The 72089-nt window shown below is 43.3% G+C and overlaps 2 protein-coding genes across 5 annotated transcripts in view; one reads left to right on the forward strand and one right to left on the reverse strand.

Annotated features, from left to right (window-relative positions):
• Positions 1-2195: 2195 nt before the first annotated feature.
• PCTP (phosphatidylcholine transfer protein) lies at positions 2196-54193 on the reverse strand. Of its 3 annotated transcripts, none has more exons than XM_073310820.1 (6): positions 53819-54193; positions 38589-38706; positions 32354-32433; positions 31425-31596; positions 30695-30762; positions 28559-30168 (listed from the first exon to the last, which is right to left on the reverse strand). In XM_073310820.1, the coding sequence occupies exons 1-6, from the start codon at positions 53963-53965 to the stop codon at positions 30103-30105; spliced, it is 651 nt and encodes a 216-aa protein (XP_073166921.1). In that variant the 5' UTR covers positions 53966-54193; the 3' UTR covers positions 28559-30102. The 3 variants fall into 3 exon arrangements, with proteins under 3 accessions (XP_073166922.1, XP_073166921.1, XP_073166923.1); XM_073310822.2 differs by lacking the exon at positions 53819-54193 and adding an exon at positions 39579-40550; XM_073310821.1 differs by lacking the exons at positions 28559-30168; positions 30695-30762 and adding an exon at positions 2196-2583.
• Positions 54194-63921: 9728 nt separating this feature from the next.
• TMEM100 (transmembrane protein 100) overlaps positions 63922-72089 on the forward strand; it is a 9206-nt gene continuing 1038 nt past the window's right edge. The window contains exons 1-2 of one of the 2 annotated variants that reach the window (XM_073310605.2): positions 63922-64270; positions 71886-72089. The exon at positions 71886-72089 is cut by the window's right edge and continues 1038 nt beyond it. In XM_073310605.2, the coding sequence (XP_073166706.1) occupies positions 71952-72089 (138 nt within the window). In that variant the 5' untranslated portion in view covers positions 63922-64270; positions 71886-71951. The other variant, XM_073310606.1, reaches the window with a different exon arrangement.

A 72089-nucleotide genomic window follows, 5' to 3' on the forward strand; every position in this document is an offset into this window, starting at 1 on the left:
CTGTTATAGTGTAAACCATTGGAGTCCAGATATTTTAAAGGAAAAAGCAAGAAATGGAAGGTCAGAAGAGTTCAGAATCCATCTATCTATCTTGGTTCTTAGATTGTGCTACATGCCACTGAAAAGAGATCAAATGGCCAATGCCAAGGCTAAGGCAATGGTAAATGGGCTTTGTACCGATAATTAATTGATTGGGGTAAAATGATGGAAGAAATTCTACCCTCAACCTAAGGGCAGGTCATGGAACTGCTGTATAGTTGCTCTGTGGTAACTGCACCTGCCCTCCAGCATGCCCCCTTCATAGAGTTAGAGGATGACCAGTATAGGTGCATGCTGTGAAGAAGTGGGAGTTTTCTGTAATATTTTTATGAATCCGATGTGTGCCTCAGTTTTCCTCTGTACTTGGCATTGCTACCCAGTGGGTGCAAAAGGGTTAAGTCTGCTCATGGGGAGGAGTCCAGGATATGAAGTGTGGGTGTTGCCTTGCTGTCTAGGCCACAACCACTAGGGTTGTTAAGGAACTGGTTGAAACTGACCCACTTTAACAAGGGGTCCAAAGGGAAAATGGAAGCCCACAACGACTCAACAAATCGACACTCAGCCATGAGAAGCTCGGGCAGGTGGGGTTGTGAACAGCATGGCCTTGCCTGGAGACAAAGGACTGGGAGGTGACCATCAGGAAATAAAGTATGGGCTTCTGGAAGAGGCGGGCTGCTTTCTTCTGGGACTGACTATGGAGTCAGAGAGAGACCGAGCCTGAGATGGAATCTATAGCATCTTGGCCAATGGATCATTCTGGCTTGGCCAATGGATTGTTCTGACTTGGCCAGACGGACTATGTTTTAACCTTCATTTCTCTGTCCTAAGCTAAGGACTTCCAATGCTCTGTTCCAATTGACTAATAAATCATGCTCTGTTTTGAAAACACAGCTTGGCGTCACTGCAAATACATGTGTAACGACAGACCCCAGTCGTCGGCAGGCAGGATTGAACTGGGAACCTCTGGAGCTTAGTGCATGAGCCTTTACCACATGAGCCAAAAGCCAACTGCCTGTTAGCTAAGGCTGTAGAGCAGACTCATTTAACTCTCTCTCTAAGTGGTCTCAGTGCCACTAGATGGGGCAAAACACCACACCCGGGAGGTGTGTGGGTTACACTTGCTGGTGTGCATTAGTCCTGAAGCGTGACCAAGTCCCTCACCAGGAGGGTATCTCGGCTGGACTGGCTGGGTAGAGCTCATGGCATGAGGCAGGAGGGTGGGAGCCCAGAGGCTCCATCTCAGAGGCGGTGTGGCTGTATGGCCAGCTCTAACACACAAATGGGGTTTCCCCAAGAGAGTGTTTAAAAGTGGGGGCATAGTGGGTCTGTGACACATGTCACTGGCCATTCCTCCAGAACAATCCTCGCACATCACCACTGAGTTAGGAGTGTGCCAGGGATGCAATGATCGCCAAGATCTCATTCCTTCTAGCAAATGGAAAACAGCATTCTGACCTTCCATGTGTGACCTGCATACTGAAAACACCTTGCCTCCTGCCTCTTCATTAACCCTTCTAGTAACCTCCTATACATGTTGAATAGTAGTGGGGTTGGGGGTGTGTGTGGCAAAACAGAACCCTGAGGCACCCTGCACTTGGGTAAGCAGATCAATTGCCTACAATTACCTGTTGCAATCTCTCAGAGAGAAAAGACCTCTGCAAAAGGTCCACAGGAGAGTCAACAACATCTCACCAACAATGAAAAGCAGCTCATAGATCTAATAATATTAACACTGACTCCTGAGTCTCCGAGCCAAAATTCCCATGGCACCGCTCTAATATCACTACCCACAAACATTTCATTTTGTACCCAGGTTTTGGATGCAGTACATATGGCTGTATTGCTCATGTGTCAGTCCTGAAGACGCCTAGGATTTCACATGCAGAGAGAAAGAGTCTTACATCTGTGTAGATTTAATAACTGATTTCTAACATCCTTCTCTGTGAATGAAAGCATTAACACAATGAAATAAACAATTACATTAAACCAAAAGAGTCGATATTCTCCATGGAATCACTTGACAAGAAGCATAATAGGTCATAAAATCCCACAGAATGCAAACTCCTACTTTAATCATATCTGATATTCTAAAACTATTACTATCATTCAGTGCAGCAGAACCAGTCTGTTATACAAATTGGGAGCAAATCCTAGTAGGAAAACACTAATTAATATAAATCAAATGCTGTGAGAAGCCAGTTGTATGTGCAGCATAAAAATAAATTGCAATCAATTTCCCATGCAAAACAGCCTTCCTGGCAGATACAACTGTACAGTAAATATTTCGGGTCTACAGACTACTCAGAAGTGACTTTCTAATTTGAGAGAAATACACATTAAACCATATGGCTTGATGACGGAAACATGAAGGACTTGCTTTAAAGCATGATATTTATTCTGGATAGCATACAGGAGCAGAGCATTTTCATCAGTTTACAATAATTTTCTGTTTGGTGAATTTACTTACAGCAATGGTGAGTTTATCTTCTCTGGTGCTGGATTTTTGTCAACAAAACACTGTTGGGCTTCACTCATCCAGAACATCTGAAACACATAACAAGGAAGAGATGGAATTTTTCAAGGGAAAAGGAAAATAATAAACGCCCATCAGAAAACCTAATTCTCCCTACAAAATTAGTCTGAAATCTCAACCAGGAGAATCTTGACCGCAGGGACAATCCCTGGTTGCCTTTTTAGTAGCTTTGCCCATATTTCCAGTCCCTTGTGATTAGAGCAAACTTTCCCATGCTGTTAGTAATTCCCATCTACTACTCACATATAAATGTGACGGAAGGACATCCAATCATCAGAACACAACACATTTTTGCAGGCTCAGAGAGGAACACATGTGCAGCATGTTTAATCAGTAGAGTTTAGTAGAGACAGAAGCATTAAATATGATTGTCCTGGCTGCTGTCTCACCATTATAGACCTGCTATTTGCCCATCTTAGCCCAGCAGTGTCATTTTTATAGCTAAGATCCTTACTGAGTTGTCTTGTCAAACTTATTCCATTTATGCAGGTGTGTTGCTTGAAATCTGCAGAACTTCTTAACCTGCTTAATGTACCCTTTGGAGATTGAGAATCACACCATAAGAGAGAAATGTTGGTCTTTGTACCAAAAGAAACAAAAATCACATGGTACAGTATCTGAGCATTGAAGTCATCTCTCTTCCAGGCTTGAGGACCTCATCTCCACTATGCCAGTGGAGCAGATAAAATTGCCTTCCCTTTTATCTTGCAACGTGACTTGCCCTCTCAAATCTTTTCCCTGGATGCTGAATTTTCAGCAAATCCGATTGGTGAGGAGGGCTGCTCCCTACATACTTCAGCAGCTTTTCTCATTGTATCACGCCTATCATTAAGCTTGCCAAACAAAAACAGTTCCAGATCTATCATTAACAGCTCCCGGTGTTGTTACTTCTGTTACTCTGCTTCCTTTTCTATTGCCTTGGTGGCAACAATGGGAGATTGTTCACCTTGAAAGGAATATTGGTTTGTCAATGCACATCAAGCCTGTTTTGATCATAAAGTAAGGAAAGGAAATAAAGTCTCCCTTCAGTGAGCAAGAACTATATTTACCATTATTTGGGGTTCTATTCATTGCTAATGAGCAGGTTTTCTGGAGGCTTTCTTTCTTCCTTGGTAGCTTACGGGTGAATTTATTGTTCGTGAAAGCAAAGGATTTACAATACAGATTTGAGCTAGCAATAGTGTGGGCAAGTGCTATGCAAGACTCCTCTCACAGCAGCTCTTCCAATGCAGTGCCTCATTCCTAGCCCACAGCATGCCCTGCATTTCAGTTCTGATCCATCGTGAGCAGGGTCAAATGCTAGGAGGTGTTGATCCTATGAGGCGCTGAAGACCAGCTTTGAGGTGCTGAGAATCTCAGGGTCAACAGCACTCGAGGGTGCTCACTACCTTGCAAGATTGGTCCCGGTTTTGTGATGAAGGCAAAAGAGAGCTGGACTCATACAAGCAATAATAATTAGAGAAGGAGGGCCTGCCCCCGAACCCTACATCTGAACATCCTCAGACTTTAAGAGGACCAAAAATTATAGGCCTTTGATTCAGATGAATCACAAATAGGTATATTACAGAACTTGCTATACACATTATTGCTCTGTCATATCCTGATGGGATTGAGGATTGATGAGCCCATGGAATGAGGAGGATGGGTAGAGTGCATGGTAGAACCAGAACATTAGCTGCCGGACAGGAAGAGGACTACAAAACCTCATGAACTGAGGACATAAATTCTTACCAAAAGCTTCCAGTTTGAGTTGGATTCTCCACTGGCTCACATCCTGGATAGTCATTTGCACCAGTGCAAAAGCACACGTGTAATACTATTCTGGTTTTATAGCAGTGTATACCCATTTTGCACTGACCTATACAGTTATGTAAGTGCAGGACAATGGGAACAAGGCACTTCATCTAGACTTTGCTTTTTATAGTACAAAGGTGCTAATTACACATCTCACAAGCATACCTTCTACCTTTACAGAAAAATCCAAGCAAAGCTAAAAACGTGGCTTGGACCTCGCTGTTTGCTGCGTTCCAGCCAATATAAGCTATTATTTGACCTATGTGTTTTGATAGCTGCTGTTGTAGGATTACTGTATATTGCAAGGTAGAAAGCAGCTAGACATAGGATAGGATTGTCCATATAATGCCAAGATTGCTCGATGACAGGGGACATCCCAAATTGCTCTCCCAGAAATTACTGTGAAGAATTAGTCTTACTCTATTTGTCGGCAATAGCAATGCCATTTCATTACCTAGCATAGGATGACTTTGTAATGGGCTTTCACCATACAAGCCTAGAAAAAACCATAAAGAACTTTAGAGCTGATGAGCTAAATTGTGTAAAAAAAGGATTATTCTCATAGGCAGGCCGAAATCTCTAACGAAGAACATGACTCACTGCACTAGGCAATACCCAAACAATGAAAGGCCTCCATTTTAGAGCACTTGTCAGCAGCTGGACTGGGATTTCACCCTTTGGCTCTGCAGAACAGCAATTGTAACGGCATGTTTATTTGATGCAATGTATAATTTACTAAGTCATTTAGTCTCAGTGGAACAAACCCTGAAGTTACTGTGCAGTAGTTTCAGTAAAAGGGAGCAAATAAGGACGTCAGGATTTGGTCCAATATTAGGGTTTAATACAGTATGGGATTCGTTACTTTTTACCTTAACCTGTGGTAAATTAATTCGTTGAGACAAACGAATCTTTGGGGTCTTTGAAACTCTAAATGTCATTTCAGCCTTATACTTTTGCCATTGGGGCCCAATTAAATGGCTACTGAAATCAACTGGAAGGCTTCTATTAACTTCATTGGGCATTAAGTCAAGCTCAGAGCTATCACTTATGTCCAGTTTATCACCATGCTGTGAAAATATGGAGGAGCAGTATCAGGACAGGTCTACATAACATCAGGGTTAAATATGGTTGGTCTTATACTAGTGCTCCCAACACTGCTCCCACCCATTGTAAATACACAACATCCCAGTGACCTAGGAACATCCAAAAACTGGGCAGGATGAAAAAAAATGGGGAATTTTTTTTTTTTTGTAAAATATTCTTCCCTTGTTTTGGTCAAAATTCTAAATTTTGTGCAAGAGAATTTGGCAAAGTTTTGAATTTTGACAAATTCCTTCCATCTCTCTCCAAAGGAGTCATGAGCCAACACACAGCTGAGTCAAATCAACATAAAGAGGGGATAAGCTTGATGAGAAATCGTCTGAAGACCAACTGAAAGTTGTTTCTTACTTAATGTTGCTATAGGCCTTGGACTATCCAACCCACAGGTGAATGGATCACTGGATTGCCTGGTCATCTCTGTCCTACAAGCTATAGTATTAATTTGGGACTCTGTCTTTTGTCTCAGCCTTTTGCTGACTTCCTTCTGATCTTGCCTCAGATCTCTTCTCTCATGATATCTGAGTTCAGCATACTCTGAAAACACGAACAGAGAGAGGACTGATTCGCTGGAGCAGACCAAATGTCAAAATGTTGCTCGGATGTATCTTCAGTTTTATAGATCAGCTGGGAGGACCGGTAACCCTTTTCTCCTAGTGCTGAAAAGTACCACACTTTCTTTCAGTTGCATGACAAGGGTTGAGACTGTTGTACAGCACTAGATGGCAGTCACATTACATTTTCCAATTAACTCAGTCAATTTTTGCATGTCATTAGTCATCTGTGTTGGGAACCATAAATTAAGTGCAAAATAGAAACAGATTTTTTTTAAAGTTTGTTTTGGTCTATGGTATGAAGTTGATTTAAGCTAAACCACAAAAAGCCATTTCTCATGCTACATGCAGTACACTGCACTGCAAGGGAAAGCTGAGCAGGTTCTCTGTGCCTTTGCCAAGAAAACTGAATACCGTTACCTCAGGCAATGGCAAAAATTAAACAGGGGTTTATACACTTCACATCTAGCCAAAACTGTCATCATCCAGTTGTAATTGACATGAATTGGTAAATTAAGGTGAAACCTGGACACAACTGCAGGTCACTGAGCCACATCCTCAGCTGGTGTAAACTGATGTTGCTCTATTGAGACACAGTACTCTTGCTGTCCTAAGCAGCTGTATGGTATTGCTGTGTGCTGCTAACCCCCACCATTGCATGGCTGGAGAGGTGCATCTTGGAATGTGCAAATTTTCAGTTGATATTTGTATTACTCAAGGAATAGCCAGACCCCCAAGATATATATGGCTTCCTCTCGCCTACACCAAAACGCCCCACCTTCTGTGATGCACCAAAGAACATGTTTTAACTTCCAGCCTCAGGCTAAGTGAGGAGAATTTGCTTCCTCTGATGGTTCAAGATTAGGGGAACAGCCAGCTGGAGCCATTGAAGAGAAGATGAGGTGCTCACCTCGGTTTGAGACAAAGAGCTGAGAGGGAGAGGGACTTAGGGTATATCTACATTGCCACCACTGGTGGCGGTGTGTAGGGTATATGTAGCTACACACCACAGTGAAAAGCAGACTGTGTCCACACTGCAGCGTGTAGCTACGCACCGCAGTGAAAGGCGGTGCGGGGAGGCTGCTGGAGGCTTTCCCTGGTGATGGAGCCTTTCCTTGCAGTGGGGACACTATACTGCGGGACTATACTACACTGCGGAGTGGGACACTATGCTGCTAAAAACAGTGTAGATGGGAGAGGCATTGCTTGGGCGTGTCAAGAGCCATGTAGGGTACATACACTATGGATTCAGAGGTGTTTTTACTCTACTCATCTAAAAACTGTACCTCACTCTCTTCATTGCTATTTATACTGATGCTAGGGGGGCTTGCACTGTATGTATTCTACATGCCACAGTAAGGAATGTGCAGTGTAGACATATGCTTACAGGTTGCAGGACAACTTTCAAACTAAGGTGAGGGGTCTGTGATGGGACCTGCCCCCATGCCACTGACAGCAAGTCTAATGAGCAGCCCTGCACTCGGGCAGTACCAATTAGACCCATCTATAGAGCATACTGTGCTTGGAGAAGGGCAGCTTAAAAAGATGAAGCTGGCCACAGATCTAAAGGGGATGGTTGCCCAAGAAGAGAGGATGCTGGAGACTGCTAGGGAGCCCAGCAGAAAGGGGAGTGATGAGCCTTCGCTTTCCCCCGACTTGGTTTGGGGCAGACAGACACTGCACCCCTGAGCAGGGATCTGGATGTCTGCTCTCCATCACTGCCCTGTTGCTGGACCTGAAGAGCAGTACCAGGGACTGGAAATAGTTAGACTCGGAAAGTAACCTGGGAGAGAACTCAACTGCCACAGGGAACAATGAGCTTGCCCAGGAGTGGGGGTTCTGGAGAAGACCCATGGGCAAGAGACTTAGGGTATCTCTACACAGCAGCTAGATACCTGTGGGTGGTCCGTGCCAGCCGACTCAGGCTCACGGGGCTTGGACTACAGGGTTGTTTCATTGCTGGGTAGATGTTTGGGCTCAGGCTGGATTCTGTGAAGCAGGAGGTCCCAGAGCTCAGGCTTCAGCCTGAGCCTAGAAGTTTAAACAGCAACAAAACAGCCCCATAGTCCAAGCCCAAGTTAGCTGGCACATGCCAGCCGTGGGTGTCTAGTTGCTGCGTAGACATGCCCTTAAAGAGATGGGAGTCGAGCCCAGACTAAGAGCTGGTGGGCTACAGGATCCTGAGGACAGTATGAGGTGGGGAAGGAGGGGACAGGGTGTTGGTCTCCAGGGTAAGGGGAGGAGTATGGGGACAAGGATAGGAAACTGAATTTTCTGAACTAAATATTTTCATGATTATTGTGTGCAAACAATTATTTCTGAGTGGGGCCAATATTCCCTAGAGCTACTCAATATTTTGCAAGCTATTTTTTTTCCTTTTTCCAAATTAGAATTTTTGCAGGGAAAAAAACATATTGACATTGTCAATGTTTTTCACCATAACAAAGATGACAAAAACTATTTTTGGATATAGTTTTACTTTACTCTACTTTACTTACGGATACTTTTTTTTATTAACCAGAAACCTAGGTTTCAGTAAGCATTTTTCCAGTAACAATTTCTATAATATTTTTCATAAAAACTTTGGAGAAAAAATTGAAAAAACCCACCCACCCAAAGGAATCCTTTGAAAGGAAAATTACTTTTTCCCCACAACAATAGTTTTAATGTTTGACCAGCTCTTATATTAGGAGATTGTTTTATTCAGTTCACTCATCCCCACTCCTGCCTCGGGAGGAGGAGTGTTTGGGTATTTTTATCCAAAACTGTATAGGCAACATGGGCTAGCTGTTAGGGCACTGGACTGTAATCCAGGAGATGAGATTCTATTCCTTGCTTTGCTGCTGACCTTTGGCAAATCATTTCATTTGGGGCCTCATTTTCCCCATCTTTATAAAAGATAATGATCCTGACCTCCTTTGGAGGGCACTTTTAGATATATTGATAAAGAACTCTCTCTAAGACCTAGCTTTTGTTATTTACTATTATTAAAAGACAGGTCATCTCATTCTGTGTTGACCAGACTGAGGTTTACATCCCACCCTTTGGGCTCATGCCTCACTGTATAATCTTTTAATCAGTTCCCAGTGCAAAAATCAACATGTTCTTCTAAAACAGTTTTCGTGATTGCAAGGTGTTTGCCAAACGCAACCACTCAGTCACTTTGCTTTCACACCATGTCTTCCTACCCCACTGTTGTATTTTCTTTTTCTATTTAGATTGGAAACTCTTTGGGGCAGGGTCCTTCTTCCCCCCGCTCTCTCCCACACATGAATCCAGCAGGGTTGGAGATATATAGTGTGAGAACAACAATATAGACCCTTCCATCATCATCATTCCTCCTTAGAACCGCAAAGTTTGTTGTCAGACTCTTACTCTGGAGCCATCAATCTACAGTTTCCTAGAATTCAGTGGTATCCTATTATTTCAGTCTCACTACTTAATAAACTGCAGGGAACTTCCTTAAAATCCTCCTTACGTTGCATTAACAGGGACTACATTTTTCTTTAATGCAACGGAACTCACAACGGCAGATTCTGATGCCAGTGCTCATTGCTGACTGGCCCTTTTCTCTATGAGAAGTTCCATCGACTTCAGTGCAACTCTTCATGGAGCAAGGTATCATTCATCAGCACTAAAAGGATCAGCGTCTAGCCCAAAGTGATTGAGAATACATAATAAATAAATAAATAAATAATCATAATAATGCCTAGCTCTTCTGTAGTGCGTCTCATCCATCGATCTCAATGCACTTTAAAAAGAGTATCAAGATCACCATCCTCATTTTACAGAAAGGGAAAGTGAGGCACAAAGAGGTGAACTGACTTGCTCCAGGTCATCCTGCAGGCAGAGCCAGAAACAGAACCAAGATCTCCTGAACTCTATTCACTAGATCACACTGTATCCCATTAAAGAACCCATCTCTGCTCCCCCTTAAGACTATGTCAATCTTTCCATTAACTCTAAGAGTGCAGTATCAGTTCCTAATACAGTAGTGCAGGGGAGCAAATGAATGTTCATGAAGAGATCCCCTCTGCTCCAGTGCCATATGTCAGTCTGAAGACCTAAAGATAACAGAAACCTTGATTTAAAGGAGAAAGCAGATAAATTGTGCCATCTTCTTGGTTCAAAAGGAGCTTTTGCTGAAAGGGTAGGTTAGAGGATATGAGATAAATAATACCTTTCCGCATCAGACTAAGTTGGGCTGGTTAAAAAGATGATTTATAGTTGGAGAAGCAAACCTGGTTTTACACAGAATTGACATTTTTCCACATTGCAGATTTTTAGTGATACCTCCTAGGTACAGATAATATGTAAAAGCATTTAGAATCTGATCCAAAACTGACTGAAGTCAATGGAAGGACTCCCAAAACTCACTGATGTCAAGGGCTCAGGGCCCTAAATGCTTGGATAAGTGCTTTTTATTTAGCATCTAAATAGATAAGTAACCTAAAAATCTGCCACTATCTGTGTGCTCTTTATTTTGCCTAAAACAGAATTTAAACATTTTCCCTTTATCCCCTCCCCCAAATTGTCAATTGGCTTTTACAAATCTAATGTGGCTCACTTAGGACCATAACACCCCAAATGTCAAACAGATCAAATTCAGTTTCTTGGAATTTCCAGAATAGTGTTCTCTTTGTGAATTGCCTTCAGCAGCTGGCAAAAACCCCCACTTTTCTTATGAAGGCAAAATAGCACAGAACCGTTTACTGCACTGCTTTGCTGATTGCCATCTGTGATTAGCACCCATAGCAGGCTACAGGTGTTGCTGGTATGTTAATCCTGGCTACATAGCTGCTGAGATGTGGCAGTTTTTCAGAGTAGCATCCCTGTTAGTCTGTATCGGCAAAAAGAACAGGAGTACTTGCGGCACCTTAGAGAAGAACAAATTTATTTGAGTAGAAAATTCCACTGCATGCATCCGTGAAGTGGGCTGTAGCTCATGAAAGCTTATGCTCAAATAAATTTGTTCATCTCTAAGGTGCCACAAGTCCTCCTGTTCTTTTTGAGATGTGGCAGTTAGCATCCATCAATCCCCAGGAGGTAGGAAACAACATTCTAATCTCCCTTTCCCTTGCTGTGATGAACATATTATTAAGGTATTTAGTTAGATACCTTGAGACAAAAGATAATACTTTGACTTTCGATAGTGCAGTATCACCTTTGCTGATTGAGGTTAGAACTGGATCTGGAATGTAATCATTGTGCAACGTGACAAAAAAGAAAAGACAGGAAAGAAAACCCAGCCAATGCCACTTGTGGTCATTTACTTTAAGGAGCAGAAATGGTTAAATGGTCTGAATCTGCTGCTAAATTTGTCTTTACTTGCCCTTTTATCACTTACCTTTGTAGTAGTGATAAATTTCTTTCAGTGGATCACATAATAATTTCAGCCAGGAATGAAGCAAGCATCACAAGGCTTAGAATGTCTGCTCCCCCTTTTCCATGATAATTCTTTGCGCATCTATAACATGTTCCATTCAGGGATGTCAAAATGCTTTGCAAACGTCAATCTCCGGTGTGATCATCAGCCTTTATTTGACAGATGACAAAGTGGAAGCACACAAAAAAAGTGACTTTCCTAAGGTGACATAGCTAGTCAGTGGCAGAGCTGGGAAAGTAACCCCATAATCCTCATTCCTAGCCTCACTAGCAGATTCAGGATTACATCCACAGCTGGTGTAACTCCTTAGCTAACTTCAGGGGAGCTATGCAGATTTACATCAACTGAGGATCTGACACTAAACACTCCCCTTCCCTGCTATAGGCATATTCGGCTGATTTTTAAAAATTGCTCCATATTTTTGAGATCACAATCAAATATGTACACAGATGGTAACCTGCAGCTGCAATTAACTGTGGCAACAGGCAATTGGGGGTGCAGCGTTGGAGGCTGGATTTTAAAATCAGGCTCTTGTTCAGCAGAAATGAAAGGAATTTCTTTGTCTCTTAGCTCTGTATTTATGATCTGACTCTGCATGATAGTCATTCACACGGCACAGCATGAGGTTCCCACATACAGTGTTCTTTAGGGATAGCAAAGATTTCCAACATTGCCCTTTGTACTATTATGGTAACCCAGCTGACAAATGAGCTGCCAGGTGACTGAGGCAGTTTGTTTTGAAAGAGAATAAAAGGCTATAGCCTGGAGAAAGTTAAATCATGAGTTCTTCAGAGCAGGAATCGTGGCCAACATTTTTAAAGGTGCCTAGTGATTTTGGGTGTCCAGCTTGAAATACTTGAAAAGGGAGCCTGATTTCCAGAGGGTGGATGCGCTGTTGCCAACTCCAATTAGTCAAAAATCACATGGCAGGTCCCAAAAAATTTTGAGCAGTTTTAAAAATCACAAAGATTTTTTTTTAAATCAATTTGGGATTCTTTTTTTTTTTCCCTTTTCTTTTTTTAAACCTTCTGGGTTTTGAACTTTAGGGTTACAATCAGGTCATATGTTCAAGCTTTTTTCCATAGCCTCAGGGGTAGAAACTTTCATTAACCCCTCTCCCCCTGAAATTCTCATGACTTTGCATTACTTTAGGAGCTAGAGCTTTTAGGAAGTCACCAAGTATGATCAGTCTCATGCTAAAAGTCACAGGACTTCAAACACGGGGGCTGCATGGCAGTTTCTGAAAAGCTGGCCCCTTTACACTGTGCCTGTTTGGATAATCCAAAAAAAAAAATCACTAATGGTTTTTGAAAATCTTGGTCCTGGAGTTTTGTAATTCACCAAAACACTCTCACAGTGCTCTATAAACAGCCATTAGGGTGTGAGATTATTATTCTCCCCAGCCTTGGATGATGAAGTACTAGGAAGTCTAAGGATATGTCTGCACTTCAAGCTGAGGGCGTGATTCCCAGTTCAAGGAGACATACCCGTGCTAGCTTCCCTCAAGCTAGCATGAGCATCATTGAGACAGCACAAGCGGTGGGAGGGGCTAGTTGCCCTGAGTACATTCCTGTTCAAGACCCCAGGGGGCAGGGAGGGTTTCAGAGCCTGAGTAGGAACATCTACGTACCTATTTTCAGCACCACAGCGTGAGCCCAAGTTTGTTGACACTGACACTCACTGACAGGCTGTGTAGACGTATCCTTAAAACCTCCCAGCTGCTGGAATCATGTTATTGCATAAGAATCTCAGCTGTGCTTGTTTGTTTGTTTGTAAAGAAAGTTTCTAACCCCCACGGGTGCAGAGAAAAGCTTGAAAATGTGAAGCCCAAAGTCTCTCATGCCAGAAAACAAATAAAACCAACCCTGCATTATTATTTTTTAAGTTGCATGGGTTCTGGCACCTGACTTGTGATTTTTGAATGATTAGGGTTGGTGCTACTGCAGGGGCACGTGCCCCGGAGGCATCTACAATAGAATTTACAACCTTGTTAGTTAAGAGGTGTTAAAATTCATGTGTGCACCCGCCAAGAAGAGATCCCTTTCTGGTACCTGACATGCTCCTCTCAAAAGTTGCCAGAGGCACTTAATGAACTAGAGGGCATCCCCTGGATTTCATGGCTACCTCAAGCTTCCTCTCACCCAGAGGGCTATCATTTTGCCTCCCCATGGGTTGAATTATCAAAATCTCCATCATGTACTTTTTTTTTTTTAGCCAAATCATTTCCCACCCCCATCTTTTCTGGTTTACTTCCAATCACTGGCGAAACATCAGGAAAGTGTCAGGAAAAGGAAACCAAGTGCTGATGTGACTTGGCAGATAAAAGAACCCCACTGTGTCTGTGCTACTTCTGTTTCCAACCCCCTGCTGACGTTAGAGTCCGCACAGCGCAGTCTGTGCCCAGCAGCGCCCTTGTTTGTTTTACTCTACCTGAAGCCCTTTCCTCAGGCTTTGATCCTCCTTCCTGGCCTACTGTCTTCTGGTACCCAGCTTCCTGGAGCCTTTCCTCACTCTTCAGCTCTATTTTGGTGCTCTTTTCCAGGTGCAACAGTGCCCTGGCTCACTGCACATACATGCCTGTCTGTGCACGGGCATGTCTGTTTTCCTTCACCCTCCACATTTCAGACTCAAAAAATTCCATTCTTGTGTTCTCTGCCAGTTTACTCACCAGCGTGTGCATGCCGGGTCATTCTAGATTGAGGCTTCCAAAAGAGACAATGAGACTGCTGATGTAGAATTACCGTCCAGCTGATTAGTACGATGATTTTTGTTCTGGGCTGTCTCAGGGTAATATGCTGGCAGATGAAGTCCTTGAGTCCACTAATCCATGAAGATCTCTTCTCCCGTGCGGAGGCGATTGATTCTGCACAGAACTTTACTGAAGCAAACGTCACGTTTATGACAAATGTATTCCTTATCAGGATGCAAAGCCCTTGTGTTTTCTTGGGCGATGTTTTTGATCCCCATTTCTTGAAGCAGCACATGAGACTGGTTCATTTTATTTGGAGACAGCTTTGGGAATGGGGGAGAGGAGGAGGAAGTTGGTTGGGCGTTACCACGCAGAGATGGTAATGTTGCACTAAAATGTATATTGAGCATCAAAAACTCACTTAGGACTTTTAAGTTGGGGCTATGCCACCTTGTGCTGCGATTCTCCTCAGTTCTATCAGCTAAGCAGAATCAAACTGGCTCACAAGGTGAATGGGAATCTTCAAGGAACAAGAAGACAGTGCAGTGATGTTGGTCAATAGGCAGAAGGTGCCACTTACAAAGGATCAATACTAAATCCATACCTCAGTGTGGTGTTGGAGATACTGCATTGCTGAAGAGGTGCAGCGGTTTGTTTGTGGCATCAAACTGCAGTTTTAGTTAGGTACAGGGCCTCCTCACTTTCTCCCCCAAAATACTACACAGCTTGCTATTAAGCAGACATGGCATTCCACTCCAGCTGGTCTGGATTTCAGTGCCATGTGAAGTTAACCATTAAAACAGATCCAAAGTTGTAGTTTGTTCCAAAATTTTCTGTGATTTTAATTTTTTTCCCCAGTTTTTCCACATCATCTCCCAAACGATTTTTAAGGTTTTTATTTCTCCCTCCCCTTGCTCCCTTCCCCCAACCTGCTCTCTCTTCCCTCCCCTGTTCACCAGCAAAAGAGAAAGGAGGGGAAAGAAAAACACATTTACAATTTTAGTATTTATTCATTTCTTTTAAAAAAAATCCAGGAATATTTTTAATTTTTTTTTCTTCAAAAGAAGTTTGAAATGAAGAATTTCAACCAGCTCTACTATATGCATATATGCCTTACTGACCACACAGGAACATTGTGAGGCTTAATTAGTAAGTGTCCCATCTGTGCCTTAGTTTCCCCATCTATAAAATGAGGAATGAGATACTGCCCTCTCATGTAAAGTGCTTTGAGATATGCTGATGCAAAGTACTACAAGAATTGGGTATTATTAATGTAGCATTATGATTGCACATTAACCAGTGTTTATAATTCACAAAGACAACGACACAAATGTGTTAAAGGGCTCTCTCATTCTACTTAACACTATGGTGTGATTATGAAGTAGGCTGATCAAAAATGGTCAAAAATTGCAATTGACATTTTAGTTGATATTTCAAACTTCAACAAAAAAAGTAAAACAGATCCCTTTTTTTGACCAACTATTCAGCTGGTCAAAACCATGCACATTTCAAAATGTGTTAAATTTTAATGAAAAAAAGGAAGAAAATACACGAAATATTCTTCTTGGTTTTGATCTGCTCTGCTATTAAGATTTGTGAAATGTGCTCTCATGGAAATAGTCTGGTAATGCAAGTTATTTTATTAGATCCCTTGAAACACAAATGCTATACTGGCTTACAGTGATTAACACTGGCTATATTTTGTCTATTTTTTTCCCCATACAGCATATTCTCAGTTTTTTCTCAACTTTCCCATTTTCTCCTAACACACAAGTGCCAGTCTCAAAATGTATAATCATTGCTTACTAATGTAAATCAAACTATACTCTTTCCTTGAGAAAGGAAAAACAAAGATGAGGCTTTAATTTTTTTTTATTTATTTTTTTTAAAACACACACACTACATTAGAACTCACTGAGCCAAAAATAAGTAGGTGCGTAGAGGAAGATGCTTAGAATAATTTATGCACTTTCCTCGCCACAGCAGGAAGTGTGACTAGGTTAGTAGCATGCTGGGCTAGAAGGTCAGAAGTTCAGGCACACGCTGCGATTTGGGCTCATACCAAATGCTGACACTTACAGTACAATATTGAAGGGGGAAGGGAGAGGTAGTAGCATCAGAGAGTAAGGTGCTGTGATGGCCGCTAAGCACTGATTTGAAGAAATTAATTTGTGCCATAAAGAAAGATTCCAATATGGAATCAACCCAACCATTTATTAACCTCCCAGCACTAGAGGTTACTGGCTGAACTGGGAGGGTGGTGCCAGGAAAGCCCGACTTCTAGTTTTAAGGAATAACTGTCCCCATCTGACAGAGAATCCCATCATATTAGACTATGGATTTGGACCAGTAATTTACTAACCCACCCTGTCATGGCACCTTGCTATACTGATCAGTGTGTTATCTGCTTAAAATACTTGCCAGGAAGATGAAGGTTAAACTAGTTATGTTTTGTGCAATGCTTGAATTTCTGGTTTTCATATTTATCCAAACGTGGTTTCCCCCTCAGCTTTACCCTTCTGAACATGATCTACAGCTGCTAGAGGTGACAGGAAATGAACCGTAGAAGCTGTTGTCAATAACTTGTTTGACTCTGCAACACAAACCTGGTTTGTTTGCTGCTGCTGTTCCACTATCCTTTTCCAGAAGCAGTTATCAAATTATTGTTCTAGATAGTAGGGGAGGGGTTATTATTCATATTAAGCTTGTGCAGCAGAGATCTGAAATTTTGTTTTCATTAAATCAAGCTTTTAAGACTTTTCTGCTAGATCCCAAACTAAAGAAAACAATGGAGTGCCTCCGACAGCATTTGTACATAGTCACAGAATTTTCCACTTCTTGGTAGGCTTTTAATGTGGATCATACTCCCAAGATCCCCAGCGCTGACTCTCACTGCACAAAATGGGAATTTGGCTTATTCAAGCTGCTCAAAAGAGGATTGTGGATGGTACTGGAGTCTTCCAGCTGCGCACATGTGGAAAGCTTCTCCTAGGTTTCTTATTATTAGAAAATCTGAAAGGTCAAACCAACCACTCTATACGTTGGTGGCATTCTCAGAGGTGACATAAGCAGATGGCCGTTTAGTGTGCAAAACCGCCGCAGTGACAAACAGGACACGGGTGAACATACAATCATTTTAAGATTTCTGTTGGTAAAGTTTTTTTCTTAAGGATCCTCACTGTGGCTTTCATTCCGCTCCATGGGGACAGCCTGGATAGTTAACCTACCAGTTAAACTATAAAGCCTATATCTTTTCTTGCAGGCATTTAGGGCCCAAACCAACATCCACTGAAGCCAACTGGAAGCTTTTAATTCAGTTCAGTGGGCATTGGATCCAGGTGTTAGGGAGGGTCTATGGAAGTTCTTACACTACTCTCCTCAGTAAGGTAGCTGAGCACCTGTTGAAGTCACAGAGGGAAAGGGGATGGAATACAGGATGGACACAGGTAGGAGTAAGGTGGTATTTACAGCTAAAGTAGATGACATACTAAGGAATTGTACTGCAATGGCAGAGGGAGTCAGACCCGTAACTGACTTAGCATAAACCCCATGCACCACTTAAGGCTAACTGAAATCCTCAAAATAAAATTTAAGTGAGTCATAGGTAGTGGCTAGGCCTTAAGTTAGCCCTGTGCATAGAGAATAACTGCAACTCATCTGTGTCAGTGATTTTCACTTACTCACAAATGAGACATTCTTCCCAACTATTCGATGTATCTTGTTCATCGCCACCACCTTAAAATGGTAGTATTCATACCTGAGAAGGGAAAGCGTTTTTTATACCCATAATTCTCCTTATTGCATCTTTATCATCTCTCTGGCTATCTTTCATTGCGATACAGGGGGTGTTTGTTTGGGCTATGTTGAAACATTAAAAAATAAACATTTACATAATCTTTTTAAAGTCTGAATGGATCCGTTGTCAATCCAGCTGAAATCACAATTTCCTAAAGACCTCACACTAACAGCCACAGAAAATGGAGTGGTTGCTGCCCTTGTATCCATATTAAAATCCTTCAGACAGGCAGTTTATTGTTCCCGTCACAACTTTCCAAATTAAACCAAGAATTTGATTACATAGTAGCTACTGAAAACAGATTTTTTTTCCTTCTTTCCACAAGCAACTAAACAGTGATGTGTGATGAATACATCATCAGATGTTTCTATTAAATTTAGCTCTCCATCAGCTTCCATAGTGACATAAATATGCAGTGACATTGCATTTGGTTTATTTTTAAGACCTAGAATATTAGGTCTGAAGTAAAATTACACCTATCTCATATTACTAGTGAACAAAAAGCCATTGTATCTATGTGTATGGCAACTGCTTGTTTTTAATTAGAGACTACAACTAGAAAAAATACTTCAGTATTGAATGCGAGAGCCTTATTCATAAAGCATCTTAGAGCTCTATTCATGACTGATAAATATTGATCTTGTGTAAATTACATGAGGGTCATGTGAATTTTTCCTGGACAACTTGAACAAAAATTCCCCCTTTGTGCAGGGCATAAGTCACCGTGTATTAGGGGCTGGGCAGCACAGAAGTTAGATGAAAAAAAGAAAACACTGGTAAGTCATGTAGAGCTTAAACCTGCCCTCCCTGAGCTTGGTCTGAGAAAGGAGTGCTTTTAGCAAATTCCTCTGCTAACATAGCTTCATTCCCTATGGCACATCTACTAATGAAGTGGTTCTTAACCCCTGGGGGTACACAAAGGTTGTCCAGGGAGTATATCAACTCATCTAGATCAGTGTTTCTCAACCTAGGGGTGATGGGACAGGTTGGTTTCTTTATTTTCCAGGGGGGGGGGGGGAAAGAAGAGGTGGTCTGCAAGTGCATGGCAATTGCCTGGGGCCCTACACCACAGAGGGCAACATGAAGCTAAGTTACATGCTTCAGCCCCGGGCAGCGGGGCTTGGGCTTCAGACTCCTGAAAGGGGTACAGTAGTCTGGAAAGGTTGAGAACCAATGTACTAGTGCATTATCTAGTCTGGTGTTAAGTATCCTGGGTCACGTGGTTTCCACTACTTTCCTTAGGAGACCATTCCATAATAACAGGTTTCAGAGTAACAGCCATGTTAGTCTGTATTCGCAAAAAGAAAAGGAGTACTTGTGGCACCTTAGAGACTAACCAATTTATTTGAGCATAAGCTTTCGTGAGCTACAGCTCACTTCATCGGATGCATACTGTGGAAAGTGTAGAAGATCTTTTTATATACACACAAAGCATGAAAAAATACCTCCTCCCACCCCACTCTCCTGCTGCTAATAGCTTATCTAAAGTGATCACTCTCCTTACAATGTGTATGATAATCAAGTTGGGCCATTTCCAGCACAAATCAAGGTTTTCTCACCCCCCCACCACACACACACAAACGTGCAGGATAGTGAGTTTGTGTGTGTGGTTTTTGGGAGGGGGGTGAGGGGGTGAGAGAACCTGGATTTGTGCAGGAAATGGCCCACCTGATGATCACTTTAGATAAGCTATTACCAGCAGGACAGTGGGGTGGGAGGAGGTATTTTTTCATATTCTCTGTGTATAAATAAAGTCTGCTGCAGTTTCCACGGCATGCATCCGATGAAGTGAGCTGTAGCTCACGAAAGCTCATGCTCAAATAAATTGGTTAGTCTCTAAGGTGCCACAAATACTCCTTTTCTTTTTGCTCTAATGATGTAAACTTTTGAATTCCAGTGCAAGTTTAGTTACTTTCTCCCCAAGTTGTCCTCTTTCTTTTTGGAACATACCAAAATGTCACTCTGGACTTAGACTGATATGAATAAAACCAAGAGTATTTAGTTCAGAATCAGAAATGAAAAGTCCAGTAGACAATACAGATGCTCAATACCAAAACCTTATACATTTCCATTAACGGTAGGGAAACGTGGAAAGGTTGGGTTTGGATGAACACTCAGAAGCTTATCAGAACTTTATGCAATGCTCCTAAGTTGCTAAAATTGAGCTTCAAACCAAAAAGAGCCCAGGCTACCTCGGAGCTTGCCAGTGCTATTTATACTGGTTCCAGTTGGACTGGAAAGCCCGTGCAATTCCTGAAAAAGGACACGGGTCTGCTGCAAAGCTCACTAATCAGAAACTTTCCATTAACTTTACTGGGCTTCAGATCAGACTCCAAGTGCATAAATCAAAATAGAGTTTTAAAGTTAACCAAACCTTTTCCAAACCTCTAACAAGGCTTAATGTGCGTTTTGCTTTGCAGAAGAGAATTAGTGCTGGTTTTCTTTTTTTGGGATGGATGGGGGAAATAATTCATCCTCATCCATCCATCCATCCCTGGTTTCCAAACCAAGCAATAGAGGGAGTGCAGGATAACGGAGATCAACTTTCCCAAGCCCCTAAAATGTATCTGATGAGAAAAACGCATTAAAAATGATTTAATATTTGACAGATTGACAGCAACTGGCTTGGCTTATACACACTTTGTTACAGCAAGGACTCTTCATCTGCACTGTATCTATTTGAGTTCTTTACAAGTCTGTTCTATCTATATAATCTTCCTGAAAAGATGCTGTATTTGAGTTGGAAGGTAGAGTAAGAGAAAGATTCCCACTAGACTAATGTCAACATACTGAATGATGTCAGACATGTGCTCATTGTAGAACTGCCTCTCACAAGATGATGTGCAAAGGGAAACACTAGCTGTCTTTGCTCAGGAAACATCTGGTGGATACTTCAATTCTCAAGCAGGTCATTGGCTATTTTAGAGCTTAGTGGAACAGAAAAGTGTGGGAAGACAGGGGTATAGCCCTCTGATATTATTCTGCCTAGTGGGCAGCTACAGACTGAAAGAAAAAAAATAGATGTGAGGAAATGTCCTCCCTTTTACTGCTTCTCCGGGGACTTGCTCACTGCTGCAACATACAGTCACATTTTCTAGCTTGCAATGGAAAACCTATACTGTTTACAAAGCTAAAAGGAGCTGCAATGGGAAAGTAAAGTTATCTGTGCAGTAGCGAGGAGGGAGAGGAGGGGGAAGAATCTGGAGACTTCCAAGATAGCATTCTTGCACAAGGAGTCCACCAGTTAAAAGAAAATAACTAGGAGACTAAGATAAACTATCTAAGAAACACTGTTGAAAAGTTCTAAAATATTCTCTTTTCTCCTGCAATGGGATTTCACCATCTCCTTCCCTCTGCATTGGGATTCCACAGCTTTCACACTCAAATGAAGTCAAGCAAGTTGATCCAATCTTCATTAGTATCTCCTGGCCACCCTCACCATTACTTTCCCCTGTGTTAGAATTACACACTCTCTCTCTCTCTCACTGTGCAGGGTCAGTGATGGGCTACTCTGTTTAAGCTGAGCATAATCTTCTCTTCAGCCAGCACAATCTTGCTTCCCATTGTATATGAGAAAAGTTAACAGTCGTCTGCTACTGTACTGCAGATACCAGCTTCCTGAAAGTTTCTTCCTACCACAGAGCCACTAACAGATATCAGTTCATCAAACCTTCAGACACTGTCTCTTTGCTTTCCCCCACCCCCATAACAGAAAATTGGAGGAAGAGAAGCACCAGATAAATATGAAGGCGAGGCTTTACCAGCAGGCAAATCAACACAGCCTTATATTAAAATGGATTGAAGACACAGTTTTGTGGAGACTGGCTCATGCTGGAAGTGAAACTTGGTGGCTTCACTTTGCAATCATGAGCACAGGTTTTCCATTTTTGATCCGCCCAGAGCAAGTCAGTTCAGGTTCTCACCACCGTCCCAGTTTCATCTGGTGTCTTGACCAATAAATTCAACGTCAAACTCCGTTTGGTATACACAGCAATATGAAGGCACTCACAAACCTGCACAGCTTAGTTACAAACATGCTGCTGATCCAACTGGTTTTGGGTAGCTCCTAAAAATCACAGAACACAGTGAGCACCACAAAAGGACTCTCAAGCTATTTAAAGGGATACTTCTGGAACAAAGGAGTCAGATGAATTTCAGTTTTCGTTGCAGACATTTTCACACTGCTGTTGCTAAATGGCTGTATGGAGATTTAGGAAGAGCCCTGAGCTGGGAGATAGCTAAAATGGATGTTACAGACAAGGATTTCTAGGCTGCTGTAAATTCCACGGTATGTAGTAATGAGACATACAAGTGAAAACATAAAAGAGGGAGGAACAAACAAACAAGTCTTCCCCCCCCCCACCCCTATAGTTTAGTACAGTACTTTGTCTTCTGCCAACTCAAGTGTAAGCTTATCAATCAAATATTTTGGGCTAGATATCCAAATTAGGGAAATGGATCAAGACTCCTGCTGTGGGACAGGAACATTGGAAATGAAGATTTTTAGGGGAGAGTCACTTCCATTTAAAGAGTGGCAACGACTATTTAGAATTGCATTCTGTTAATATCCATCACAGGGGAATTGGCCATAAGCAGCAGCATGATCCTGAACTGCTTTGAATACAGGTATTAAACACTTATCTTATAAGATGGCCTCCCAGTTGCCCTGTGCAACTCATTAAAACAAATGGGAATCACAACCCTCACGCCCATGTACTTTTCACATTGAAAGCTCCAATGAGTCAGTTTTCCCACCCTTTCCTTGTCCTTACTACCATTGCTTGCACTGAAGACCGTTGCAACATGTCTAGCAGCTATGGACCTGGAGTAGCAGTCAGTAGACCTGGGTTCTATTCCTTGCTCTGGGACCGTGTGGAAATCATTTCACCTCCCTCTGTGCCTGCATTTCCCCTCTGTTTAGATGACAGACGCTTTAAGAAGGAACTGTCTACTGTACTAGGCACTATACAAACCAAATCCTTAAGTACTATGCAATATAAATTGTAATTCAATTTCATGACCTTAAGGTCAATATAATACTTGCTGGGAAGACTACAGGGGTATGTTGGTATGATCCTGACTCATGTGATCAGAGAAATGGTCATTTTCACTACAGTGGCCTGGAATGCCGTCTCCTCCCACTCCTTATGTGGATAGTTTGATCTAGCACCAAAAGGAGGCTTTTTCGTCATTCTCCTGTTGCTTCCTCTTCATTGGCATCTTGTCACCTCAGGGACACAAAAAGGAATGCGGACCTAAGGGTGTGTCTACACTGCAATCAGAGGGGTGATTAATTCTAGGGTGGGTATGCCTACCTGAGCTGCAATCTTCTGCTCAAAAATCAGAGTGAAGATAAAGAAGTATGGGAACTCTGGTATGTACACACGCACATTGGTAACCTGCGCCGCTCCATCTTCACTACTAATTAGTAGTGTGCTAACGATATTAAAGCAAGGTATGGCAGGCCTACTGGAGCAGCAGTCACACCTTCAGCTGCCGTGCAGACATACCCGATGTTACACCTAAAACATTTACAGATCCACTTATCATAGAACATGAAGGTTGGAAGGGACCTCAGGAGATCATCTAGTCCAACCCCCTGCTCAAAGCAGGGCCAATTCCCAATTTTTGCCCCAGATCCCTAAATGCGCCCCCCCTCAAGGATTGAACTCACAACCCTAGGTTTAGCAGGTCAATGCTCAAACCACTGAGCTATCCCTCTCCCCCCCCCCCCCAACACAATACAGGGATCACTCACCTGGCATTGAAATGCAGACGTCTCTGGATGGAGCATAGCTGATGTGCAACAGCACTCAACAACACTACACAGGGATCACTCGCCCAGCACTGAAATGATGTCACCCTCTGGGGTAGGAATGCAGCAGCTGTTGAACAGCCACAGAGCGACACCACTCACAGTTTAGAGCAGGATGTGAAGAAGTCTCTCACTTCCATTCGAAAGCTCTGGGGGAGTTTACAGAAACAGACCATGCTGTTAACCTGAGCTGAACAGCAGCCAGGACACAATAGATTGGGTCTGCACTGCGGGTAACCAGACATCAGCTCTGCCATGAGGGATTCGTTCTGATTGATGGAGGGAGGGATGGGGCAGGGGGCCAGTCAAGCTTGGGGAACAAATTCCTTCTCCAGGACGCTTTGCTCCAGGATCTTAGAGCCCAGGCTCTACGGCCATTAATTCCTGCACCACCCAGCCGGAAGGGAAGGGCTGGGGCAGGTCTTTGCGCTCCACATGTCACAGGAGGACAAGGCAGAACGAACCATGTCACAGAACGAATCAATTGCATAGCCTGGACTAGAACCCAGGAATCCTACCTGCCAGCTCTCTGCTCTAACCATTAGACCCCACTCCGCTCGCAGTCAGGATAGACCCCAGGAGTCCTGATTCCTAGACACCCACGTTTCTCTAACCCAGTGGTTCTCAACCAGGGTTACGGGTACCCCTGGAGGTACGCAGTGGTCTTCCAGGGGGTACACCAACAGGCTACACAAAAAGCTTTAGCGAAGTCAGGACAAACTAAAATGTCATACAGACAATGACTTGTTTATACTGCTCTGTATACTGTTGGATGTGTTTTGTTATAGGATTATAGTCTGTTAAAATATGTGTATATTAAATTCAATATGGGGTTTGTAAAGACAGAGCAGCAATCCAAGATGGCGTCTGAACTGCCGTCTTGTGACCGCCATCTTGTTGTTTACGGTGATCATGGCCCAGTCATAACTGGATCCAACCGGTTTTTCCCGCCATTGGCAGCTCCCAGGACAATTTTACCTCAGACTGTTTCCACCCCGGCTGGGACTGTACCATGTTTTCCCACCACTCCGTGCAGGAAGGGCCGGGACTGGCTAAGCAGTGGTACAGTCCGTTCCAGTCACTGGGCACGCGCGTCTCCAGCCCTCCCCGCACCCGGGCAGCGCTGAAGGATGCCATTCCTGATGGGGCGAGACGGGCGTGCACTTGTGTATGCAATACCTCTTGCCACAGCTAGAGGGCTAGCTGCACCTCTGCCCGTTTGCATCTGAGTGTAAACCCCCCCACCGCAGACGTCAACCCTCTCCTGGGGTGCAATTCCATAAGTCTCCCACTCCTTGACCTGACCCTGGGCTACTGCACCCTGTGGATCAATTATGTTCACCCAGGAGGTCCAACTGAGTTCAGACATCTGCAGTTCTTCCCTTTGGGAACCTGAGACAGTGACCACCCAGCCTTCTTAAAACCAAAGTATTGGTTATTTTAGCAGTAGGAACAAAGCATGGAGAGGAGGTTTTAAAAAACAAAGACAAACATGTAGACTTATCTTACTAAAAAGCCGAGCATCCCCTGATGGTAACCTGGGCAGGCCTAACTTCTTCAGCTGCCCCAGCAGATGCCCCTCTCTCAGCCTAGTTCCCCAACCTCTTTTCTCCCTCCCAAGAGAGAGGCCTCCTTTTAAAACTGCTATAGTATTTGTTATTCTACATTCCTGGGCAAAACCAGTCCTGAATACTAAGCAAGAAGCCAAGCCAGAGGCCTCAAACCCAATGGCTCTACCATTGTCCATTAGCATCCCTCATGTATTTGCTGAGAGGTGGCTATCTTGAGCCATTCATTTCCTGTGTGTTTTTCCTTGCAGCCCAGTATTAAGCTAATTAAATAGATTTGTGCAGTAAGCATCCCAATAAGCAGCTCAACATACAGTATTCAGACACTGCAGAGCAGCTTCACAGCCATCATAGCTGCATTCCTAGGAGCAATTGGGCACAACAGGCAGCCAGTTCTCTCTTTTTCTTTTTTTATTGAAGCCAGTAGATGTGTACTCCCCTTACTAACCAGAACAGGAAGACCTGAGTGACCAATCCAGGTCAGCCTTCTCTTTGGAGTTCCTGGCTTTCCCAAGCTTGCTTTTGAACAAGTTATTAAGACCACGCCACCACTGTGCATTTAAAACCTTAGTGCGTGGACTCATTATGGGAATTATGTAACTGCAATTGCAGAGGAGGTTGGAGAACACATATGCTAGAACCCAGGCTTCTCTGGCAAACACCCACTGTTTGCTACAATAAGTACAGAAATGTCAAATGACCCTTCTCTTTTATGAAGTATTTATTTCACTTCATTCCCTTAGAACCAGAGGAAAATGTAGAAAAGCTACAAGCCTGTGGAAATATTATAAAGGATGGAGTGTGGAAATTAAAAAAACTCTATAAAACAGATGAACATAATCAGCAGCATAGTACATTGCTTCAGCAGGAAACCTTGCAGACACGAAGGGCTGTTCTATTTGCATGCACAGCTCTCGCGGGAGACAAAGGTATACTGAAGTGTATCACCGCCTTTCATAGACCTTGTTATAGAATGTGGGAACAAGGGGACACTTGATAAAAATTAAAGGGAATAAAAGGTTTAGTGCTTTATGAACTGAACAGTCAAGCTGGGAAATTTAGCAACAACGGAGGTAGAGACATACTGTGGATTTAAAAAGGACTCAGAAATTGTACGACCTTTAAATACCATTGGGAACAGGTCAAGCCTGGATAATAAGGGTAATCAAGTCTTATGCTTCAATGAAAGATGGTTGTCTGCAAGGGGAAGGACTTTATTGTGCAGAATTGCTCAGTGCTAGATGCATTATGGTTTGTTTTTTTATCTTCCTCTGAAGACAAAGCTATTGGCCCCATCCAGAAGCAAGATCGGAGGCTAACCGATTCAGAGAGCTGATTTCAAAGGGTAAATTGAATATTCCAAAAAAGTTATGCACACAACAGCATAGACCCTTTAAATGTCTTAACCATGGTGCTATGTTATGTGCACTTCACAAGTAAGGCACACAGTAACAAAACACACCCCTGACTACCACACATAAGGTTTTGAAGGCAGCAGCATTTTAAATTAACACCCTCCCCGCCACACAAAAAAAAAAAAACAAAAAACACCCACAAACCCAAAACCCACCCCATTCTGTAAAAACCTAAAGCAAAACTCGTACAATGCTAGGTTTTCTCCTTACACCAGTGCTGTGAGGAAATTGTTTATCTCAAAGCCTACTGCAGCATGCATGAAGCACACGGAGATACAGCCAGAAGAACTAGAGGGGATTTCTCATCTATTCTTAATAATTCTCCGAATTATTTCTTATACAGTTACGAAAGTTCCACCAGAGATAAATAGATAGGATCTGACCAGTTTCCTCCTCGACCCTTTGTAAGACGACCAGGGACAGTTTCAGTTCATTATAAATTAAATTCTATGAATCTGTGATTAGGGCCAGAAGAGACCATTACTGCATCATTGAGTCTGACTTACATAGAAGAACCCAAGCCACAGGATTTCACCAAGGAATTCCTGCCTCAAGCCCTTATCTTGTGATTTTTTTTTTAAATAGTCATAGCACTGTATGCAAATATTTTTTTGCAAAAATTAATTCTGGGGTATATGTCATTATATGCAGCAAATTGTATCTGTAAATGAAAATAAGGCTGATGCTCTCCTATAATCATGTGCCTGACTCAGATAGTTTGAGTAATAGAATGCAAAGCAAATGAGGTTTTAAGGAGATCAGAATGCTGCATTTTACCTACGTTATAGTTACCAAAAAGGCGGAAAACATTAACTTGTGGCCTCCAGAGCTTCCATACACTCCATCGAGGGCATAAAGGTAGTTTACAGCACCTTTGTCCATGTCCCGGTGCCTTGCCTCTGAGAGGCACAGCGCAGAATTTCAGCCATGCAACAGCATGTTTATTATGGTGGGGCCTAAGCACCAACCAAGAACGGGACCCCATTGTGCTCAGCACTTTACAGACACATAGCAGACAGTCCCTGCTGTGAAAAACTTACACTCTAAATAGACAAGACAAATGCAGGGTGGGAGAGAATTGGGCAGAACGAACAAGCTGAGTGAACAATAGGAGGGCAGAAAACATCATGCTAGTTTTATTTTTGGGTGGGTTCACTTGGGCAGGGATAAGCTGAATGGAAAAAAGGGAAGGAGGCTGAAGGGGCCAGGGTAGGAGAAATAGGGGGTGAGAGGGGCCGGTGTGAAATGAAGCTGAGGTGAAGAGACTGAGGGAGATGGAGGGAGAGGATTAGGGCAAAGCAGCCAATCAGCACAGGGCAGAGAAAGCCCAGTCAAAGTGGGATCAATATTCCTATCAGTGGGTCAAATTAATCACTAGTGTATCTGCACTGACTTAAGTCTAGAGAGCCGTAGACTTCATGATATGATGCCACGTGTGTTTGAATAGCCTTCAAGCCTTGCAAAACAAAATGTATCAAAGGCACCAGTTAGACTGATGGAGTAACTGTTTACAAAACCAGGGACAGAGTCTCAGCTGGGATAAATTTGCTGCTTTACAGCACTTGAGAATCAGTTCCAATATATTTTATATTATGGTATTTTCAGCTTCTTCTAGTGGAGAAGCTATCTGAACTCATAACTGACAATGATTACTGTTTACAACTTTAAAAAAAACAAGCAGATTAATCAGTTTACTCACCTTTCAAAAAAAAAAAAAAAAGTCACACAATCTCACAGTGTTCATGCTGAAGTGCAATTGATGATCTGCCATGTCCATTAGTCAGCATTACTATGGCTACATGTGGAAATGATTAAGGAGCAAAAACTTTATAGCAAAGATTTTTTTTAAAAAAGCTACTCGTACAAATCTGTAATTTCAAGGTTTTGTTTTTAATTCATCAACTACCATTCAGAGCACATAAGGTATAAAGGCAAATAACTTACATCATTACTTTTATATACAGAAATGCTTATAGGTCGTTAGTTACAGAGAAGATCTGCCATTCCACTGAAGGCTGTGCATCTGGCTAGATTAACAGCATGGGCTATGTCCCTGAGATCATCACCTTTGTGAAAGTGTTTTCCCTCAATATTCTCCCCACACAGACACACCCACATGGAGGTTCTACATGTGATTTTCCTCCCCTCTTTTACTGGGATTTCTTAAGTTATAGTATCAGCTGGAAAGTTTGGTTCTTGGCCTTCTCTCCTTGTATCAGACTTGGAAACATGAGCTATCCTTAAGACAGCCATTGATCCCCATGGCAGGATCAAGCCATGTCAGGATCAAGAATGAGGAAGCAGAACCTTAAAATTAGTCCCTAGCATGACAGTTAGGAGATCCCCTGATAATGTCTGATACTGGGACAGTCCTAAAAGGATTTCAAGTTATAGTTGATATCTGAGCTGTGTTTCTCACAGAACTCTTCCAGGTAAGGGCTTGATAGACTTTTAATATGCTAATTGGTTTTCATTAGAGCAGAACAAGGAACTGACTCATTCTGTCTTATTTCATCACAATTTTACTTATTACATGTAGGTCTCTTCCATCCTCTCCTCAACTAACTGGATGTGGCAAAAGCATGGTAGGTACAAACTATTAGATTTGACAGATACAAAAATGCCAGTATTGGGACTTAGACATGATCATAGCAAAACTCTTAATTATACCCTGTAATAGCATGAGTCCCAGTGCGGGCTGCAGGTTATTTATCAACACATATAGCAAATATCCTCCACCTGGATGGTCAGCAAGCAGGATGTGTATTTCTGATCAATGAATCTAAGCTCCCAATAAATACAGGATATAATTTAGGAAAAGACGGGATAAAGAAACATACTTAGGATCATGGAAAGTATCCAGTGCATTAGACCTGAGTGTGCCTTCAAGGGGCAGCCAGTTTTGGCAGAAGGACTTTATTAGCAAGGCAACACCTGCCAGAACTGGTTACCTAATGGGTACAGAGACCTGATTTATCACAAGAATCAAAATTTACTTTAAAAAGCTGCCATTTTACAGTATTTTTCTCCAACAAGCAGTAACGGGCTCTACTCTGTTGAGGATTTAACATAACTTCCCTAATGGACCTATGGTAGAAAGCATACAGAATTGGGGGTGGTGGAGGAAGGATGGGATAAAAAGGAAGGAAACTATTTGAAAAGCAGGGAGTAATTGCATCAGCAGTTGAAGCAAGGATGCGCAGCTATCTAGCTAAAGTGCACAAGAGATGGCAAATGAAAAAATAAAGGCTTGACCACTTTGAAGGCATATGCCAATGGAACCTAACTATAATGAGTAGAAGATCTCAGGAGGTAGATTTTATCCAACAATGTTTCACAATAGTTGTCCTTGGAAGCATCCAATTTTGGGAATCAAATCAAGAAACAAGTTCAGAGAGAGAATCGAAGCAGCAATTCAAGTTTTCTTGCAATAATTAAAGCAAGCCTTCTGCAGGTCTTTGAGGAAAGCAGGTACTCCACTCTGTTTAAAAAAAAAAAAAAAAAGTATGCAGTGGTTATTCTCTGATGCTGGTAAAAAAGACACCGCAGAGAAAAGCTATATATAGACACTATTTTACACTACAAATATTCCAAGAGATAACAGAAGACAGTGCTTCTAACAAAAGGATTAAATTTACTACAAAGCAGTAAATTCTGTATTTGTTCCTAGAACATCACATTGTATTTCAGGAGTTTGAAAACTACTAAATCTGTCTGCTCGTATTTTGGAACATGAGTTTTTCTGGCCACAGTGGTGCAGAAACAACTCTGATGAGTTTTAGTATCAAGAGTGAGCTTTCTTGAGGTGTGGGGGAAGGAACAGTTAAAAAGAGACAGCTATCAGAAGGGAGGCCTGAAAGACAAGACAGAGTGGCCAAGAGGGAAGAAGACTTCAGATAAAGATTGGCTTATCTTGTCTGATTTATGGAGGCCAGATTTGGATCCTGGATCCACAGGAACAAGTTAGACAACACAAAGAAAGATATTGCCCCCAGCTTCCTGCTTACCTTGGCTGCCCAGTTAATGAGCCATGACGGAATCATGCCACCAGGATTATCGAAGTAATACATGTAAACTTAAAGAGACAGACATCAAAGGGAATAGAGTTTATTATAACAAAATCATTAGCAGTTTACTTCTTGCCTGCAGCTATATTGATTACAACCATAGTTTTTGCCTTACTATGGAATGCAGGATTTAGCCCTATGTTACATACACACATTGTTACCAAATAAAACATTTTTTCTTAAAGATCAACTTTGTCCCAAAATATCCTTCAGTCTATTTAGAAGAACTTCAAGATTGGTTCCACAGAGATTAATAAGTGACTTTTCAATTAATGGAGTCTTCACTGGGTTACCCACTTTCCATTTGCTATCAGTGATCAAAATAGAATAACCAATATCCAATAAGTTCAAATGAATGACATCTGTTCTCCATTTAGTGGAGGGAAATGACTAATTGGACTGTTCTTAATTGTGCAAGTCCAGTTAGAGTTACCTAACAGATGAAGTCCAATGTAACATTCCCAGACATGCTTCTTTCAGCATGGATTTTCAGAGATTATAAAACTCTTGATATACATCTTTACCATATCCTTTGCATGTATCTTCAAGTCCTTAGCCTCTCCTGCTTTGATGGTATCTGAGATTTTACATTTCATTTCCTTAATAAATGTAGAATAAAATTTGAAAACTTGCTCTACTTTACTTAGCTGTAATAAGTGATATTTCTTACCTTTGGATCCAGTCTTGCCATCACTCTCAAGCACCAGACTTTGCACATAACTATTTACTCTGATAATCCCAGGTTTTTCTGGACACTGAGGAAGAGACATGCTTTTAGCCAGCATAACCCAGATCTTCCGCCCATCAACCTCCATATCACGACGTTCACGAATATACACATACTGTATTGCAAGTTAAGAAAGATGCCTGCAAGTTGAAGAAAGATGCATGCACACACACAAAAGTATAACTGGGTTCAAAAAAGAAGTAGATAAATCCATGGAGGATAGGTCCATCAATGGTTATTAGCCAAGATGGTCAGATATGCAACTCCATACTCTGGGTGTCCCTAAACCCCTGACTGCAAGGGGCTGGGATTGAATGACATGGGGTTGATCACTCAATAAGTTGCCCTGTTCTTTTCACTCCCTCAAACATCTGGCACTAGCCACTGTCAGGAGACAGTATACTGGGCTAATGGACCATTGGTCTGACACAGTGTGGCTGTTCTTATACAACTATGATCAGTTTCACAATATTATTATTATCATCATCAACTTGTATTACAGTAGCACCCAGCAGCCCCATCATGACAGACACTGCCTTTATGTTGTGTGCAGTCTCTGACCTGTTTCAATCTATGTTTCACCTCGGTCTATTAAATGAATCTTAGCGTTTGCATTATTGTAGGTCTGATCCTGCAGACTCTCGCATTTGAACATGCATTTAATTGAAATCAACGGGATACCCAGGTGAGTGATTCACATTGCACAAGCGCAAATAAGGATGGCAGGATCAAGCTTTTAAACTCTTCATTCTCGTCTCAGGTTTGGCTCTTCTTCAACTCCCACAGTAAGAGACAAGCGAAACTCTTAGAGCTGCCTGCATGAACTCTTGAATAAGTTGCTTTGCCACCAAGACAAAGATTTGAAAGGATACATCTCTATTTGACAAAGGGAAAGGGTACTTCACTTCCCAGTAGATTATTCTCTTCTCATCATAAATCTTCTCACACAACTCTACAATTGGCAGAGGGGAAAACAGTGTTGGCCATCGCTGAGTTAATTCCAGCTGCAACATTTATACATATGTAATACCAAAACACCACTTAGATTAGCAGTGGCAAGAATTTAAAAATCTGTTTGCATCGCAGCACAGTTGTACCAGGATATGCTAGGTCTAGTAAAGCCAGGTCAAGAGAAAAGTTTGTTTCTACTGTAGACCGTTCCATTCAAGAATTAAGTAAAACAATTGTACCAGAAATTGCAGGAAGAATCATATCTCCATTTCTACTGATTTCATCGATTAAAGAAGAGAACAATAGTCTTTGAGGTGCCCAAGTCAAACTCCCACCCAGAGAATTAACTCATTCACAGCCTGTCCCACCTCTTGTGTAAACCTGTGCATAAGAATAGGTTCCTTTTAATGCACATCCTGTAGCTAGAAGTTCAGAACAGCTCTGTTGCTGAACATGCATTTGAAACAAAACAGGTAATCACTTTATATCCTTGACAGCCAGTCCAATCTAACATGGAATTAGAACATGTGGCAAGTATGAAAAAGAGAGGCTCCCAATTAAAGCGAGCGATGAGCAGAATTTGGGGTGTGTGGTGGGGGGAAGGTTACCCTTTTTTAAAAATTCCATTTTTGTCATTCATTGGCAAGTGATAAGTTAACTCTGTTCCAGAGTTACCAGCAGGCACCAATGTTTGCTCTGCATACTAGAAGCTGAAATAGGAGGCAGTCTGAGTGGGAGCGCCTGGGAACAGAATCAGAGTTCAAGAGACAAGATGACTCACTAAGGAGATCAGATGGGAAGAAAGCAGCAGGAAGGAGAGAGTGAGGGAGCTTAAGCCAAACTAAATCATTGGAGGTTAGAAGGAAGCTTTCCGTGGAGTAAGTTATCCCCCCCTAACGGTCCACTGCAGGGTTTTCTTCTGATGCAGCCAATACTGGCCATTGTCAAAGGCAGGACACTGGACTAGGATGATCCTGGGTCTGAGCCAGGATGGCATTTCCTATCTGACCAGGAAGGCAACCATGTCCGCTGATGCCCCTGAAAAAACCAAGATGAAGGACACACAAAGAGCCATCAGTGTTAGTTGCATGTGGTCGGATTGTGCCCAAGGATGTTAACAGTACCAGTGAGTTAGCACCAACAGGGTTAAGACACTTGTGTGTGCTCATATCAAAGGAAGCATCCACTATAATTTTTCATGCTGGAACCATTCAGCTGTCTCCTAGGAACTCCCACTCCCAACCCAAGGTAGTGTTTGAACGATACATACAGATATTGCAAGACTGTAGTGTCATCCTCATTCACAGCTTCTTGGGCGTGTTTACAAAATGGCTTTGAAAGTAGCACAGGAGGAAACACCATGCATTTACCCTTCCAAATGAACAAAGAACGATGCCACAGAGGATGGGGAGAGTGGCTTTCATGTGGGAAAGAAAATGAAAGAGGGAGGGGGAAAATGGTGCATCTAAAAAGAGAGTTACCATTATACCCAGTGCATATGTATGTACCAGGTGTCCCACACACACACAAAAAAAATCCCATTTCCTTTCCCCAGCCCACTTGCAATTTCGCTAACATTTAAGATGTGCACACAGTATGCTGCAGTCCCTGCAATGCAACGACAAACCACACAGTATCGTGTTTTCCACCAGAGGTCACTGGAGTATTAATTTGTTGCCTTTTAACTATTGCTTTCATTTAATTCTTCTTAGCTAAAATGCTAAGAAGTGAGTCTTCCTCCTTTTCAAAAGAGAGGTCAATTTGAGAGTGCCATGCCAATATGCATTGGACAGAATGACCAAACAGAACTTCAATAATCCATTCTGAAGAGCCCAAGAGATACATATTATACTGAAAATTGCACACTTGCTAAAATGCAGCATTCAATTTTTTTCAAAAAACAAAACAAACCCCCAAGGCTATATTACAAAATGTACTTCACTTAGTCCACAGCACTGTTCAGTTTTGTTTATAATACAGAATGTAAACATCGGGTAGTTCAGCTTGTTAAAGCAGGGACATGCTTGTTTCACTGCAAAATTTTAATGAAGTGCTGCAGTGAAGAATGGCTGATTTTTGTATATGAGCCATGAACATGTGAATTATTATACTGCGCCATAGGAGTGTTTGGTGCTTTATAGACAAAGGCAAATCTACAGCTTATAGTCCAAAGCTTTGACATTGAGATGGAGATCACTGTAGGATGAAACCACAAATCAGACCCAATGTAGCAATGCATGCTCTGCGTATGCCCGTCTTTTGAAAGCTCAGTCCACTTTTCAGGAAAGCAAAACCACCTTCCACTCTGCCATGTGTTGTTATGGGCCTAGCCAAAAAATGAGCTATCACTCAGAATAGATTGCATAAGTCTTCATAATATGGCGCTTGCTTTCTTACATGCTTTGATGAGCAGTAAAGTTGTTCAGAGTGTCAACATTTAAAGCTTCACTGATATCAGCGTTACCACCCCTTGAAACAATGGGCATATTCAATGGCTCCAGTTTTCTGCTATCTACCCAGAGTATTTTAAAAAGAAGTACTAGAGTAAGCCTTCTGCCATCAGGGAGTTAACTCGTCCAACCTTGGAGTATGAAATACCATTAAGCCAGGTTTCAGAGTAACAGCCGTGTTAGTCTGTATTCACAAAAAGAAAAGGAGTACTTGTGGCACCTTAGAGACTAACCAATTTATTTGAGCATGAGCTTTCGTGAGCTACAGCTCACTTCATCGGATGCATGCCGTGGAAACTGTAGCAGACTTTATATATACACAGAGAATATGAAAAAATACCTCCTCCCACCCCACTATCCAGCTGGTAATAGCTTATCTAAAGTGATCATCATGTGGGCCATTTCCAGCACAAATCCAGGTTTTCTCACCCTCCACCCCCCCACACAAATTCACTCTCCTGCTGGTGATAGCCCATCCAAAGTGACAACTCTTTACACAATGTGCATGATAATAAAGTTGGGCCATTTCCTGCACAAATCCAGGTTCTCTCACCCCCTCACCCCCCTCCCAAAAACCACACACACAAACTCACTATCCTGCTGGTAATAGCTCATCCAAAGTGACCATTCTCCCTACAATGTGCATAATTAAGGTGGGCCATTTCCAGCACAAATCCAGGTTTTCTCACATCCCCCCCACCCCCATACACACACAAACTCACTCTCCTGCTGGTAAAACCCCTTCAAAACTGACCACTCTCCAAGTTTAAATCCAAGTTACTTATCCAGGAACTTATCCTTGCAACAAAGCCCGTTGCCAATTGTGCCCACATATCTATTCAGGGGACACCATCACAGGGCCTAATAACATCAGCCACACTATCAGAGGCTCGTATACCTGCACATCCACCAATGTGATATATGCCATCATATGCCAGCAATGCCCCTCTGCCATGTATATTGGTCAAACTGGACAGTCTCTACGTAAAAGAATAAATGGACACAAATCAGATGTCAAGAATTATAACATTCATAAGCCAGTCGGAGAACACTTCAATCTCTCAGGTCACGCAATCACAGACATGAAGGTCGCTATCTTAAAACAAAAAAACTTCAAATCCAGACTCCAGTGAGAAACTGCTGAATTGGAATTCATTTGCAAATTGGATACTATTAATTTAGGCTTAAATAGAGACTGGGAGTGGCTAAGTCATTATGCAAGGTAGCCTATTTCCTCTTGTTTTTTCCTACCCCCCCCCCCCCAGATGTTCTGGTTTAACTTGGATTTAAACTTGGAGAGTGGTCAGTTTTGAAGGGGTTTTACCAGCAGGAGAGTGAGTTTGTGTGTGTATGGGGGTGGGGGGGATGTGAGAAAACCTGGATTTGTGCTGGAAATGGCCCACCTTAATTATGCACATTGTAGGGAGAATGGTCACTTTGGATGAGCTATTACCAGCAGGATAGTGAGTTTGTGTGTGTGGTTTTTGGGAGGGGGGTGAGGGGGTGAGAGAACTTGGATTTGTGCAGGAAATGGCCCAACTTTATTATCATGCACATTGTGTAAAGAGTTGTCACTTTGGATGGGCTATCACCAGCAGGAGAGTGAATTTGTGTGGGGGGGTGGAGGGTGAGAAAACCTGGATTTGTGCTGGAAATGGCCCACATGATGATCACTTTAGATAAGCTATTACCAGCTGGATGGTGGGAGGAGGTATTTTTTCATATTCTCTGTGTATATATAAAGTCTGCTACAGTTTCCACGGCATGCATCCGATGAAGTGAGCTGTAGCTCACGAAGCTCATGCTCAAATAAATTGGTTAGTCTCTAAGGTGCCACAAGTACTCCTTTTCTTTTTACCATTAAGCCAGCAATTCTCAAACTTGTATCAAATCATTGTTTCAAACATACACAAGTTCTGGATACAGTTCAGGGAGCCAGACTATTTCCCTAGTCAATGAGGGTGTAGAAGCCAACCCTGCAACATTATCTACATTTTAGAATTTAAAGGGTGTAACTTCCCAACTGCTTCCTTTCTATTCTCTTAGAATAAAAAAGGCATTATAAAAAGATATCAGCATGTTGGCTTCAGACACTATAGGTTGTAGTTGCCTTAGCTAAGTGTTTTACAAACCAGAATCTGATAAAGTCATTTAAACGGAAAATTAGAAAGACAGATTGCTGTGTCTTGGTGTACGATACTGTGCATGAATTAAGGTTCCACTTGAAGCTTCTTTTGGATATGTCTTTGCTAGTAGAAAAGGTGAGTGCCTTTTATAGTGAAAAAGTTCTTGTGTGTTAGCTCACACCTATTCTACTAGTGAAGCTACAGGCGGACTTAGATCAACATCTCATTTTCCATAGGTTAAGTAGCTCTCCACAATACTGCCCAAGGTGCAATCAACAGAACTATGCAGGCTAGAGCCCCCATGGTTTAAAACCAAGGGAAGGCATCTGGCAGCATTTTCCTTGGCTTTCAAACTTGCTTCTTTGGGCCCCTATTCAGGAAAATACTTCATGCATGTGCTTAAGTTCTATTGACTTCAGTGTAAGCATATGCTTGAGTCCTTGCCCCTCTAAAGTCCAGGTCTGTTAGTCTTCTAGACACCCTGCAAATTCCTCCCCCCCCTCCCTCCCTCCCCCCCCTCCAGGTGTTTGCAGAAATAGAGGTGTTGATGGCATGGGAATTTGTTGTGTGGATAATAATGGCTGAAGTGTTATTGTTCTGGAGGTGGTCAGGTGTACTGTTATTTTCTGGGGAGGCCACCGTAGGTGTTCTAGGTTTTTCAGTTGGACAGTCACTATTTTTGTAAAGCACCCAGGAAGGTAGGATGGTTGCCAATCCCTCCTTCCCCCCGCAAAAAAAGACAAAAGTGGGGCATATGACCGCTAACCCTGACCTCACCACTGCCAAACAGGCCCCCAAAACTACCATCGAATTGACAGCTATTCTGAGCATTTGATGTCAATTAGGCCATCTAATGTTTCTAAAGATTGTAAATTAAAAATTATAGTACAAAGCTTGTGCTGACCCAGCCTCCAAGAGACAACACGGATGGATGAGAATGTGAGCACCAGCACTGTCATTCAGGCCTTCTGGGTACGGTATCACCAGGTAAAGAGCACTTCAAAGGAAGATGTTCCCCCATTGCCAGAACAGAGTAATGGTTTAGGTGCCAACCTCCTCCTTGGGAGACCTGGGTTCAACTCTGGAGACTTCTTCTGCCTCCTCAGGCAAGTCACTTAGCCTCTTCATGCCTGAGTTTTGCCCATCTGTAAAATGGAAATAATACCACTTCCACCTCCCTGGGTGATGCAAGGATAAAGACACTTGCAATGGTTAGGAACTTGGATCCTGTGGTAATGAGGGCCACGTAAGTACTTCGGAGTGGCAAGGACTGATGCTGTGGGGTGCTCTCCCTTGATATTTGAAGTTTGGCCATGACTAGGCAAGAATGTATCTGTTATACGCCACATTTTTACTTATTGGTATAACATTGGGTGCCTGTTGGGTGACGAGTGCTTTTGATAATCTGGCTTCAATTGTAAATGCTGAGCACCTGAAAATGTGACCTCAAGTCCTTTGGGGAACGTGGCCCTAAGAGAAGAGAGAAATTTTAGAAAGCCTTCCGGGGGGGGGGGGGGGGAGAGAGTTAAAGATAATACTTTTTAAAAGTTAAAAAATAAGTTATTTGATTATTTACTAACCTTTAACATATTGATCCCATTGTTTTCTGTAGTCTAAATCCATATAGACATCTGCAAGCAACTCTGGGGGACAATCGGCAAGGCCACCAAAGATTTTATACTCATAAAGTCCTGATTGCTGTGGAAATGGAACAGACGAAAAAAGGCATCACACAGGAAAGGGAAACATTCTATTGCATGAAAAGCAGCTGAAGGAAGCAAGGTGGGGCACTTATTGCAAACCTACGTAAGCTGGGAAAGCAAATCCTTTTAAAAACAATCCCCAATGCAATCTATTTGCAATATGGCCTTGTTTTTATGTTTGTATATGGAAGTGTAACAATCAGACTCCCTCACACAGAGCCACTTCACAGTTCCCTTACTCACATCAACTAGTGCCTCACATCAAATAGTTCCCAGGAACTCAGTGGGACTGCTTGGGGTAAATGGCAGTATAAAGGATAGGACTGATCCTGTTCCCATTGACTTCAGTGGCACAGTATCAAGGTATCACAATCTGACCTATAAATAGGCATTTTTTGTTGTGAAACATGACAAGGTAATGCATGACCCACAGTAATCACTACTGCTGTAAAATGTTAAGCACAGTGGGAATCTTATTCCTAATTTTGATGTATAGTTGTAACACAGGCTATACCTATAAGTAAGGGAGAGAGAGAGAGAGAGAGAGAGAGAGTCATATTTTGAGAGTCTTGGATATTAGCTGTTTTCCTTCTGCAAGCATCCTGAAATCCCAGCCCTCAATTCCCCTAGCACACAATTTCGTGTGTTAATGCTTTTAAAGTTTCACATAACATATGGAAATTCCATCTGTGCATATGGAGCAGTGTTTACACTATTGTTACTACTACGTCAGTACTAATTAAAACAATGAGAATAAGATTTTTAAGTGTCAACTATAAGAGCGAGCAATCCCAAGGGGGGTGGGGAATATTATAGCTATTCAATGGTCTGTGTGAACAGAATTGTTGGTCTTTGTTCGGGGCCTACCTGTCCACACCACAAATCCACCACTGGAACTAGAACACCCAATACATCAAGAGACAAATAATGGATGGGTATGTAGTTTCAGAACCTTCATCCTGAGAGTTGCCTATTCCCTGAAGAGCATAACTGAGATCACAATCTGGCCCATTAGTTCCAATCCTGAACTGCCTTACAGCCGGTGTAATCCCATTGACTTTAATGGAGTTGGACAAAGTGAATCAGAGCCCACTCGGGTAGTCTTACTTCGGTTATCCACAGAATAGGGTACATTCAGGGTAACACTTCATTCCTGGGTGCCAGTGTCATCAACTCAGCCTTTTACATGCACAATATTTAAAGAAAAGGAAATATTTAAAAAAAGATACAGCATGATTCATACCACATTTGTAATAAGGCATTACTAATATATTTCCATTTTTATGAGACCATCTCGGGGTAATTTTGGCAAAATGGTACACTTCACCGAGCCAATATCCAAGTAAGTCCCTTCCAGACAGCTAAGAGGAATGATGCACTGAATCTATAGTTATCCAATGGCAGCAGCTTTAGAAATAGCTTTTAAGCCTAAAAAGAAGGAAGTTTGGAAGCTGGTGACATGTAATTTTGTGATTATCATGGTGTTTCAAAGTATCCCATTCCTCTATGGAAGACCTTGCGGTAGACCTTGTCAGTTATTTCAGGTTTTTCCAACCGTGCATATTTTAGATAGATAGATCTTCCTGAAATAAATTTACTGTCCCAGCCTTGCTAGAATACCTATGCGTGTGTGTAGTTTTACAAAATGTAAGCAGTGGCATTGTACTTAGTGGGATCATTGACACCTGTAAATGTCAGTCACATGTGTAAGAGTCTGCAGGATCGGGACTGGAGTGTCCAGTTTGGTGTATTCAGCTTAACATGCAATTTGGTGCGTTCAGCTTAATGTGCAAATTTAGGGACCATCTGGTCCTCAGAGATACATCCTGTAAATGTACAGTAGCTAGCTTTACAAGAGGAGCACTGAAAGAGGTTTTAATGATTGAGTCTAATATATATATATATATATATATCCTACTTTGGATATTAAAAGGATTTTTTAATAAATAAAGGGATTAGTATCAGGTAAGAGGATATTTTTCCTTATTCCTACAAGGATTCTAAACACTCTCCCTAATTTTAAATTTTACCAGTAACTTCCTCTCCACCCCCACCCCACCCCACCCTTTGGGAGCGTTTTATGTAACTTTTGGACGTTAGAATGGCTTCTTACGTGACAGGTTCCATTGTGTTCATAAAAGGTCATGAAAAAAAACACAGGATTCAGGAGCTGTCCGTATTGTTAAATATTAAAAAACAAAACAACAGAACACATATAACAAAGACATTCCTGAGCCTTACCCTGTATTTCCATTGACAAGAGACAACAAAATAACCAGTCTACACCCTTAGAGTCTGACGTGTGTTTTTCCAATCCAGGTAAGATGGCAGCACAAGCCTCCCTTATTTGGTCACCAAAAATTTGGCAACTCCTTTTTATACACAAGAGGAAGCCAACATTTGACGCATTCCGACAGCACAGTATATTTTTCTGCTATTTCCCCCCTCTCATTAATTTGGTTCCTCTATTACTCATAAGAGCAAATAAAAATGTAGGGATACTTTAACAGGATTAGGATTCCCTGAAAACACACTACCAAAGATGATCAATGCTACTGAACTCGTAATGGAATCTTCTGTATCTGATCCTGATCACATGAAATAATATTACATTACGAAGAATGGTGGTAGGGAGAAATACCTATAAAGAGAGAGAGAGAATATATAATCGCCACCGTTATTTTAAAGCACACACCACTAAGGCTCTGTCTACACTGGGTTGTTCTGTCCCCCCCCCCCGCACCTGTTTAATTTACAATGGGGGAGTGCAAACTGCCAATGTGAGCAGCATTGGCCCCAGATGAGGCTTGTACCACTCTAACTTACCCAGTAAGCTACTGGAGCACGTTGCACCAGCAGAGTGCGTCTGTGTTAAGCATTTACACTGTAGTAGCTATATTAGTACAAATTACTTTAAACGAGACAAATCCCAAAAGTTAAGTAAATGCCCCTCCAATTAACAACTATAGTTCCACAAGTAATACAGTTAAACTCCACGATCATGCTAAGTTTATGACAAACTTACAAAAGCAAGTAGATGTCCTGTAACTGCTCTTTCCCTCATTGTGCCCAAGGTATGCAATGAAAGATCTCGACTTGCCAATGGGCCTTTAGCAACGATGAAAAGCTGAAAGCTTGCTGACAACTCCTCATCCAGGGCGTGACGCAAAGGCAACTGACAACAGTCGAAAGAATCTCATTGAAGTCAAGAGGCTGTGGATCAGAGTTATAGGCGTGTCTATCCAGTGCAGAACGGACCCTAACTTTCACCGTAACAAGCGTATGCACTGCTTTGTTGGACAGACTTTCAAATTTACAGTTTTGAGAGGTAACTATCCACTGTCAAATGCAGTGTGGGGTTCAAGATTTTCTTCCATTTCAACAGTTTATCTGCATTTACATTATAAAAATAATACAAGGCAGGATAATCACTCACATTTCCCTAATCCCACTAATGGGCTAGGAAACATTAATTGTATTCCCTTTGTCTCTCATATAATAGCTCATTGCTACGCTGTCGCAGGAAAAGAATCATCTTTATTATTCTTTTGCTGGATCCCTTCCAGTTTCTTCATGTCTCTTGAAAAGCCACAAACTGAGCCTGCTGAAAACTATAATCCTGCCGTCAACATCCATAACTTAAGCTAGGACGTAGTAGAGCAAGTTAAAAGGACAGAAGCAAAAAGTTTATCTCACTGAACCCTTTATCCCCCTACCGTTTATCTGCTTGGGAAAACAAATGCCACACGGCACTTCCTTCTCATTTAAGCTTACAATGGCAGCATCCACACATTCTAAATCCAGCGCTGTGTTTTTACACTTCTTCCCTCTCTCGGAGCTTGTCTTGATTAGTGGGTTATCTTGAGGTACAACCCAAGTGTTGCCCCAACCTGACTCCCATTGACACAGCTCTCTAGCTTGAATTTGGTGGTGCTTTAAACAGGAACCAGCTGGCCCATTCTGGAGGTGGGTCGAACCTCAAGTGCTGCTAATGCTTGAACTAATACTACAATGGGGACAGAGCTACTTTGTGATGCTAAGGAAGTCACTCAGCGCTGACTGAGTGTTATTTCACTGCGGAGCCACTCTCACTCACCTGGGCCACCCTAAACTACCAGATGTGCCCCCTGGGTGGCTGATGAGAAAACCCGATACATAGCACGGCCTGATCTGCATATAACAAATAAGGAGCTATGGGTCTATGGTTGAGAGTCAGACTAGCTACATGTCCACGTAAAAGATGTCATAGTTACGAAAACAACCCCCAGACAAGGATCTGGGTCAATTAGCAAGCGTGAAGGAGCTTGAGAGGGACTACACTGCAAAATACCATTCAAGCAGCACAGGGTAGCCAATGTGCCGTTAGTAGCAGAGTAGCTGTACCCCCCTTGCATTAATAGCTTGACTGAGAAAGAGCTTGCGTGCCAGAGAAGATTAGCCTTAAACATCAGAGAGATTTCATCAAAGCCTTCAACTGCATTCACTGTGCAAGAGGACAATCTGGGCTTCCCAAAAATATAGCATCACTGGTTAAGATGCCGTATGAAGGTTCAAAATGCTGCTATGTAAGGGCAGAAAGTGGAGAGACCAATTGATTCGATATTGTTCCTCCCACCGAAGATGCAGATCCAGGTCAACCAAAACATTTTGTGAATTAACGTGGATTTCGACTGACCGCTTCAGTCAAAATGAAAAAAAAAACTGCAGATGTGTTGAAATGAATCATTCGGATATTACCAACGTAAAACATTTTGATATTTCAGGCTAGACGCACAAGGGATTTAGGCACCATTCACAAAACACTGCCCTCCCCTTATGTCTAGTAGTCCAGCAGTTAGGGCACTCACCTGGAACATGGGAAGCCCAGGTTCAGTGGCCTACCTGAGGGCTAGAAAGCCGTGTTCGCTCTCTCCCCTGCTCTCCCCCCATGGAACAGCTTCCGCAGGGCAGACAGAGTCCCACCACAGAATATCCCATAGCCTCTGGACTAGGGCGAGGTTGTGTTGATTTCAAGGTGTTTATACGCGCTTTCACTGTCCAACATTAAAAAACAGTGATACTTAGGTTCAGGAGTTTTCTTCTACAGAGGCCTTGGTTTTATTTCGCTCCTCAGCGAACACGTTCTTTCTCAAGTTGAAAGTTTATTGATCAAACACAAGAAATTAAAAACAAGCATTTTTACTGGAATTGAGTGAAAAGAAAAGGAGTACTTGTGGCACCTCAGAGACTAACCAATTTATTTGAGCATAAGCTTTCGTGAGCTACAGCTCACTTCATCGGATGCAGCTTATGCTCAAATAAATTGGTTAGTCTCTAAGGTGCCACAAGTCCTCCTTTTCTTTTTGCGAATACAGACTAACACGGCTGTTACTCTGAAACCTGGAATTGAGTGATTATGCAAAACAAACTTAAAGCCTTGAAAGCAGGGGTGGGCAAACTTTTTGGCCTGAGGGCCACATCGGGGTGCAAAACTGCATGGAGGGCCGGGTAGGGAAAGCTGTGCCTCCCCAAACAGCCTGGCCCCTGCCCCATCAGACCCCCTCCCACTTCCCACCCCCTGACTGCCCCCCTCAGAACCCCCGACCCATCCAACCCCTCCTGCTCCTTGTCCCCTAACCGCCCCCCCAGGACCCCACCCCCTATCTATCCCCCTCTCCCCCTGAACCTCCACCCCATCCAACCGCCCCCTACTCCCTGTCCCCTGACTGCCCCCCAGGATCCCCTGCCCCTTATCCAACCCCCCGGCCCCCTTACCATGCTGCTCAGAGCAGCATGTCTGGGAGCCATGCTGCCTGGCCAGAGCTACACATGCTGCTGCTCTGCCCTGCAGGAGCACGCAGCTCCGCTGCCCAGAGCGCTGCCTGCTCGGCAGTGCAACTGCGGGAGAGGGGGGACAGCAAGGGAGGGGTCGGTGGCCAGCCTCCCCGGCCAGGAGCTCAGGGGCCAGGCAGGATGGTCCCGTGGGCCGTAGTTTGCTCACCCCTGCTTTAAAGTCTCTCCCCCTTTGGAGATCAGTCTTATTTTCAAAACAAACTTTTTGATGTGAAGGGTTAATTTTACCCTCAGTCCAGATGTGTAAAGGGTACTCATTTCACCTGTTTCTAATGGACAAGCAGGCTGAATATGGAGGAGAGATGGGATAGAAAAGGTGAGGGAAATATGGCTTTTGTTGATGTTTTTGGAATGCTGGACAGCTGGTCAGTCACAAATCGATGCTTTGGCTGTTAGGTCAACTACAGCACCTGTTGCTCGGATCCTGGTTCACATTCCAGTCAGGGATGTCACCTGCTTGAGTCTTTTCTCCTTAGACAGGGCAGGGCTGTGGTCATCTCATCTTGCTGTGCAGATGCAGGGCAGGTGATTTTATGATTTGATGAAAAGCCAAGAGAGAGAGGGGGGGGGGGTCGGAACAGCATCTTGTACGTCTCTGCTATGCTGGCTGTTACGTATCCCCCCGATGGGTAAGGACAGGATGGCATGGTGATTTTAAGAACTCAAGTGAGAAAGCTCCTTGAACAAGAACAAGGCTTAATGGCCTCCCTCTCAGAAAAAATATTTTGATCTGGTCTGCTCCTGCTGTCTCAGGCTCAGGGAAGATTAGGTGAGTGGAAGACACGCTGGGAAGATGGTTGTGATTTTTTTCCCCCAAAGTCTCTTTTTAAACCCCAAAAAGGGAAACATGTGCAGCAGAGTTAATCCCCTCATTATTTTGTCCACCTAATAGCCACCACACCAATTTTGTTTCATTCATTTCTGGCTCCACATCTTCCATTTTTACTAAGCACGATATCAACAGTTCTTGAACCTTATCAGGAGGCCCGTTTTGTCTGGACTAACCCAGTTTGTGTGTCTGGTTCTCTTGCACTTGTTCATAAAATTCATTATTGACAAACAACTTGACCTATTTTCCGAGATAAGTTTTCAAGCAGGCAAAATGTTATAGGTTAGTGTGACCTGTTATGAACTTGCACATCTTGTTTTACATATGAGCTACAATTGGGGCAAATGTTTAGGCCCAGTAGCCACAGCAGCACTTGCCTGGGAGGGAGGGACACCTGGGTTCAAACATAGATCTCCCACATCCCAGGCGAGAGTTCTAACCACTCAGCCACTGAGGGTAAGTGGGGATAACCCCACCACCACCTCCTCCATTCTATGATTCAAGCTCTTTATTTCATTTTCTAACTTTAAAACATAAAAGCAGTGTCCAAACAAAACATTTCATTCAGCACAAAACAAAATTTTGAATTTTCAGTGAATCAAAAAGTCTAAAAATTCTCTCTCTCTTTTTTTTTTTTTTTTTTTTTTTTTACTTTTTGCAACCGCCAGCAAGCAACAAACATTCACAGAGCTCTACACTACAATAATCAAGGGTACTTGCCAAATTATTGGATTTTCTCAAGTTGCTTACCAAGGTTTAAACTATTAGATCAGGCTTTGCAAGGGGAATGGAGGATCACTCTATGCATACACATCTACTGTAGCAAGAGACATGTTGAGAGACAGGAATTTAAAATGAGTTCAAGGCTAACAGAGCCTGAAGACAGAAATTCTCAAGATTTCAGAGTCACGTGCCAGCTAAACATTTAGAGATGGTACACTGTACAACCAGACTAAACTTAGCATCTTTATTACCCTTTTTCAAAACATGACCTTTGTATACAATCCAACCTCAACTATCCAAACTCTTGTCACGTCTCCCCAGAGAATCAGAGAAGCTACATTTAGATAATTGTGGCTGCACTTGTCCCTTCTCCCAGGATTCACTGCCAACTACTTGAACCGTGCTGCCCCTGAACAGGCAGGGCCAGCCAGCTTCCCATCTGGCCAGTAGGATAGCAGACAGTTAATGTACTAAAGCAGAATACCAAGATGTCTACATTCAAGGGAACCAACTCAGCAGGCTTTGAAGCCTGCTCTCTCAGGTACGCCAATTCAGTTTCAGCTTTAGTCCATTGGAATCACTGGAGGTGATCAGCTGAAATCCAGGGTAACAGCCAAATTTGGCCCAGTCTTAGCCCAGCACAGACTTAATGCCTGCTGAGCCTGTTTCCCCCAGTTATGCGATCCTCAGTAGTTTGGACAGTTTACATTGTGTTCCTAGTTCTGCTTCTTCTGATGTAACCTATGAGACATTCTATCCACACTGCAACATTATACCCGGGTACAAGTTCTATTATTTTGCCTACAGTTAGCGAGATCAGGCATCTTCACAGAACTGCAGCCATTAGCAAGAGCTAGTTAGAGAGCTAAACTGATGCCACATCTGCCAGAAAACGTTACAAACATTCATCTGCAGAGTGGAAATGGATTTTGACCAATCATCCTTTTCATAAGTTTTAGGCACTCAGCACAATCCTACAATAAAATCCAAAAGGAGAGAATTCGCAGGTGCAAGAGATCTGTGTGACGATCATCGTTTTGTTGATGTGCACCCTGAATTCCTTTAAGTACATCCTATATTTCCACCCACCCTCAGAATTTATCCATTTCTGGATGAACATGGAGAATCCTAGTCATCCATCCCCAATAACCCCCCGATTCACACCTCAATTTCAGTTTAATATTTGAGGGTCATTCTTGCAACTATAACAAATGCCAGTATGAAATGCAAGATTATGAAAGAATTCCCAAGTACTTTTTTTTTTCCCCCTTCATACATTTTAGGGTCAGATGAGACCACTAGAATAGTCTGATCTTCTGCATGACAGTCTGTAGAATTTCACTGAATGATTCTCTCTCTTTCTCTCTCATGCCCACACACGAATTTATCCTCATAATCAGCCCGACAAGGTGGGGATAATAAAAGTTCCCTATTTTGCAGATGGGGAACTGAGGTACAAGAGAAATCAAACTACTTTAGATCAGACCCTTAAAGTCAAGGTGAGGGTCCTGCTGATCAAAGATATACCCGAGACCCCATTTTCAATATTTAAGAATTTCCATCTTAAAAATATTTTTCAAAGGGAAAATATTTTTTAGTCCCATATGATTTCTCCAGAAGTAAGTCAAAGGCCCAGTGCTCTTGATGTTTCTGCAGGAGTGCATGCCTAGTGAGATAGTAGATTGAATGCAGGCCTAGTTCCATCCAGGGTTCATCAGGGGGAAGTTTAGCAAGCTTCATAGCATAGCACAGGGTACAGCCTGTTGAGTCAGGACTTAAAAATAGTCTACTGGTGAGGGTCAAGTTAGACAATAGTCAGCAGGAGTTCTATTGAATTTGTTTGAAAGCGTCCATTTTTAGTAACTTATAACACCCGGTTAAGAGAGATTATCCGCCCACAGTTATCAGACTACGCGGAAATACTGCACCATTGCACTATAATTGATTTTACTGGCAATTCGAAGTGGTATATTTTTCCTATTATAAAAGATATATAAAATCGTATAAAATGGGAAATGACATTTTTTCTAAAAACATTTAAGAATTTTCCCTTTTTTTCAACAAAAACCAAGCTTTTGGGGGTTCCCCCACCCTCTCTCCTTCCCCTTTTTCAATTGGCAATTATCAGGGAGGGGGAAGGGAAAGTGTGAGGAGAGAGAAAGAGAAAGACAGATGTTTTCAGGGGGAGAAGGATGAAACAAACAAAATTTCAAGAGCAAATTTAAAGTTTCTCCTCAAAAACAACTATTATTTTATGACCAACTTTACTGGCAGCTACTGTGCGGTACCCAGTTACTCAGACAATGCGGTTCTGCACACTTGTACCCTCCTCATAGATTCCACCAAAAAATTGCCTATTTTATACTTCTTTCAAGTACCTGACAAACCTCATTAGCTAGCTATTTACTGTGTGTATTCCACACACTAACATGCTTTCATTTCAATACTACAGGTTACCACTCCCATACTATAAATAGGGGAATACATTACCACACAGTGACAGAAGAAAAACAGATTACCCTGAAGTGACAATTCTATTTCTTGTAATGGGAATGAATCAGACTTTCCCCAGCCACCCTTCCCCTTTCACAGGGACCTGGATGACCTATTTGTTTGCTTTCTCCTTTATGTTTTCCTTTTAGGAAAGAACATCCCAAGAAACAGGGCACCTAAACCACCAGAGTCAAGAGGTGGTGTTTCCTGAACCCACGTTTAATCCCTTAATATGTATTTTTTGCTTCTTAAAAAGTAATTACAAGACTTCCACGTTTTGATCTCACTATTCCTTAGAGATACCTTTCAGAATTTAGGGGAAAACATGTATATTTATGTGTAGCTGAGCAGGATGTTCCAATGCGGAGGACACTATGTTTGAACCTATAACTGGAATATTTTGTTTGTCTAACCCTAAACGATCTTTCATCTGCCATGCCTCCAAAACAAATTAATTTGGGGACACCAGTGGTACAAATATGATCCCCATTTCGTAGACTGGTGAACTAAGGAACTGATCAATTTCTTAGGCCCTGATCACGCAAGGAGATCCAACAGGCAGATTCTGGAAGCTCTGCCATGCTGCACTGAAATCAATGAGATTCTACAATGGGATCTTGACCAACTATCCACCTCTCTCTCTGGGAGGTCAAGAGGTTGATCAATCACAACCTCCGGCGGGAGACAGAACGTGCGCAGCTCCCCCTGCTGAAAACCTGCCAGAACCAAGAGGCACATTAACTATTTCAGAAGTCCTCAGCTCTCCTTCCTAAGGATGCTCACAACATGGGAGCCCTATCACTGCCCCTTCCTCAGGCCTTACTAACAGGTAGTGCAAAGATCTCCACCATCTAGCGGAGTGCTTCAAAAGCATCCTGCCCAGCTACTGATCACATGGTCATTGGATATTCCCACACTGTCCCAGCTGATCAGGCTCGGTTTCCTCCCCCGCACCCCAACTGCCAACTTTGCTACCATAGCACACTCATCACTTCTTCCTGCAGCTCAAGTGAAGTTTTTGCAGCACTCACATGGGGGGGGGGGGGAGGAGAGAAAAAGAAAAAAGAAAAAGAACGAATCAAAAGTTCCATCGCATCATTCCTAAGAAGGGTCCGTGAATGGTGGCTTTTGGTACTCAGCACACTGCAGGGGACTCAAGGTCAACTTGCATGACAGGCTGTTAGCAGGAGGTCTCCATAAGCGGTTTCCCAGGTTCTTCCCCACTGTGCTGTGCTTGGCAGCCTCCACTCAGGTGCAGAGGCAGGAAGGATGAGTTGAATTTGCACATCAGAGAGGTCTGTTCATGGAAAAAGACAGACCAGCAGAAGATATTTAATGTTGCAGGGGACCGGCAGCCATCCCCAAGTGAGAGACTGCCCAGCGGGAGTTTGAAAGGGAGAAGGACCAAGGGACTCATGAACAAATCAGGGAGGCTTCCACTGACTCCAGCTGTTGTTGACTGTAATACTATACCCAACCCTCAAGCCTGGCTAAGGATGTTGTGTATGCCAAATACAGAGAGATTTCCTCCAATACTAGACCTCATTGCCTGGAACCCTTTATAGCTGTGGCCAGGAGTTGCTCTCTAGTACCATCTGTTGTGGAACATATTTATTCCCAAATAAATAAGTGCCTGCCACAAGTGTAGGAGAGAAAGAGAGCCTGGAGCACTGGGCCTGGTGCAAGATTTGAGGCCTGAACCAGAGGCTATGAACCAAAGTCAGGCTGTGTATTAAACAGATCTTACAAATTCACTTTGTGGTACGTTAACTTGGCAAAGTTGTTGCTAGCATACTAGGGACTAGATATTTATGTAAATTCATTCCAGAAGGCTAGTACAGATACACCCCAATCTAGTACAAGAGAAGATGGTTTGACAGAATAATGAATAGGGATGTTTTGTCTGAAATATCAGGAGCAAGGGGAGGAAAAAAAAATTATATATCGTGAAACATGTAACATGGTACATAAATTGTTTATCCCAGTTGTTTGTCTCAGTCTATAAATGTGCCGGTACTTCACCGTAACCCTTTGTGTGGCCAAGGGGACAGCAGAAACTCCCGCTGCTGACTGAGCTGCTCTTTGCCACTGGGCACTCATGTGTTAGTGTACCTGTAGCTCCTGTGGGACACTAGCACTGTACCTTGAGGGCCATAAAGCTGGCCAAGTGCCTTTGTCACTGAACTGTGCCAGTGGTCTTTTTTTATGAGCAACAGCAAGGGCTGCTGAATTAGCAGGCTACGCTCTCTGCTAGTGCTGAGAACACCAGAGCTCCAAGGACAGCAGCACAGAACAGTTGGAACAGCTTTATCAGCAACATTCGTCAGCACCCTTCTACAATAAGCAGCGAGAAACACGAGAAGACTGGAGTGGCTGTGAGCGGAGACCAAAGTGATCCTCTAAAGGGCTTTCAACCCAATCCTGAAGTGGAGATTGCAAGAGTGCAGATGATGGCTCTTTATACAGAAAATTAACGCTGGTCCTCAGCAGGTCAGCCCAGACAATTTAGGAAGAAGGCCTGCTGGAACCTCAAACTGACCCAGCCTGATATGACCACCAGGCTGCCACTCTTAGACTAGTGGGTTTTTAAAGCCCAATTTAATAACAAAAATATACCAAGTTTCATAGCCGTAGGAGCCAGGAAAGGGGAGAAATGGGGAAGAGGCCTTCACTGCCAGCAGTGTTCAGGGAATCATGCTACAAAGCAGCTCACTGAGAAAGTATAAACATTATACATGGGTAGATAGTCAGTAATCAGTCTCCGTGTTACTGTTGTGACAGTAGCCATATTTCTAGTCCTTCCATTTCAATTCAACTTACCCACTCCTAGCAAGCTATTTGGATCTAACCAAATCTTGTCTGTTTTAAATCGGATGATGAGCAAGTGTAACTGCTAATGGAAATATATTTCCTAATTCAGTTTAGCTAAGTCTACCTTTCATAGTTCAAGAAAATTTGTTTTGAGAATTAGTCCACATTTGATCTAGCTGGAAAGTGACATACAATTTGATTAATTCTGCATTTTCAATAGCTGAATGATATAAATTGCAATTAAGAGGCCACTGAAGCTAGAAAATCATATGTAAAAGCTATCTCTAATTCAGGTAAAGATACCATAGATTATTAAAATGAATTTAACTTTTAAAGTGTCATTTACTTTTGATTATTTATGCCATTTGCTTTTTTTATTTTATTGAGCTCTGAAAGAGAAAACAGGCTAGTTGGCTTCATTTTGGTCAGTTTCAAGCCAAGTTCTCTTTCCCATTCTTGTGCACTACCAAAATATTGCAATGTTCAGATTGCAGAGACAGCAGGAAACAAAACTGCTTCCACAGACTTTTTAAAAATAAGTTGATGAACAATTTTATGACAATACTAGATTCTGTAAAGCTTTGCCCTACATGGTATCATATAATTTAATTCCAATGCAACAATAGCACTGACCTGTTAAGTATGTGATAAGAAGAGTAACTAAAACTACAAAAATGAAGACATTTTGGAACCATATTTATACCTAAATGTTTGAATAAGTCAGGAAAATGGATTAGTTACCAAGTAACAATAAAGTATCAGCTGCCACTGATAGAAAATATCTATATTCAACTGCAAGCTAATTTTAAAGATAGATTCTAGCCTTGAATATTTAAAACATTTATAACCATTGAACTGTATCAAAACCAACTCAGGCAGTTTTGGACATCTCAGCCATAATCTTCCCTCAAAACCAAGAAGTGAAGATTTTAATGCTGATGGGGGATTTATTACAATATTTTCTGAAGCTCTGCTTGATTTGGGGCCAGGATCTTGATGATGTGGCCAGCAGTGAACAACATCATCAGCTAAAAAGAGAAGGAGATGGAGACAGGACATGTACCTGGAAAATTACTGAAGATTCTAAGATTAGGAACAGATGGTATTTGAAGGTGGAGTAATAAGTTCCCTAGCCTTCCTCCTTAAGGGATCCACTGTCATTCTCCCCTGAGATAGATTTTTATTGGAGGGAGGAAGAAGGGGGAGACGGGTATTTCCCACTGAAATCAGTGAACTACTTCCTTCAGACTAAAAGGCTTCCTCTCACCAAGCAGAGCCCTCCATCAGGAGTTTCCAAATTACCAAGTTTGACTAAACCTTAAACTCTCAGTAATCTGCAGGCCCTGCCACAGCTTTTAGGGAAACAGGCAGTGTTTGCAGCTGCAACAGCTTTCCCCATCAGCAGTTAATGGCATTAGCCTGAAAGCTGCTTTCTGTGACTCAGGAGACACTGAGCTAGGGGTGTTAGAGCTCAAACAGATGACAGAGAGGTGCCTGGCACAGGGGAGCAGTTCAGCCTGTCTAGCTAATCAGCAGAACATGTTCCCACTTTTTAATATCTAGTTAAATACACAAGCCTCTTCCACTCATGAACATGGATACTCTTCTACAGAGAGCAACCCCACATAAAAGTTTCTAGGTGGTAAACTGTCTCCAGCTAACAATTAGTCCTACTTCCATTCAGTTATACTGATGACAATCATTTCTGCCTCCCATCAATATATAGGGGTGCTGTTTCTCCCTAGATGTAGGGGATACCCAGTATTCACCTGCTGTAGCTATAGATATGCACCCATAGATAAGGGATGAGCACTTCCCCCCTCCTCCACTGAATATGGGGGATCCATCACCCGATATATAGATGCCTTCTCCATTTATATAGGGAATGCCCCTATCCAGCATAGATACGGGAACTGGGTATAGCCTATGTGTTGTGAATGTTCCCCATATAAAGGAAATGCCCAAGTTTATATATATATATATATATAGTGCTCCCCTCCCCCAAATAATGGAGTCCTTCCCCCTTTCCCTCATGTAATGAGAATGCCCACTACACAGGGCATCCCACCTTGCCCCACATATACAGGCAACTAACCACCTGTACAGAGCATGCCCAGTTCCCCAGGCACAGTGTGAATACTCTCTCCTTTATGGACTTTTGCCCTTTGCTCCCGTACACAGGGAGCACTTCCCCACTGATATCAAGTATGCCCCCCTTCCTCCAGGATACAGGGGGTGCCCCCACCTCCCCATGTCTCCAGGGAATGCCCCCAAAAGAGGGGCCCTGCCTCTCCCCCCGAGGATACCACACTGAATGAATGAATGCCTCTCATAGACACGGCATGCCCCGCCCCCGCGTACATCAGGGACCCCTCAATCCTATAGGGGCCGCCGGCCAGGTGAGCCCTCTCCAGGGTACCTCGTCGTAGAGCCGGTAGATACTGATGCCCATAGTCTCCACCAGGAGCTGCCAGGCTCCCCCTGGGGCCGGGGCCGGCGCTGGCTGGCTCAGCTCCCGGCAGGCGGCCTGGAACTGCTCCTCGGAGAAGCCCGGCTGCGCCTCCATCCCCCGGCTCTGCGGGGCCGGGCCCGGCGCGCCATGTGATATCCCCGGCCGGGCCACAGGCGGCCAATCGCGGGCACCCGGCGCTCGGCTCGTTCCGGGAGGGGGAAGTGCCGAGCCCCGGCCTGCGGCGGTGTGGGGCGGGATCCCCCCCGTGTACAGCGGGGCCTTTCCCCGCCGTGCGTGAGACTCTCCGCCTGCCCTGTGCCTCTAGGCCGGCAGAGAGGGGGCATTCCCTGCCCTTGTAAGGGATATAGGGGAACAACCCCTCCTTCCGGGCACTTCCTCCAGCATTCATACGGGACACCTCCCCCAAGGTACATAGGGGAACACCCCCCTCCTTCCGGGCACTTCCTCCTACATACATAGGGGACACTCCCTGCCCATGTGTAGAGGGACCACGTCCCTCAACATATATAGGGAGGCACTCACTCACATATATATAGGGGATATTATCTCTTCCCCCATCCAATGTATTGTTGGGCATGCTCTTCCTCCCTGCCATATAGGTCCTGCCCCCTCCCCAGTTTGTGTATAGGGTCACGCCCTCCCCACCCCACGTATGATACTGCCACCCCACATGGGGGGGAGGGATAGGTCAGTGGTTTGAGCATTGGCCTGCTAAACCCAGGCTTGTGAGTTCAATCCTTGAGGGGGCCATTTAGGGATCTGGGGCAAAAACTGGGGATTGGTCCTGCTTTGAGCAGGGGGTGGACTAGATGACTTCCTGAGGTCCCGTCCAACCCTGATATTCTATGATTCTATGTATAGGCGCAGTCTCCCTCATGGGCCATTTGTATGGGAACTGTCTCCCTCCACATGTATAGCAGGGACACTGTAGCATTGCTTTGTCTGTTAAACACCTATTGCATTCTGTCTTTGGTGCAATTTCTAGGAATAAGTGCAAATGGTGTCAAGGCAGAGCTAAGGTGTAGAAATCAAAGGGGTATAAGTAGAACCCTACCAAATTCACAGTCCATGTTGGTCAATTTCACGGTCACAGGATTTAAAAAATAGTAAATGTCATGATTTCCGCTATTTAAATCTGAAATTTAACAGTGTTGTAATTACAAGGATTTTGACCCAAAAAGGAGTTTTGGAGGTTGCTAAGTTATTTGGGGGGGGGTTGCGGTACTGCTCCCCTTACTTCTGCACTGTTGCTGGCAGCGGCACTGCCTTCAGAGCTGGGCAACTGGAGAGCAGGGCTGCTGGCCAGGAGCCCAGCTCTGAAGGCAGAGCCACCACAAGCAGAAGTAAGGGTGGCATGGATTGGTATTTCCACCCTTACGTCTGTGCTGCTGCTGGTAGGGTGCTGCCTTCAGAGCTGGGCACCTGGCCAACAGCCACAGCTCTCCGGCCACCCAGCTCTGAAGGCAGCGCAGAAGTAAGGGTTGCAATACTGTGGCCCCCCTAAAATAACCTTGTGACCCCCTGCAACTCCCTTTTGGGTCAGGACCCCCAATTTGAGAAATGCTGCTCTCCCCTGTGAAATCCATACAGTATACGATAAAACACACAAAAGACCAGATTTCCCAGTGGGAGACCAGATTTCATGGTCCATGACACGTTTTTCTTGGCTGTGAGTTTGGTGTGGCCCTAGGTAAAAGTTTATGTAGCTTACATACCGAGTGGGGCAGAGGGGGCTGTATGTGACACCAGCACAGAGTCTCCTCTGAATTTGACCCCCAGTTTGTAAAGTGCTTTGGGGTCTCTCGGGATGAAAACCAATATAAGTACAATTGATGTGTTGCTATGGCAGCCTCACACAGACAGCCACAGCAGCCAGTAGAGCAAAGTGGGGCAGTGCATGTAGAATAGTCTCCGTAGGCCGTACTGCTATATGAAATATTGTTCTGCTCACACAGCTCCTCCTAGATTCCCCTGCTTGCACACAGTATCCCTTGGTTAAGAAAGATTCAAGCATCCCTGAGCTACTAGCGGTGGGCAAAGAATCAGTCTCACAACACCATTATCATCACCATCCCATGGATGGGTAACTAAACGCAAGCTTAGCAAATGTTATTTCTCTCTAGTTTCCCTGCCTGATTGCTGGCTTCTTTGACAGAGTCCAGTGATGTCAGATATCCCTCCCAGTTATAGCTAATTGCTCCATAATCAGGCTGTGAGGCTTTCTGTCTGCCATTGTGTTGGACATCTCGGCTGGGTGCGATCGCTGAGCAATAAGTTTGTAAGAGCTCTAGAGAGAGCCTTGTGGCTGATGGCAGACTGGTATCTTACATCCCTCCTCCAACATGTGATTTTGACACTAGGTGTGGACCTGTACCTTCTTTCTCAAATGAGATTACTAATGTTGGTATGCCATACAGATTCAATTGCATCCGTGTATGGATCAGCTGCTTGCATATCCTTAGGGAAACAGACTAAAGTTTCTATATTTTACTGGTTTGTATTCTTTGTGAAATGCCATGTAGTCTTTATGCTCTGTGGGTCATCAGTTGCTTCACTTGGCGAGCCATAGCTTGGCAATAATGTTTGGAAGTTAATATGTCTTTGTTGCTAAACTCTAAAATCCTCAGCTGATATAAATCTGCACAGCTCATCTGACATCAGTGTAATTACACTGATTGACATCAGCTGAGGATCTGGCCCATTGAGTGGACTATGGTGTGGTGATTTTCATGTGATAAGGAATTATTGGTTCTTTCACAATATGCTTGGTTAAATTCTATAAATACTGCACTGCTTTTATGATCAATAAATATAAATACCTCCCCCCACAAAAAAAAATCAATGGGTGAAAATCACCCCTGTGCAGAGGGCCATCACAACATGACTTATACATCACTTTTAAGTTCCACTTACACTCTCAGAACAGGGCTTAGGTGAGACTGAAGTGGTGCATGGTGGCCTTGTGCTGGGCCTCTGTACAGAGGAGAATTTCACCTAATATTAAAAAGAAGAAAAAATTTGCACGTGTAAGTCAGAGGATGAAGGTTTTTAACATGTAGCAAGAACAAAAGTCTCTAAATGACCTTGATGGATTACATGATCTCCTATCTTAAAAAGCCTTGGCAGTGTAAATAATTAATATGGGGACTGCTTAATGTTGCCTGCTACTTTACAGTAAAGCTCAGATCCATGAAGATAGTTAGACTCCTAACGTCCATTGAAATCAATGGACGTTTGGAGGCTAAATACCTTTGTAGATCTGGGCCTGTGTGTTCTTCATTATATTGTCTGGATAACACTGAAGTGGCTGTTGTTCACTGCCACCTCTCCAGCACCCTCAGACAAAAAAGGATGTCTGTCTTACAAGGTTATTCCAGCATGCAAAACTTGTAAATAAACTTCCAGTTTTCATCTGTGGCCATGTGGGGTGGTGATTACGGGTGCGAGGACTTCTGAGAGGAGCTGATATACTCTACTGGGTCAAGTTTCGTTCACTTCTATAAAATTATTTATTATTTGTATTGCACCAGTGCCTAGGAGCCCCAGTCATGGATCAGGCCCTACCGTGCTAGGCGCTGTTCAGAGAGGAGTTTATTTTCTTAATGTTACAACAAGAAACAAATCCATCTGCAAAGAACTAACTAATTAAAAACAGTGGGTCACTATTATGTGAGTTGTGGATGGGGTTTCAATAGTGCCTAACTGATTTAGGAGCACAGATCCCATTGACTTGGGACTTATGCTCCTTTGATTTCAATGGTGAATCAGTACCCAACTAATGGGCCAGATCCTCAGCTGGTGTAAAATGTCACAACTCCATTGATTTCAGCTGAGCTATACTTGTTAAACAAGTTGGGAATCTGTCCCCATGTTAGGCAAAGGGTACACCTAGTTTGCAGTGGTAATTCCCACCAAATGAATTTGCTGCCCACAGTTTACCCTACTATGGTAATTGCTCTTTCAATTAATGCACTTAATTAATTGTTAAGACACTTTGATGAGCTCCTCAAAGGAAAGATATTAAAATTAGTGAAAACCTTCATCATTATTTAAGTGCATGATTCCCTTGGGTAAAATAATTATTGATGGAAGTGTGTTCCCATATGTAGCAATTTAATCATTTATAATAATAAGCAAATGTTTGTAAAGATAAAATGGGGTTTGCTGTGCAATGAAAAGCAGAGCCATTTCTAGATCCATAAGCAGAATAATTGAAGATATTGCCATCCACTGAAACACATGAGATTCCCATGTCCAAGAGTTTTGGGGGTGGTTGGGACTTTGGGGGTGTTTTTTCAGGACTTTTATAGAAAATAGCTTTGTGGACTCTTTTATGACTTCTTGCAAATTACCATAAAGACCAAAGTCCTGCAGAAAAGTCTGTAGTGCAACCTTCCCCACACTGACTACACCCTGCTCCCAAGGTTCCACTTCTAAGAGTGAATGGGTCATTCGGTCCCCACGGCCCATTCAGTCACTGGCTTCTCTGCTGGGATTGTCATCAAGAGAAGCGAGTAGTGCCAGATGTGATGCAGATGCCTATTGGATTGAGGCCATCTCCATTTCACACAGACAGAGAGGTCACCTACATTTAGGCACCTGAGTGTGAATTTCACTTCTTTGTAGAGAGCCAGCAGAAAGCGTATGTACCCTTTAAGCCCTCAAAATAGGTTTTAAGTGGAACTTAAGTGATGCATAAGACTACACAGGAGTGAATATCATCCTAAATCCATATGCAAGTATCTAGCTTCAATGGGGTTAAACATAGAGATAGAGAATCCTCCTGCACAGAGCTCAGTGCAGAATCAGGGCCTGCACTCTAGCTGTAACTGACTAGCTGCTGCCTCTAAGTACTAAGTATTTCTGTCTCTCCTGGAGGCTTTAGTTGGCTGAACTGTGTGTGTAGGGTTTCTCTCTTTCACTGTGGGTGCTAATCTGTGACGTGCTTTTTCAAAGACTCTAAAGAAAATAATGTCCACTTCCTGTGTGCTTCCCTTATTGGGTAAATAAACAGGAGCCTATGAGGCGCAAGCCGCTTGGTAGAGAGGAGGGTCACTTAAAAAGTTAGGGCAAGGAAAGAAAGGGTTAAAAGTATTCTCTCTTGTCCAAAGCCATCTAGCCAAAAGATAAACAAGTCGATTTAGATCTTGATTTGGTTTGGCAGATGCTTCTCTTTCCCGCTCCACATCCTATAACTATCAAAGACTCTGAAATGGATGGAGAAAGATTTCTAAACATTTCCTATAGCATGTGATAGGGTTCTGAACAAACATATGTGAAGTCCTGTGTTCTGCTAAAACAATTCTTTCTGCTCTAAAAGGCTTTCCTTGTGTTGAGCATTTGACTGTTTACATAGAAAACACATATTAAGTACAGGAAAAGTCTCCTTTTGAACTATAGAAAGTGTGCCTGTTCGTTCTGACAGATCCTGTCTGGGGTTGTGTTCACCAGTGGAACTACAGGAGAAAGCCATAATGGGAACCAATGGGAGGAAGTTAAAGCCAGACATATTCAAATTAGAAATAAGGCACATATTTTTTAACAGTGTGGGTTGACTAACCATTAGGATGAACTACCAGGGAAGTGCTGGATTCTACAAATCAAGACTAGATACCTTTAGCCAAACAGAAGTTACTGAGATCAACACAGGAGTAATCAGATGAAATTCTATGGCTTGTGTTATAGAAGAGGTCAGACTAAATGATAAAATCGTCCCTTCTGGCCTTAAATCTATGAATCTATGTATCAATAGCCCTTGCTGCTGCTCTCACACACCACCAAAATGCTGTTACTTAGCACACAGGGTTTCTACAGCAGAGCTTCTGCCAGCCTCTAGGAACATAGGAACAGCCAGAGTTTATCCATTTAGTCTCTGACAGTGGCCAGATGCTTCAAAGAAAAATGTAAAGCCTCTATTATGGGCAATTTTGTAATATAATGTCTGGCGGGGAAGTTTCTTCCTTAATCCAGGTAATTAGTGATTGGATTATGTCCTGAAGAAGCGTGAGTATAACATCACTTGCACATTTTTATTATTTAGTGTTAACTAGTGGGACCAATCTTATTATTCATATTGGAGGGCAGCAGCCTGGGAGCTAAGGTACATGGGTTCTAGTCCCAGACTGTCACTGACCTGCTGTGTGACCTTGGGCAACGCACTTCACCTCCTTGTGCCTCTGTTCCCTTCCTACTTTTGGCTGTCTTGTACAGGGCCGGCTCCAGGCACCAGCGTTCCAAGCAGGTGCTTGGGTCGGCAGTTCCTCCGGTCGGGGCGGCAATTTGGCGGCAGCTTCTTCCTTTCGCCATCCACGGTGGCAGTTTTTTTTCACTGCTTGAGGCGGCAAAAACTGTAGAGCTGTCCCTGGTCTTGTAAACTCTTCAGGGCGGGCACTGTCTCTTGCTATGTGGCTTTTTTGGTTTGTTTTTTTACAACAATGGCATGGTGAGGCCCTAATCTCACCTGAAACCTCTAGGCTGTGCTGTAGTGCAATAAAATAATTTACAGCAGCATCGAAAATGCACTGAAATCATGTAATCTGCTTGTCTGTCATAATACTTGTGCTCAATTAACGCCACCAACTGGAGAGCGGCAATGGAAGTGAAAGAGTCAGAACGTTCTGCAACCTACTTCTATCAGGTTTTGGATTTAGCTTCTGGTCACCCTCATGCAGCCCTTGCTAATTAAAACTGTACACACAAGGAATGCAGCTCTTCCGATGCAAATGTGTGTCATCATAAAAGTAGCTGGACATAAGAATGATCACGTGCAGTTACAGATGAAGGGTCCTGTGCTTCCCAGCGCATCAAGAGGAGCAAGTGAAAGTCAAAAAAGGCAGAAATGAATGCCCCAGTCCTGCAAAGCACTTGTGTATATTGAAGTCAATGGAATAACTCATCTAAGGGAGATGAAGAAAAGCCCTTAACATATTGCTGTCATCCCAGGGTGCATCCTTTTATAATTAGCAGCTCATCAATTTCACTGTTGGTGTGATGACATATAAAATAGGTGCAAATATTAATGAACAAGGCCAGATTCTCAGCTGGTGCAAACTGATGTAGCGGCTTTAACGTCAGTGGAGCTGTGCTGATTTGTCCCCCGTGAGGATCCAGCCCATAGTATTAATGGACTTTATTAATCGCTACTTTTCCATCCCACAGCACTCACATTCCACAACAGCATAAGGACAACTTAAAACATATTTAAATATATTAAAATCACAGATCATTCTCCAAAAGTTCCAGAAAGCAAAATCAACTGGGGCAGAGGAGGGTGGAGACCCACAAAAGGAAAAAAGCAGTAGAGGGTGGGGAAAAGGGAAGAAGAGATAATTGAATATGGAACCCATCATGGTCATACTTCGCTAGACCAATGAATCACTTTCTGCTTTGCTGTGATGTAGAGCCTGGGAGGCTGTTAATATGCAGTCAGAATCTCAAAGGCAGCCACAAAGCATTGCAAGTGTGTCATTTAATAAGTGGAGCAACAGTGCTGCTCAATTTAGGGGTACCACCCTCTACTTTTTTAAAAGCCCATGAGAGTTTACACTGGGAGGACTTCAAACACTCATGCATGATGTTTCCTCGCCTGTTGTTCCAGCAACAGTGGGCTGCACCTCCCCAAAGCAGCTGCGTGAGTGCAAAGGTAGGCCAGACAGGGGCTTGTCATTTCCCAGCCATTTCATTTCTAATCCCCTCTAGTTTCCTGTCAGCCGCTGCAGAGACAGCCTAGGCTGAAGTCATCTTCTGGAAAAGTGTGGAGAGGAGTTGTCCATGAACAATTCAGTCTGTTGTCAGCATGGCTCTGCAGTACCCCTGGCTACCAGAATGGGAGCCGAACTCCTTCCTCCAGTAACCTGTTCATAGCTGCGACTAGGTTTTTCTGATTCAGCTGGTCTCCCCTTGTCTAATAATAATATAGGAATGCCTGCACCAGGCATTTACTTAATACCTTCCATCCAAGGATCAGTGAGGTTGGTAAGTATCTCACTGCTAGGGAAACTGAGGCACAAAAAGGTGAAGTAACTCACCCAAGGTTGTCCAGTGAATCTCTAGTAGAGCCAGGAATAGAAACCAGGAGTTCTGGCACCAACTCCTTTATATTAACCACAAAACCACCTTTCCTTTATATTTACCTACAGCGATTCCTCCTCTTTATCTCTGTCCCAGTCTCTCCTGTCACTTTTTATTCTCTGCCATTGTCTCTCTTTCTCTGCCTGACACCTGGTCTTTCTTTCCCCTACTTCACTGGTCCTCGCCCACTGCAGTTCTCTGCCAGCCCTGCATTTCTCTCTCTGCTCTGTCTCCTTCCCCAAATCTCTGCATCCTAGATCCTTTTTCCCCACTCATCTCCATCTACCGTTGTTCCCTCCTCAGGTCTTAATTCTCTTTACCTCATAAGCATATGGAACTCCCATCAGCCCTCCCTATGATGAGCGAAGGGGGTGATGAGAGAAAGTGCGTGGGGCAAACAGTGTCTACTATCTTCTTCTCCCCCATCTCTAACTCACTGTGATAGTAAGCTGGGAGAAGGGGATGGAGGAAGAGGAAGCAGCCTTGGTTGCCTGCTCAACCCAAGTAGTCCCCTGTAGGTGGGAGGAGAAGCTACAGGGGAAATCTTGCTCACACCAGACAGCTCTGCTAAAGAGAGACAGCTCGGGTGAGATGAGTGATGGGATGAAATACCTGAGATCTGGAGAAGAGGACAGGGGTCCTGAGGTCTGTCCAGGACTCCAGTGACTGTCCTGAAGTCACGTCATCAAGGCATTCTACCAGTGACAAGGTTAGGTAGAACTACCGTTGCTTTGTGATATATTCATACAGGGCTATGAAAGCGTTGGCCTAAAACATTGGGGTGAAATACACCCCACGTCTCATACACTAAGCTCCACTTACATTAGATTCCATTCTGAGGGAGCTGGCCTGTCTTTTGGGGTGGATGAAAGGTGCTGCAAACATAAGAATCAGAAAGGAGTGCTGGACAAAAGGTGAAAATAGCAGACTTCTTGTATAAATTGGTGGCAGTTCTCCAGAACACCTCTGGCCTGACTTTGACTGAATGAGACACAACCCATGGTGGGATAATTTAAGGGATTGCATCTCCACCACCAGAAAGAAGTTAACACAACAGGAAGAGGGTGAAATCCTGGCCCCAGAAACATTAATGGCAAAATTTCCATTGACTTCACTGGGCTCAGGATTTCACCCCAGAAAGGGGAGTCAAAAGTACATGTACATTCTCAGCGACAGAGACTGATTAAATACCTCCGGTGCATTGCTGGTCTATCAAGCATTGATTAAATAGTGCCTTTTAAATGTAAGCTGTGGCTAAACTTAACCACAAAAATCAAACAGACCCTTCCCCCAACATTTAAGGCAAAATTTCCCGCTTATATCTAAGGAAACAAAGGAAGCCACAAGATTAAAAATAACTAAATTCTTGATATTATATTGACTGACAGATTGAAGGCTAGAAATTCCCTTTAAAAGTTTTTAAATAAGATTGATAAACAGCCTCAAACTTTATTGCACTAAGAACATCGTTCTAAACCTGATGCAAGCTGCATTCCTTCCAACGTGATTTTTGAGCAAGTAGAAGCCAGTTGGGAGCCCCTCTGGATTTCAAAGCGCACTGTGCTCCGGCAGAGCTTTTAAACAACCATAAGACACTGATCCTGCAACGAACTCCACTTGAGCAGACCCCCACCCCCCAAACACCCCCCCCTCCTCCGTGCCCCACTGAAGTCTCTAGGGCTCAGCACTGCCTCAGCAGTCCTGCCACTTGGATCAGAGCCTTACACCACTTTTCAATTAAACTTCATACAAGAGAGTGTGTGTGTGTGTGTGTGTGTGTGTTTTGATTTGGGTTTGTCAGATATCCGGAGCTGCTGTAAAATGCACCTGTTTCCCCAGACTTGCTGGATCTACGTTCATATAGGGCGCCCATCACCATGGTCTTTGAGTGCATTTCAGAGGACCTGAAAGGGGGGTTCCGTGCTGGAGCGGGTGGGTGGATGAGGAGGGAGTATTGTTGTTATTATTTCTGTTACCCGAGCACCCAGGGGCCAGGTTGGGATCTCCGCAGGGGCACGTTTGCCCAGGCTGGGGGCTGGACGGCCGAGCCTGCTCCCCTCCTGCCCAGCGGAGAGTCGGACCCCAGAGAAGAAACCAGCCAAGCAGCTTTCCAAACCTCCGGCCCGCCCGCCTGCTCCAAAGCGGCTCAGCCCTTCCCAGCCACGCTCCCTTCCGCCGAATTTCCCCCGGTCCCTTAATGGTCTTCCAGCCTGGCTCCGCACTTTGCTTACACTCCCTTGCGCTGCGATGTGCGCCCCCCCCCCCCCCTCCGCTGTGTGCGCGGTGCGAGGGGCTGGCTGCCCCAGTTCCACTCCGGCCGAGGCGAAGGTAAGCGGCGCGCCCAGGCTCTGGGCTCCGACCGCCCGGGCACCCAGCGGCATCTGCGGGCCCAAAGTTCACGCCCGCTGGGTACTGAGCCGGGGTTTTGTGCACCAGCCCGCGGCTGGCTCAGGCGCGTTCCTGGAGGAGCGGGAGCATGTGCGCTTTGTTGAATGGGACCCAGAGCTGCGGCGCTGTTGAGGGGGATTTTCTGGGTGTAAAGGGAATCACGAGGGATGCGGGTCTTTGCTGCGCCGGTACAGGTGAGCGGTCACTGTCCTGCAGGTCCAGGAATTCTTTCCTTGGGCACAACTGTTGGGAGCGCCGCTGGAACAAACCCGCGGCGTGCCCGGTAGGAAGGTCCGCCCGAATGTAAGCGACCGCGCTCCACTTGGGAGAGGTGGGTTTGATCCAGTCAGCTGCGGTTCATCGAGGACGTGTCTACCTGGTGTAACCTTCTATGGGGTTGGTCAAGCCAGGGGTGGGGGGAGCGACCCCAAGAAAAGGATTTCGTTCGCTAATAAACCCTGGAGTTGTTTAGATGTAGAGTAACTTCTACAGAACCCTATTCAATGTCTGTTGGTTTAATCCTTGTTACATTCAGGAGGACTTTCCCCCATAAAGGTACAATGTGTAGCACATATCCTTCTTAACTTTAAGGTGATGTATGAATTTCTGATACCAATACTCTTGTACTTGGAGAGAGTTGCTTCTTTTCTCTCATAGGGGAGTGTATGACCACCGTTTTGTGCCTGGTCATGCCCACTCTCTTATATTTGACTATAGACAGGACAGGTTATTAGTTTACAGGACCATAGGGGTGCATGGTATGTTGTAAAGTCTCCCTCTTGAAAAATTTTCAATTGCTAAATCGCATACAGTGCAGATTCTTCCCCCATCCCTAGCCCCCTAAGATTATGGCTGAGAAATGAAAAACTACAATAAACTTTTTTCAGAGTAACAGCCGTGTTAGTCTGTATTCGCAAAAAGAAAAGGAGGACTTGTGGCACCTTAGAGACTAACCAATTTATTAGAGCATAAGCTTTCGTGAGCTACAGCTCACCTGAAGAAGTGAGCTGTAGCTCACGAAAGCTTATGCTCTAATAAATTGGTTAGTCTCTAAGGTGCCACAAGTCCTCCTTTTCTTTTTGCGAATAAACTTTTTGTAATTCTTGCATACAGGAATTTTGTGTAGCAACCAATATCAGCACCCCCGTCCACACTGGGATGCAGCCTGCATGTATATTACATGTACCTCTGCTACCTTTTTTGTCCTGATCCTACAGGCTTACTCCTGTGAGTAAGCACAGAGTGACTACAAAGAACTACAGAAGGTGCAGGACAACAATCAGGCCCAGAACATCTATGCAAAAAGTCTTAATCACCTTCCTCCACTATTGCATAAAAAGCAAAAAGGTGCAAAGGCTGTGGCAGCTGGCCCATTCCGTCTATTTGCACTTCTCCAATGGTATTTGGCATGGAGCTGATCTCCTGAGAGAGCATCACATTGGAACCTTTCATAGTTTGAACATGAGACTTGATTTATAGATTTCACATCTCAACTTTTCTACTTTGATGGGAGATAAGTTTGCTGTGTGGATTCAGGTTTGCTGAGGGGCACTGCTATTTCACTGCAACATATTCAAGGGTAAATGCAAATCACTCACAGAACAGCATATCTATTTCTAAGCATGCCACAGGCACCATGGTTTGTTTAGCACAAACATCTTAGTTAGAGGTTTTTGAATAGACTTTCTTATAAAATGAATACAGTGGATGGCAAAAACTGTTTTTAAAAATACCTTCAAGTACACAGTTGGTAGTTAATTCAGAATATTCCTTTCTTTCTCCTGCAGCAGGACTATGCTATACCTAGTTAAAGGTTTCATGGGTGGAGGGGGAGTGTCTAAAGTTCAGCTGGTAACTTTGTTAGGCATCAGGCACAACAACTTATTCAAAAGGATAAGAAAGGAGATCTTCTTAGCTGATCACTGACATAAGCTAAATGTATTTTAGATATTCGTGGGTGTAATATCTTAAGGATCTGGAGAATAACAGAAGGTATCTGTGTAAATGCACACTTACATTTATGGGATATTTAAAAACAACTTCAGTTTTATCATTCCATGTATTCATTGCCATCCTCAAAGGCCCTGCTGCAGAGTTAAAATGATCCTAACACTTTACCACCTTCCCATGCCTATAGAAAAGCAATGGTGAATAAGCCTCATAACAGAAATCTTTGCCGTTTTGGGAGGTAACCCAGCTGCCTGGTGATCTCACAGCTGTTACTGCCCTCGATAACAGTTTCCCTCATTCTGCCGCTCTCAAAACTGTCCCACTGAACTGCTCTAGGTTCTGAGCCCTTAGAAATCTTATTTAAAAGATTCAGAAAAGAAAATGACAGCCTGATATTAAATACAATGGAACAGTATTTATCAGCCTAGGACATAGGATTCAGTTTACTGAATAAAAGGGGAAGTTTTCAGTGTAATAAACCTATATAAGAGCAGGGCACTATCAGTAGAGCTTAAAGCGCTTTACAAAGGGAGGTCAGTCTCACTAGCCACAGTTTACATGTAGGGAAACTGAGGCACCAAGCTGTGAAGTGACATACCCAAGGTCACCCAGCCGAAAAGCTGAGTCTAGAACCCACATCGCCTGAGTCGCATCCAGAACTCTATCTTTTAAGCTGTCTTTAAGTGGGATAACCCCTCATCATGGATATCGGTTTAAGGGTTACATTGGGCAGTAAAGATTCAGATTCCACTCCAGCTCCCCTCGAGCTCTTTTGCCAGAGGCTTTAATGGACAAGGATGTCCTGAGTTCCAATGCTCATCGCTGAAGGTGACACGCTGTCAGAGGAAAAATACCAGGGTCAAAAGCAAGAGGCTGCTGTCACCAAGGAAATAGGCACTAAAGAGCAGAGGCAGGGGTCGTAAAAAGTCCCCCAGCCTGTTCAGAAGCCAGTGTAGAGCAGACCCTTATTTCCTTGCAGGAGCCTTATTCTGAAGAGCTGATGTTACCCAAACTCTGTTCTTGTAGGAAACCTCCATGCTAGAGCCATATCATGTCCAATTCATCATCCAGCAACAACTAGCACCCCAAAGCCTGGAGCTGCTCTTTCTGCTGCCTGACTTTACCTCAGAGTGACAGAGGAGGCTTTTTAAAACCGACTCCCCTGCCCCCCCATCCCAGCCCCTTACCAAGTGATTTGCTGTGATGGATTTCAGATGAACATGGTAGGTGCACACAGCTGGATATTGTTTTCAGCTCTTTTAAGTAAATCTCCTCTTACATTTATTAGTGGATACTAAAGTAAAACATTCCTCTACCCCTTTAATAGCTTTTCCTATAGAATAACTGATGTGACACCTTTGCCCAAGTGAAAATAGCTGCTTGGGAAAAAAACTGAATACAAAGAAATGTGTATTCACTAAAAACAAACTAATGGCCCAATCCTGTTGGTATTGTTAGTGTGCCCTTCCTAGAAGTTCCTACTTTATAAACCCGGGGTGTGTTGACCAGGTGATGTCAATCAGGATTGACTTCACTTGATCTTCATCAGTTTACACAGGCTGAGGATCTGGTCCTTGCTTTTCCAGGAGTGTGTACGTTTACTACATGCATTTGGAACAGTTTCAGTTTATTTGTGTTCCAGTAACTCAAGGTGGCTTACCATATTTTTGTAAATGAATATTTGTGCACTTATGCTCTCATGTAGAAACATATCCTGCCCCTTTGAAGTCAATGGGAGTTTTGCTAAAGAGTTGGATGGGGTCAGGGTTAGGCTGTAGGTGATTTTGGTACTTTTTAGGGAGGATTTTATGTTTCATATTGTTCATTTTTGTTGTTTGACACAGAGATTGCTTACTGGGCAGGCAAATTAGCTTCTTCCCATAATATTTTTAATCTGCATATTTGTCCTGACTTTGTGAAGTTTGATACTATGCACCAGGGTGATACAATGCTTATTAGGAATGTACATAACAGACTGGGACGGGAGCAGAGGGACAGGGACGCTAGGTAGTCAGCAACAGGCATTTAAAAGAGAGGTACAATGAATGTTTTGGAAAATGAACAAGTTTATTATGGGCCTGATCCAAAAGCCTCTTGAAGTGAATGGGAACTTCCCTGCTGCTGTCAGTGGGCTATGGATCAAGTCCAGACGTGCTAAATCATTACTGTGGGAGATGTGGTAAATAATATGTCTTTTTATAATGTCTGGGAAGTTTAATAAGACAGAAATGGAGCTAAATAACACAAAGGGTTTGACCCACTAACAAAGCTAAAAGACAACATTCCGAGTCGTGTTCTCCATTGCCCTGCTCCTCCTGTAGTGACTTACATGGGTACATATTGAATATACACTGGCACCATTCTGACGCAGGAGCATTTCACATCTTTACACGGGCGTAAGTCACTGCTCACAGGGTAAAGCAACAGTGGATCAGACAGAGGACTTTTTGCTTGCAATTTTTAGTAATGCCTAAGATAATCAGAACAGCAAGATTAAAGGAAAAGGTGGGTGTTTCTCCATTCCTTCAGCTTGCCCTTCAAAGCAAATGGGATGTGTGCACCAAATGCCGATGGCCTCCTTTGACCGTCCCAGATGTTGTCGAGTCAGATTCACCTGAATGGTCAGAAAGACTGTGTGGAGGCCCATGGATGGCAAGTGGGATCAGCCCAAGCCCTGCTCACTGCAGGGCAGGGGGGTGTGCGTGTAAAGTTTTGCCACGTGGCCTCAGGAAAGAAAACACGTTGTAATCGAAACAGGCGAGTCTGGTTGTTAACCCACAAAATTGGCAGGGGGCACACAGGGACAGGCATAGGGCCTGAAACTACATGTTCATTAAACAAATAAGGGGCATGTGTACACCAGGTGTTTATGGTCTGAAAATGCCTCAGTACATGCGATACAATTAATTAATTGGAGCACACTGACTCCAGATTCATCACAATCTCTGGGGTCCTTTAAGGCTACTTCTGTGCTTGAAGCTGGGGGATGTGACTGTGATATGTACATGCTAGTGCACTATGAATAGTATGTAGCCACAGTAGCAGGATCCATGGCAAGCGGCAGCCTCACGTACGTAGCCATGGGGGTCAGGCAGGTTTGTAATTAGGAGGCTGCTGGCCCGTGTCACTGCTCGCTGCTGCCCATGCTACGGTGGCTACCCTATTTTTAGCGCATTAGCTCAATGAGCGCTAGTGTGAGCATGTCTACGGGAGCAGGGAATCACACCCCTTGCTGCAAGTGTAGACACTTAGCTAAAGTGTGCTAAGTTGCAGGCAAGCTGACTGTGTCCCATTAAGGACTGCTGTAGTGATCAATTGGCCAGTTTAACAGCTTTAGGCTGGAGTTTTCAAAGAAGCCTAAGGGAGTTTGAAAATCAATGGGAACTTAAATCCCTTTGACAATCCCAGGCCTGATGTATTGAAGCTGCAAGATTATGGCATAGAATGAGCCTTCACCGATACAGGTGCATTTGCAGTTGTTTTTTTTTAGAAACGTTCAACAGTAACCCCTTTCTCTAAATAACTCATAACTTCAGAGACAACGTATTGTTCGATGCCAATAGGGGACAGACTCAGCCTCAGTGGGTGAGAAATGTGAGCTGTCAATATACAAAATAAGCAGGGATTTGGGGCTGGGGTGTTGAGAGAGTCTGGATGACGGAGGAGTTGGAATAGTTTAAAATAAACCAGGTGCTCGTTGGTATTTCCCAGCACTGATTCCACAGTGCTAGGCACCTTGCACATTACTGCATGGCCATAGTGACTAGGAACCCTGAGCAAGGATGAGATGAGAGCCTTGTTGTGCTAGGTCCCATGCAGATGAAAAACAAATGCAGTTCCTGCTCCAGAGAGCCCACAGCCTGGGATTTTCAACTGAGCCTATAGGAGTTAGGTGCTCAAATGCCATTGAAATTCAATGAGATTTGGGCACCTAATTCCCTTATTTTCTTTTGAAAATCCCAGATGAGTTAAAATATTTATAAGGCCCTGAGCATGCACCAGTTTACACATACACTTAATATTACTCAGACAAGCAGTTCTACTTGTCGTGAGTGGCAGAGCCTGAAGGAAAGGAGTAACTTTCGTTCATTTAAAAAAATAAAAACAAAAAGTAAAATATTTGATCTATCAAATGAGACATTTATTCTCTGAATTATTCATTCATTACATGGACAGCTTCAAACTCTGCTTCCAACTCAAGGCTGGAAATTGAAATAGATATTAGAACTGTCAAAATAGGTTTGATCAAAACTGTGCGTTTATTCTGTAGATATATTTAGGTTGAGATTTTCAGTGTCGCCTGGGGATTTGGATGCCCAACTCCCATTAAAAATTGACAGATGGTATTACTGCTTACTGACTTCCTGTCTGCATTTAGGCCCTGATTCTGCAAAGTCTTACTTATCTCAGTGGGGCTATTCAGTTATTACTCAGTGTGAGTAAAGGGGGAAGAACGTGGCCCTTTTGTATGATTGTAATGATTTGCTTTCAAAGAAGCTGTAATAAAATGATTTCCGAGAGCCAATTCACAGAAGGCTCTCAGGAGGAATGCAAGTTAAGTACAATTATGGAAGTTGCAACACTCTGTTATGAAACTAAATAAATACGTAGTATTGCTTATTTGACCTGTTCCCTACTGATGGGTGATATCCGTTGATCTAGAGTCAGTGACGTGCTATTTATATATTGAGAAAAAAGATGCAAGAAAAGCAAGAAGGATGTGGAATCTAATAACTTATAAACAGTTAATAAAGATCAGATTTATTATTGTAAAAAGCTTCCTGGTTTTATTTATATGTATAAATAAAATCATAGAAGGAAGAGCAGATAATTGTTATAAAAATAAAAAACTCAATCTCCCAGGATCAAGCTGTTATATTACTGTTTCCTAGTTTATGTTTATATTTTTATTTTAAACTGCCTCGATGCTTCATGTATTTTGGGTGAAAATGCATCAGACCTTCCGCCTTCCTTTAATGCCCCAAGCCTTATTAATGTGCCTAACTTGAAGTAGGTGACTAACGTCATTGAACTCAGTGGGACTATTCAGAAGCTTAGAGTTAAATGGGTGCCCGAGTCTTTCCAGGATCCGGGCGTAAATGTAGATGGTGTGGTGATGAGCAATGCCTATATATTAAAAAGGTGAAGAGAGTAGGCCAAGCAAGCAAACTCACTGGGCCAAACTCCACAGCAATAAGCAGGTCCAATTCCACTGAAGTCTAAGAAGTCGCACCGATTTAGCACCAGCTTATTGACTTTAGATTGTACAGATATAGCTGAAAACAAGATTTGGCCCAAGACCCTTCAGGGCAAGCATTTGTCAAGCTCTGTGGCTCAGTTCCTTCAAAGACTTATGCATGTGCTTAACTTCAGGCCTGGGGGTAGCCCTATTTAAAATCAACTCCAGTCCACTGCAATCAAGAGGAAATACTCACATGCTGAAAGTTAAGCCCAGACATATATCTTTGCACAATCAAAGATGCTATGTTTGTGCAGCATCTATCACAATTGGGCCCCGATCCGGACTGGGACCTTTCCGTGCTACCCTAAATGTGTGTAATAGTTAAAGACTTGTCAGCTGAATGCTTGCATCTTCTTTCCACAGTGTAAGGCGTATTCAGCAGAACCTGGTCTAGCCTAAGAATTTGCCTAGAAAGTCCAGAAGCACAAGATGACAGACGAGCCCATTAAAGAGATTCTGGGAGCTCCAAAGTATCCTGAACCCGTAACGATGGAGAAGAGCAATAACAATGACTGTGTGGTAGCCACTGTCCCTTTGGTCAGTGAGTGCCAGCTGACTGCAGCAACT

The sequence above is a fragment of the Lepidochelys kempii genome, chromosome 14 (genome assembly GCF_965140285.1).
Source record: "Lepidochelys kempii isolate rLepKem1 chromosome 14, rLepKem1.hap1, whole genome shotgun sequence".
Classification (NCBI taxonomy): domain Eukaryota; kingdom Metazoa; phylum Chordata; order Testudines; family Cheloniidae; genus Lepidochelys; species Lepidochelys kempii.

What these genes read in the sequence shown, in the direction of transcription:
- PCTP (XM_073310820.1), bottom strand. Translation starts at nt 53,965, where the DNA reads ATGGAGGCGCAGCCGGGCTTCTCCGAGGAGCAGTTCCAGGCCGCCTGC. An exon ending in TCTACCGGCTCTACGACGAG is followed by an intron (nt 38,707 to 53,818) that starts GTACCCTGGAGA and finishes CCATTTCCACAG; the next exon opens with CAATCAGGACTTTATGAGTA. An exon ending in TCATTAACTGGGCAGCCAAG is followed by an intron (nt 30,169 to 30,694) that starts GTAAGCAGGAAG and finishes TTTTTTAAACAG; the next exon opens with AGTGGAGTACCTGCTTTCCT.